The sequence below is a fragment of the Pogona vitticeps genome, chromosome 4 (genome assembly GCF_051106095.1).
Source record: "Pogona vitticeps strain Pit_001003342236 chromosome 4, PviZW2.1, whole genome shotgun sequence".
Lineage (NCBI taxonomy): Eukaryota > Metazoa > Chordata > Lepidosauria > Squamata > Agamidae > Pogona > Pogona vitticeps.
Window position 1 is genome coordinate 213,311,090 of NC_135786.1, and position 66,411 is coordinate 213,377,500.

At 43.9% G+C, this 66,411-nt stretch overlaps 1 protein-coding gene and 1 long non-coding RNA gene across 4 annotated transcripts in view; both read right to left on the minus strand.

Moving 5' to 3' along the window:
* LOC144589290 (uncharacterized) overlaps window positions 1–11,081 on the minus strand; it is a 13,006-nt gene extending 1,925 nt beyond the window's left edge. The window contains exons 1-2 of the long non-coding RNA XR_013545333.1: window positions 6,231–11,081; window positions 1–4,075 (exon numbers count right to left, since the gene is read on the minus strand). The exon at window positions 1–4,075 is cut by the window's left edge and continues 1,925 nt beyond it. This is a non-coding gene — a long non-coding RNA (uncharacterized LOC144589290). The remainder of the gene's footprint in view (window positions 4,076–6,230) is intronic.
* A 21,337-nt stretch (window positions 11,082–32,418) lies between these two features.
* GDF6 (growth differentiation factor 6) lies at window positions 32,419–58,760 on the minus strand. 3 transcript variants are annotated; one of them, XR_012086954.2, is made up of 3 exons: window positions 58,222–58,760; window positions 34,401–36,152; window positions 32,419–33,310 (listed from the first exon to the last, which is right to left on the minus strand). XR_012086954.2 is itself a non-coding variant. In XM_020785266.3 (2 exons), the coding sequence occupies exons 1-2, from the start codon at window positions 58,592–58,594 to the stop codon at window positions 35,209–35,211; spliced, it is 1,317 nt and encodes a 438-aa protein (XP_020640925.3). In that variant the 5' UTR covers window positions 58,595–58,760; the 3' UTR covers window positions 32,419–35,208. The 3 variants fall into 3 exon arrangements, 1 of the variants encoding a protein (XP_020640925.3); XM_020785266.3 differs by having other exon boundaries at window positions 32,419–36,152; XR_012086955.2 differs by lacking the exons at window positions 32,419–33,310; window positions 58,222–58,760 and adding an exon at window positions 36,330–53,302 and having other exon boundaries at window positions 36,047–36,152.
* Window positions 58,761–66,411: the final 7,651 nt, after the last annotated feature.

The window sequence follows — 66,411 nt, forward strand, 5'->3', positions numbered from 1 at the left end:
CCATGCTTTTAGAATTAACCTAAGCTTTGTGACTTGCTGGATGTTGATAGACTGGATCACATCCAGGGTTATGCCAGGGCTGAAGAAAGGCCCTTTAAGAGACTGACAGTACAAACCTCTGTGTGTGTGTGTCTATTCAGAGGTAAGTCCCACTGAGGTCAATGGAGATTCTTGCCACAAATTACCTACATTCTCAACTACCTAAAGATTTATTTATTCATTTATTCTATTTATATCCCACCTATCTAGTCTTGTGACCATTCAATTGCGATTGAGATTAGACTCAAAATACCTATAGGACCTTTTGCATTAAAGTATGTATTTTTATTTAAAATTATACGTACACTGCTTGGCCTGTCTAATGTGTCAAACTAAAGCAGAATATCATTCTCTCTCTCTTGCTGTCTTTCATAGGGTCCCATAAAGCCACTGGATCCAACCCCCTGCTCAGTGCAGAAATCCAAATTAAACTATATCTGCCTTTCTCTTGAATCCTTCCAGCATTGGAGTGCTCGCCATCTCCTGAAACATTTGGTTCTATTGGCATACTACTCTAATAGTTAGAACGTTTTTCTTCATGTTCAACCAAAATCCTGGAATACAAGCTTCCTGTAACTTAAGCCCATTATCATGTGTCTTACACCCTGGGATGATTGAGAATACATCCTGCCCCTCCTCTGTATGACAATCTTTAAAGTATTTGAAAAGTGCTCTCATATCTCCACTCAGCCCTCTTTTCTCAAGGATAAACATGCCTAGTTCTTTCTCTCTTTTCTCACAGGGCTTGGTATCCAGGACTCTGATCATCCTTGTTGCCCTCCTCTCAACTTGTTCCAGCTTGTCTTCTTAAAGTGCAGTGTCCAGAACTGGACACTGTACTCAAGATGAGGTCTAACTGGTGCTCAATGTGGGGGGGGGGGGTACTAGTACTTCATGTGATTTGCAGACCAGACTTCTATTAATGCAGCCTAAAACACCCCTAGTCTTATTTACAGCTATATCAATTTGTTGGCTCATATTCAGCTTCTGATCTATAACAATTTCAAGATCCTTTTTACATGTAGCATTACTGAGCCAGGTTTCAACCATCTTATAGCTGTGAATTAGATTCTTTTTCCTAAGTGCAGAACTCTGCACCCTGATAAATTTCATTTTATTATTTTCAGCCCAGTGCTCCAGTCTTTCAAAATGGAATATTCGCTATTCCCTTCAATTTTTGTGTCATTTGCAAATCTGATAAGCATTCCAAGCACTTCTACATCCAATTCATTAATAAAAATGTTAAAGAGTACCAAACCCAGTACTTAGTCTTGTGGTATTCCACTTGTTACCTCTCTTGAGAAGGAGTAATTGAGAAGCACTTTCTGAGTATGATTCTGTAGACAACAGCTTATCTGTTGTTGTTGTTTAGTCGTTTAGTCATGTCCGACTCTTCGTGACCCCATGGACCAGAGCACACCAGGCCCTCCTGTCTTCCACTGCCTCCCGGAGTTGGGTTAAATTCATGTTGGTCGCTTCGATGACACTGTCCAACCATCTCGTCCTCTGTCATCCCCTTCTCCTCCTGCCTTCACACTTTCCCAACATCAGCGTCTTCTCCAGGGAGTCTTCTCTTCTCAAACTGCATATCTACCTAACAGTTATTCTATCCAGCCCACACCTAGTTATCTTGCTAATCAGAATATCATGGGGCACTTTGTCAATAACTGTGCTGAAATCAAAATATATATTATGTCTACACCACTCCCACCATCGATCAGCAAAGTTACCTGATCAAAAAATGAGATAAGATTAGTCCGACAGGATTTGTTCTTGGCAAATTCATGTTGGCTTCTATTAATCACTGATTATTTTCAAAGCACCTTTATAACCTGTTCCAGAATTTTCCCTGGGATTGACATCAGGCTGACTAACCTGGTTCCCCCCTTTTGCCCTTTTTGAAGACAGGACAACTTTATCCTCTAATCATCTGGCACTTCACTCCATCCTCCGTGATTTCAAGAAAATAGTCAATGGTTCTGAAAGTCCTTCAGCCGGTTCCTCCAATACTCTTGGATGCAGTTCACCAGGTCCTGGAAATTTGAACTCATGCAAAGTAATAAGGCATCCCTTGACTGTTAGTTAATTAATCTCAAGCTGCAATCCTATTGCCTCCACTTGTACTTCACATTTGCCACAAAAGCCATAGATGGTCTTTCAGAAAATGATGAAGCTAAAGTAGGAATTGAGCACTTCTGCTTTTTGTTTGTTGTCTGGTATCATTTTTCCATACCCACTGAGTAACTGAGCTACTATTTCTTTCCTCTGTCTTTTGCTATGTGAAGAATGCTTTTTGTTGCTCTTGCTAACCGTCAGCTCATTCTCAGCTTTGGCTTCCTAACACCATCCTTGCAATTCTTTTCTACCTGTCTATACCCTTTGTGATCTGGCCTTTCCTCCACATCCTATCTCTCTGGTTTTTTTCCCCCACAGGACCTCACTGAGCTTTTTATGAAGTTCTTGTTGGAACTGTTTGTAGTTGTGTCTTTAGAATTTTCTTTTTAAGAAACTCCTACCCATCTTGGACTCCTTTTCTTGTTAGGATCTTTTGCCATGGGACCTTGCTTATCCTTGTTCCAAGTCTATTAAAATCAGTTTTTCTAAAATTGAGTGTATACATTCAGCTGCACTCTGCTTTTGCTTCCTTTGATATTAAGAATTCATTTATAACATGGTCACTTTCCTCCAGAGTTCGTCTTATTGCCACTTCATCCACCAAGTCATCCTTGTTGATTAGTATCAAGTCAAGGATAGCTAATACTCTAGATTTTAACTCTCCTTTTGTAGAAGAAAATTATTAGTGATATAAGCCAGGAATCTCTTGGAAGGGCAATCCTTGGCAAATTTACTTCCCAACAGATATCAGGGTAACTGAAGTCCCCTATTACTACAACACCATGTCTTTTTGAAATTCTTGCATTTTGTATTCCAAAGGTTTCATCTACATCTTTCCTTGATGGGGCAGTCAGTAGTAGACTCCGGTTACAATGTTTATTTTATCTTTTTTTATTTTTTACCTTTTATTTTATTTTTTGACCCAGTTATATTATCCACGTGCTCTCAACTGGACAGCCATACTCATCCTTGTGTATTTCTGGAGGCTCTGATTCCCTTTCTATTCTTTCTGTTCTTTTTGAACAATTTATATCCTTCATTTGCTGTATCCCAGTCATGGAAATCATTCCCCTAAATTTCAGTTATTCCTGTTCTCATATTTACTCCCCTCAACTAAGATTTCCAGTTCTTTTTGTTTGTTTCCTATATTCCTGGCATTTGCATATTGATACTGGAGATTGTGTGATTTGTGACCTAATTTCCTTCTAATATTTTTATGTAGACTTCATCATATGGTCAAACACATTCTTCCAAGAGTTTATGAGGTACAGCTTAGCAGCTGTCCACCTTCCAGGAAGCCATCATCCCAAAATCCATAATCTCTCATATATACACCACCTTCATAGTTAATTGTTTGTCTGAAATCTTTCCATTTCTCTTCTGAGTACTGACAGGATGGACAAGAAGACTATCTGGGCCCTATAGTCCTTGAGTTTCCTTCTCAGAAGTCTAGTGCGATTTCTTTATAGTTCCTCTTGAATATGTCATTTGTTCCCATGTAGAGAGAATAAAAAGATACGCATCTGTGGGTTTTGTAAGTGATGGCAATCCTTCCATCAGATCCCTAACCTGTCCTCCCGGGAGATGGAATACCTGGTGGTTCCACAGATCTTCTCGGCATATTTCAGTTTCAGTGCCAAGCACTGTAGAGTGTGGGTTCAGTGACTCTACTTGGCTCATCTTCAGCTCTCTTATATCCTCCTGTAGGTCTTCCTGTAGGTCTTCCTCTGCATGCTGTCTGCCAGACTCTTCTACAAGTACTGAGAGTGGTTCTGCAGTTCCACAGATGAAGAGTGTCTTGTCCTCTTTTTTGCTCCTAACTATGACCCTTTTCTTTGTTGCTTCCTCCATTATGTTTATTCGTTCCTCAACTCTCTGCTCCTTTGCTTTGTCTTGCCGTTCTTCCACTTTCAGTGCCTCTCTATGAGACAATGTATCACAACAAAATAATAGTTATAGATTACAATAATCTATAATTGGTGTCCATCAGATGAAAATTATAATAATCTGCATGTTGAGATATTAAACAATTGGCCAGGTTTTATCCAGATTTTAAGCATGTCAACCGGTGCCAGTTTAGACCACCAGCTGACCCAGATACAAAGCATTTATTTTTAAAAAGGCAAGTCTCTAGCCCTTACAGATCTGGAGATTCAAGACAAAATGTGAAGTCACTGTTCTGGCCCATTGTTTTACAAGAAACAAGACCTTCCATACAATTAGCCAAGGACTAAAGCCATTCATAGTTTGACAGGGTTTCACAGAGACTGCATAAGTTGAAGACCTTGTGGCACAGAGCCTTACAGTGCAGTGGTTAAACTGCTGTACTGCTGCCAAAACTGTGCTCAAGATCTGGGGTTCAATCCCAGGTAGCCGGCTCAATGTTGACTCAGCCTTCTATCCTTCTGAGGTCGGTAAAATGAGCACCCAACTCATGGGGGGGGGGCAATGTATAGCCTCCATAATTAACTTATAAACCGCCCAGAGAGTGCTTTAAGAGCTATGGGGTGGTATATAAGCAGCACACTTTGCTTTTGCTTTGATCTAATGGGTAACTACAGGGACGTAGTGGGTTAAACTGCAGAAGCCTCTGTGCGGCAAGGTCAGAAGACCAGCAGTCATAAGATCGAATCCACGAGACAGAGTGAGCTCCCATTGCTTGTCCCAGCTCCTGCCAACCTAGAAGTTCGAAAGAATGTAAATATGAGTAGATAAATAGGTACCACCACGGTGGGAAAGTAATGGCATTCCGTTCTAGTTCCGCTGGCCACGTGACCACAGAAACTGTCTACGGACAAACGCTGGCTCTATGGCTTAGAGACGGGGATGAGCACCGCTCCCTAGAGTTGGGCACAACTGAACTAAATATCAAGGGGAAACTTTACAAATGGGTAACTGTTACAATTGTGGGAACCCAGGTTCCTAGCTGTCTCTCTTAGAACAGTGGTTACTATATAAATTACAACAAGGCTGAAAGATAAACATAAGATAGCAGAGCAACAATTAATGGTCTTAATTTGCAAATAATGCAGTATTTGCAAATAATATAATACTGAAATATTTGCAAATAATACAATATAATTGCTTAATTTGCAAAATAATATACAAATTAGGAGACCTGCCTTTGGAGAACTCTGCCTGTACCTTGCAGCTTGGCTTGTTCCCCTTAATGATTGGTCTTCAGGAACTAAACACTGGTTTAATTGCTTTCTTATTTCTCAGACAGGACACCTAGAAAGGATTATGTGTCTGAAACATGAATGTGGTTTCTTCCTCTAATGATGTGCTGTTTTGTCTCATTTGACCCCAACGTTCCAGTAGAAGAGAGAATCTTAGAATAATTGAGTTGAAAGGGGCCTGTAAGGCCATGGAGCCCAACCCCTTGCTCAATGCAGGAATCCAAATCAAAGCAGATCTGACAGATGGTTGTCCAATTTTCTCTTGAATGCCTCCAGCATTGGTGAGCTCACCACCTCCTGAGGCAATTGGTTCCATTGTCATACAATTAAGAAGTTTTATCCCCTAATATTCAGCCTAAATCTGGTTTCCTGTAGCTTGAGCTCATTATTACATGTCCTGCAGTCCGGCATGGTCAAGAACAGATCCTGCCCCTCCTCTGTATGAATACCTTTCAAGTATTTGAAAAGTGCTATCATATCTCCTCTTGGCCTTCTTTCCTCAAGGCTAAACATGCCCAGTTCTTTCAGTCTTTCCTCATTTTATATATGTACACACACACACACACACACACACACACACACGTGTGTGTGTGTGTGTGTATATGTGTATATGTGTATATGTGTATATGTGTATATGTGTATATGTGTATATGTGTATATGTGTGTATATGTATGAAGTGTATTATTTTTCCGGTCCTGAACATCTCAAGTCCTGAACATACATAAAAATTAGTAGCAGCTGATAAATATATAAGACCAAAATGTTCTTACTACCAAAGCAAAAACCTATTTTAAAGTAGCATGGAGTTTGCTTGAGCCTCTTGCCAGGATTCCCCTGCTGCAAACATTTACAAATGATACACAATTCTAGAAATCACTTGAAATCTCAGCATTTACCTGAACAGAAGCTTCTCAGACTCTTCCAGGTAGCAGTGGTGGCAAGGAATCCTGCCGCGTCATGTGTCTTCAGATCAAGCCCTGGGCAACATATTCAAATAGCTGCAAATATTTGTGGTATCTCTCCTACTCCTTCACATACTCTGCCCTGAAGCCTGGAAGAGCATTTCATTCATTCCAATGGAGCAATGCAATCATTCATACCAGAATGTGTTTTCACTGACATCAGTGAAGCAATCTGGGTATTCAGAGGCTACAGCATGTGCATGTGAGCACAATCAGGCATCAGATCAAGCGCACATGGAATGTTTTTATCCCTGAATTCCGCATCACAGTGGAGATGTAGGGCCCTGTCTAGTAATGTTGGAACTTTCCTTATTTGTATCAGAGCACTACACAACCCAAAATCATGGATGTATATGAGATATATGTAAAATTAAAAACAAATTAAAAGGTTGCCTTCTACATATATTAATAGACACTATTGTCAGTTGAAAACATTTTATAGGAAGCTGCTTCATTCTTTCCAGGACCCAAAAATATGTGATAAAAGCAAAAGTTTTTTTAAAAAAGCAAACGGATTTTACAGTTATAGGAAATGCAAATTTCCTGTAACATGCTTACTTACCACACTCAGAGTTTAAAGTCTATCATTTCACTATATAATAACCTCTATCTCAACCAAAGACCTAATATAACCACAGATCTTGAAAAGGTTCCTTTTTGGACTACAACTCTTAGTACTATGTTCCAACCAGCATGGCTACTCACCATGCTGGCTGGAGGATTCTGGGAGCTATAGTCTAGGAAATGACTTTTCCAAGCTCTGCCATGGAGTCTACTCCTTCATTCAGTATATGCAACTCCATACAACCACAGAGTGATTAATTTTCCATGTAATACCACTTTTGCAAGCACAAAGCCAGCTGCTGAAATATGTCTATAATTGTTGACACATTAGCACCTTCTGAATTAACCCCATTAACACCTACTGAATCATCTTTGTACACCCCTTTAGGCAGGAAAACATGGTTATAACACTAGCAAAGTAAAATAACATATGATGGTGGCTTTCTCCCTTCCCAATCCAGAAAATATGTCAGACATGCTGTCAAATCAATGGAAGAATATTTCTATCATCTCAGTCTGCTCATGAGTTTTAACTATAGCAGTAACAGGAATGCCCATTGCTCAGTTGGAAACAGCATGCAGAGCCATTCCTGCCATTAGGCAGAGTGAGACAAATGCTTCATGAAACAAATGCTAGGGATCAGTAACAGCCATTTTTTGGAGAACAAATCTGTATGTGTCACATGATCCGCACTGTTGCCCATCATTGGCTTATTGGACTCCCACTGGCAGTATTTAGTTGGACTTCCACTCAGTTTCTGAATGCGAAAGAAGAGAAAGTTTCACCTCAGGTAGCAAAATGTTTTGGAGTAAGCCTGACAATATACTTCAGTGGGAAATGGAACTTTGCTAGGAAGGAAGAAGTTTGCAAGGGAGAAATTTGGGTGAAGAAAGACAAGGCAAAAATGTTAATTAACTGGGTCGCTGCAATTGAAGTGCCCACTACCATTAACTGAATGAGCAGACCCTCAGAGGTGGCAAGTGTTTGGAAAAGCAGTACCCCAGGGAGAGAAAATTCTCTATGGTATGATTATGAGCTCATTCCAAGAAGAAAAGATCCCTGAGTGGGAATAGATATTGAACTAGATCTTTATTCATATCAGAGCAGCTTCCCCTTGCCTGTTGCCTTCCTCATAATTTGGAATACAGCCCCCATCACCACTGATCCTTGACCATGCTCTCAGAGGCTGATGGGAGTCATAATCTAAAACATTGGCAACATCCCAAAACAAAGAAGGCTAAGAGAGACCTTTGAGCTGATCTAATATGGCTCATCTCATGTCCGTAAGTGCTGGCTTAGCAACTTTTCTTGGCAGAGCTTGGAAAAATTAATTGTTTTGGGCCGCAGTTCCCAGAAGCAGTAGTCCAAAAAGTATTTTTTTTTCCTAAACTCTATTTATGTTTGTTTGTTTGTTATATTTCTCCCCTGCCCATCTAAACCAAAGGTCTACTCTGGCGGCAATACAAGTAAGAGCAACCTGTCCCTTTGCCTCAAATGTCAGGACCTTGACAGTTGCCACTGGTTTCTGTAATGTGCACAGTACCTTGCATATAACGTGCAATTTCTAAAATAGTACCTAGCTTTCCTCAGAGCTGTGTGTCTCAGGGATCAGTCATCTAAATTAAACCTGTGTTTGCCTTCCATTGAACATGAAGGTAACTATGTCTGGAGCTACATGTGTAAAATGTCTCAGAAACCATCTGCTAGAAGAGACTAAAATGGCCTGTACTTATGTGGAAAAAGAAGCTAGGTCTGTGTTAAAAGGAGCTAGCATAAAATCCCCTGAATCTATTTGTCTGGAAGGTGGCAAAATAATTTTCTCTGAGAAGGCTGTGTGTTTATGGCATACATATCCACCATAAAGAGCAAAAAAAAAATTTACAACTGTTTTAATTGTCCAAAGTAAGTCAACAGATGTGAAGATTCAGATTGCCAAATTTCAGTTTTGATCTGAATCAGATCAAATCAGATCCAAACTGGTCTAACCCAAAAACACGAAGCAAGCTTGATTTTTGCTCCTCTTGGCTTCAAGTTACAAGGAGGCAGATTTCAAACAAATGTTAGGAAGAACTTCTTAATAGTAAGTTCTATCTAACAGCAGAATGGACTGCTTTAAAAGGTGGTGGGGTCTCCCACATTGGAGTCTTTTAAAGATCCCTGGATGACCATTGTCAGGGATGCTTGAGCTATAGATTTATTGAATTAGTGACGGGTACATTAAGTCATCCTTTGGCTCTCCTTGTATAGCGTACAATCCTATGGCTGAAATCCTGTTGTGCACTTACTCAAACAGTGTAACATTCAGAAGTGACGTTAGGAAATCTCTGTAGAAATTATCTCTTGCACACTGAGTTGTGCAACTATGTGACAATGGACATTTCTTTAATTATAGCAATATGGGTCTGCATAGCTGTGCAGTAGGATTTCAGATTAGGATTCCATGATTAATAAGACCAGCTCTTACCTAGCATTTACAAAGTGAAACAACCACTTCATACTTTTAAATGAAAGTTTGAATAAATTTCTAAACCTTTTTGGAATTTTCAGGATTTTTCAGCACTTTTTTTCTTTTAAAATATGCACGGAAATTAGATACAAGAGACTTGCTTGTGAGACTTGATTTGTGCTAAAGGGACATGACACTTCCTTAAGATCATGCTTATGGATATCATTTTTAACAGAGTTGCGAATGGTTCAGTTATTCCAGGCCAGCCTCCAAGGAAACAAGAATGTCATATGAGTGGCTCATTTCAAAACCAACTATTGTCCCACGATATGATATTTGTAGAGTACAAAACTGCATGCCCTATGACTGAACATAGCAGCTCCTTGGAGAAATATGTCAGCCAAGGAATTCTGGAGATCCCAGTGGAAACGTGAAGGAATTCAGCATCAGGAAATGGGAGCTGGCTATGTCAGGACCAACAAAGAAATAAATTATCAGCTCATCTTGAAGGGTCACTTTAGAAGTGGAAAGGAGGGAGAACTACAAACACTTTGACCATTATGTCCATGAAGTTCATTGGAACTTTAAGAAGAATGTTATTGCAGAAACGTAAATATAGCTGCACATTATCAATGTCTAACAAATGTACTCAGATTTACTCATGTTTAACTGAGAGCCACCATTTTTCTGGTATATACATTTTCTCTTCTCCCCAAGCCCACACCTCTTCCTTCCACACTTGTCCCCCCCTCCCCGCTATTCATTCAGAAACCAGTCAATGCCTACAGTCAAGCAGTAATAAAATGATTTTCTACAAGCCTGGTAAAATCTAGATTTCAAGACACAACCAATGTCATTATTAGGAAACCTCCACTTTCTGCTCAAACTTGTGTGTTTCTAGATATTATCCCTTGAGAAGTATTTGGGAGAAACAAAAACAGGGTCACAAAGGAGGCCATTTGAAGATGTTAGCAATGCAAATTAAGCAGTTTTTAAGTCAGGAAATCAGTAGTATTTGTGCAAAACATTGTGTTTCTATTTCTTACTGTTTCAGAGATCTTTGAGGGCAAACTAACTCCCAGAAATATTAGCAGGATTCAGAATTTATCTTGATGTCATGGTGTTCAAAACAATTCAGATAGATCATCGCAGTAACTCTTAAAAGACTCCTGTAAGAATGGTCATTAGTTCCCTGGCTGAATAGGGGCCTGTTTGATATAGGAACCATACAACTCACACATTGAGATGCTGTGGTCACAGGTATAGACAAATACTGTACGAGGAAATTGGAAAAGTATTATGAGACATATCCACTGGAATTCCACTAGAGCTGGGCTGGGCAAAGTTAGCAGGTCCTAGGTCATATTTCACTGCCCTCAGGGCTCACCACAAGCCTTCATCTTATCTACAAATAAAGCCATTTCTTCTCAGTATGACACTAGGGGAGACCCATGAGACAATGCAGCTTGTTATAAAGGCATTATAGAGGTTTGTGCTGAACTCTAGTGGTGTGGATTAGGAAGGCTAGGGAACCATTTACAGCCTACAGGTGGTTTGCTGTTCCCTCTGCACTAGACATAGTCAGCTAGGCTTTGCCTATTCTCCCTGCAGCCCCATGATAAACTGCTCTGAAGAGTTGGGGGGGGGGTAGAATCCTTCAGTGTTGGAGGTAGTTGGAAAATGGGGACCTGAAAACTCCAGTGGATCTGGGCAGCTTCTATAAATAGGAATCTTCTGCTTACATATGAGAAATCCATGTGGCTTGCATGTCATTGTCAACTGTGACGTCCCTCCTCTCACGTCACAAAGGAGCTTCCACGTCACTCTCACACCCTCACTTTATTCACGCTGCCACCAACCATTCCCTCATAAAACTCTTCAGACAAAAGTATGGTTTTAAAAATAAAAACTTGTATTTTATTGATAACAACAGAAGGAATGGTAAATCACTTTATCAACTAAAATAAAAAGGCAATCAGTAATAATAAAGTATCCCCTCATACACACTCTCTCTCAGACCTTAACTAACACAGAGCCCTAACTCAACTCTCACTCTAACTCTCCATAACTCTTAACTCCTAACTAACTCACATCATTCACTCCCCCCCCCTTATATACACAGCTCCACCTCCTGGAGTCCCACCTCCTGCTCTGCTATAGGCAGATGGGTTCCAGCATAACCATGATAGGCAGATGACGTCATTGCAGCCGTCACATCAACCAATCTAATTTTACACCCTTCAGACTGAGAGGTTAACTGCAACTCAGTACTCAATCAAAATTCTCACTTTTCTAAATTTTGCAATGGAGTTTTTCAATAAAAAAATTAATAAATAAATAAAAACATATGCCAAATAAAGCATATAAAAATATGCACAGATGAGCAAATGGCATCCAAGAACATTTTTACAATATAAATATCTGTTATAAAATTGCATATCAAGCAAATATGCATGTATTTTGAGAAATTTGCACAAACACACATACATTTTTTCGTACAAGCATAAAAATAAATCTAAAGGTTCAGAGTGAACCATAAAAATGAAAATCTGAGACAACCCCAAACTGATGGATTCATTCATCTGAAGTCTTATTTACGAAAGAAAACTTTGGATCCAACCCAGTATATATGCAAGTGCTATGAATGTAATTATGTATCAGAAAAAAACATTTTTTAAGATTACCATGTAATCCACAGGTTCTGTTTAGATGCACTAAATGCCCAAATGGGCACCTCTGTTGAAAGATTTAGCACTTCGTAATCCAAGTTGTTCCTATAATGTTAAAATGAAGCAGCACACCCATTGCAAACATTGCACATCATAGCTTTGTATTGACATTGGCAGAGCAGAACCAGCCTGTCAGAGGGAAAGGGGGAGAAACTGATGACATCACTTAGCCCTCACCCTTACACAGACCCACATCAAAGGCATTTTAATCACTGCCCAGAGGAATGGACATTCTAGAACACAAAATGAATCACATTTCAAAGTCCTCAGAGGTCAGACACAGCTTCTGGCAAATCCAGAGGAGAGAGACGTGATGTGGACAACCTCTCTTTACAAGCAACCCCAGAGAGACTGTAATACTGACAATCCTTGTGAAGGACTGCCCCAAAGGGGTTAGCCAGAGTCCTTCATGATGACTGATTAATGAGACGTGATCAATGGCTCCCTGAAGACTCCGATACATAGATTATCTTACTGTTCACATGTCTAGCTGAGAAGAAAATTTGTTATAAAAATGCTTGTTTTAAAAAATGGCTAGGCAGAGTGGGCAATCCAGTTGGAGACTTAGCTGTGTGTACGTCCAAAGAACCTGCTGTGTGAGCAGAAGACACTTCCCTTCATGCTAGTCAGGGGTTGTGTCAGTTCTTCCTTTCTCCATCTGAAGCATTCCACATTTCTCCTCCTGACAAGCCAGTGGTGGGAGGGTTCTACAACCCTCTGAATGTACTGTGTGGTGTTGTTTTTAAAGGGGAGGTCTGGACAGCTGCAGATGGAATGCCCTCTTCCCTTAGTTCTGAAGCAGCAGGATTTTTGGACTGGAGCTGTTGCTTTTCAACCAACAATATCAAAAGGTTTCTTTACATTGTGAAGGGATGAAAGAGACACTGAAATGAAAGAAAAGGGGCAGATTCGCAGAAAAGAAGCCATTTCTCTGATGTTACCTCATTAAAGAACATCCTAAAAAGGAAACAAAAAGGAAATATGAAGTGAATAGTTTTCAAAATGTTGGCTTTGAGGGCTTTGTCTTCACTCAACATGAAAGCTCATATCTCACAGTATTAGCCCTACTGCTGAGGTGCTAAGGAATACTCGTAAACATTCCAACTAGGCAAAAGTGTAGCAGAATGCAGCATGAATGGATGTATAGCTGAGAAGAAAATATATATAAATCCATTCATGCTGGATTCCGCTACATTCTGCCTAGTTGGAATGTTTACGATATAGATATAGAGATAGATCGATAGATAGATCGATAGATAGATTGATAGATCGATCTAGAATATATGCACTTTTCCACTCATTATAGTGATTTGGGCTGTAAGTTCACTAGACTAGAACTTTGCCCACAGAACACACACAAAGACAACAGGAGCAATTATGATCCATTCTTCAGCAGCCCACTAAGCCTGTTTTCCTAAAAAAGATTTTCTGAAAGTGAAAGAGCCATCTAATAACAGCATTATCAGAAAGATCACACAATATTTCTTGCTTAATGTGATTCTGTAATTCCATTGTCCCTAAAACACAAGAATCAAACAAATGTGTATACCCATAGAAACTTTATTCAATATTAAAAATGCACCCAGTTTTAAAAAATTTTATGCATTTAATATGTCAACCCCACAATATGTAATTCTGTGTACATTGATACTATATCATTCTTTTTCATCAGGACCCCATGCTTTCAATATTGTTCAGCTGTATATCTTCTCTGCTTCAACAATTACGGTAAGCCTTCCAGCCCACTGATGACTTAGGTCTAGAGATGGGCATTAGTCGGAAGAATGGTGATTTGTTTTGATTCATGTTACATCAAGGTCAATGAATCATGAATAAAGAACTGATGAATTTTTTTCTGACGGATTGATGAATTGACTCATCAATTTATTTTGTATTTGTATAAAATGGTCCCTCAGACACCTAGAGGCATCAAAATCACTGAGAAGCTTCCCCTGACTCTCCTCTACATGTCCTACATGTTTGGGTTTCAAACATCTGAGTTATACAACCACAAAGAGCCACCCTGAAAAGTTTCCCCTAGGCACCTAGAGAACCAAAATGACAGAGTAGCTTCCCCTGACTCTCCTCTACAGTCCCTCCAAGTTTGTTGAAAATTGAGTTTCAGACATCTGGGTTAGATACCCACAAAAGGGTTCCCACAAGAAAAATGCCCTTTAGCAGCAGCCCTTTAGCAGCAAACCCAATCTTCCCCAAACTTGGAGAGATTGTACCAGAGAGTCAGGGAAAACATTTCTGCAATTACGGTGTCTCTAGGTGCCTGGGGGGGGCTTTCTGGGGGTCACTTCCTGTGGGTGTCTAACTCGGATGTCTGAAACCCAAAATTCACAAAGCTTGCCAGGCCTGTAGAGAAGAGTTGGGGGAAGCTTCTCTGCCATTTTGGTGTCTCTAGGTGCTTGGGGACCATTTTGTAGCCCAAGAAATCAAAGAACCAAAAATCGCTAAAAATTCATTGATTTATACTCATCAGGGGCATCGATGTGGATGAATACATATCAATGAATTAGTGATCTTTGATGAATTTTGCAATTCATTTTTTAATTCATGCCCATCTCTACTGAAGTCTATGGCATCTTCTCCCACCTATACTTCGAACATAAGGACACAAGAAAAGCCCTGTTGGGTCAGTCCTGATCAGGTTCTGCCTTCTGTTTACAAAATGACCTGCCAGGAACCTATGGACACTCCACCAATAGGGCATGACTGCAATTGCATCCTCAATTTCCACAGTAACTGATACACTGCAGGGGCCTACTGCCTGTGATACCAGCCCGCTCGGTAGCTCCTTCCAGTATGAATTTCTTCAGTGTGAAATTAAATCTGCCTGCTTTGGTGACCATCACCACATCTTGTGGTAGTGAATTCCTCAGCATGACTGTGAACTGTGAGAAGAAGCACTTCCTAATGTCTGCCATGAATATCCCACTCATCACCATCACTGAATGACCCCAGGTTCCATGATTAGGAAGTAGAGAGAAATTCCTCGCCCATTTCTCCACACCCTGCATAAATGTATACAACTCCATCATGCCTCCCTATACGTGCCTTTTTTTCTAAGCTTAAAAGCCACGAACATAACTTTGTGTCATAAAGGAGTTCCTTCACCCTTTTAATAATTTAAACTTTATTTTTATGCATGTTTTCTAGCTCTATAGCAGCCTTTATCAGGAGTCATGATCAAACTGATGCACAGTATTCCAAGGGGGCGGGGTGTTCTCACTATAGGCTTGTAGGAGGACAATGTATTGTTGGCATTTTTATGTTTGAGTCCTTTCCTACATACACCCAACATGCAGTTTGTCTCCAGTTGCACACTGACTGTCTATGTTGTTATCTGGTGAACCTATTCTAAATATGCCCTTATTAAAATGTGTGTTTTTTTTAGATAGGTGAGCATTGCAATCTGTTTCAGGTAGGAAAAAGCAAAACCAAACACACACACAAGAAGAATTATGACATTTCTAAGAGTGACAAAATTATTTCAGTGAGACTTTTCCTAGATTGCAGCCCATTTCTTCAGATGCATATTAAATGTTGCATCTCTCCCATGCTCAGCTGTAAGAGAAATGAAGAACGCGGGAGAATGAAGGCACTGAATAGAAGACCTGGGGCCATGATCCTGCTGGAGAAGGGGAGCACTGGAGACTTAGGGTGCTTCCGTGATACCTATTTCTTTATAAACATGCACCATGAACAGGTTAGCACCAACAGCATCCAGACAAACCATGGTAAAATAACAGTAATTCCACCCAATGTCAATAGGACCTGATAGAAAGCTCATAAAAATTCCAACCTACTGCAAAATACAGAGGCCATTCTCCCTCACCAGCTACATTCTCATTGTTTTCTTTCTAGCCTCCATCACAATATGTGGGATCTGTTTTGGGCAGCCACTATTTACAGTGCTCATTAAAGAAACAGGGTTTCGTTGTTAGCAGCCATTGCACAAGCATCGTCAGCAAATTCTAGACACTTTCACTAACAAGCCATCCATTCCCATCAAAAAGCAATCCAAAAATGTGTATTTCTTCCCATGCCACTGCCACAGCATCCCTCTAGGCATGTGTCATTTGCTGTTGCTGTTGTTTGGATTCCAGATCCCAGAATTCTCCATTCTGGAAGAATGTGAACTAGACTCAGATCATAATCGGCCTCACTTGGAGAAAAGTGGAGCGGGAAGGCTCTATGGCCTAGGCCAGGTTGTTCTGTTACTTGCCTGTTAGAAAAGGATGGTGCCCCAGGGCTTGCTGGGAGCTCCCAGATAGGCTGGACTGCAGTGGTTAACCTGGATTTTTAAAAATTATTTTTATCATTATTTTATTATGCTATTTGGCTTTATGTATTTATGTATTTATATATTTATGTATTTATGTATTTATTTACTTACTTACTTACTTACTTACTTACTTAATGTTTATTTTAATTTTTTGTACATTGCCTTGCATTTGGCTGATGAGGAAAGAGCTTTAAATAGATGTATACTCTCCTTTAAAATAAAAAAAAGTTAAAAAGAAGCCTTTTAAAGTTGCTTTTGATTTAGTAGTGCTCTAATATTAATATTTGTTTAATTTTGTTTTGCACAATAAGCTTTTCCACCCTTTCTGCCTACTTTTATTCTATCTGTCCATTTTAACACTGTTAGGAGCCACATGGGGTCTCCATTCTGGGAGAAAGCAAATAAATAAATAAATAAATAAATAAATGAATGAATGAATGAATGAATGAATGAATGAATAAATAAATAAATAAATAAATAAATAAATAAATAAATAAATAAATAAATAAATAAATAAATAAATAAATAAATAAATAAATAAATAAATAAGACTTTAAAATCAGTAAGATTTTACATACAGGGAATGATTTGGGATGTGTGTATTATTTGCCATCAAGTTGCATCTGACCTACAATGACACCGGTAGGGTTTTCAAGGTAAATTACATAACTAAGGGAGTGAGTGGTTTTACCAATGTCACTCCAACCCAACTTATGAGTTTCTCTAGCTGAGCAAGATTCAAACCCAGGCCTCTTGAGTTCATCATCCTGTTCACTCTACCACACGGTGTTACGAGTGGGAAATACAATCCAAAAGAGACAGAAGCCACCGATAAATTCAAGATTGAACTAACAGATTCTTGCTTCTCAGCCTATGGTACATATACCACTGGTAGGAAACAGAGGTCATTTAGATAGAATAAATAGTTTTCATAATAATTGCTACAAAAATCACTTTCTCTTAACCTTGAAGTCCTTCTGCAAACACGAGATGCCATTTCCTACTGACTATCTGCCATGGATTATCTGTGACCTTTTAGCATGCAAGTAGTAACTTTGGACAGACAATTTTAATTCTAACCCCATGTTCCCTTTTTCTACAAACTTACCATAAAATGTATATACAACAACAGGATGTCCATAAACAAATGAATAGCATTTTTGTTTCTATCATAGTGGGGCTCAGCTTCTCCTAGAGAGTAATTGGTGGAATGAAATATATGAATGTTTAGAAAGTACTCTGAAAGAATGCTGAAGTACGAATGTCTAGGTTTATCTAGCTTTGGCTAAAACAAAAAATCAACAGGAAGAGTAGATGGTTTGATGGCCTCTGTTTTAGTTAGAGAACAACTCCAAAAGTGATTAATGGTCATAAAACTGTCCAGCCATTTTTCAAACGCAACCTCAGCATTTGACTTGGTGGCCTCAGCTGGTAGCAAATTCCTAGTGTTGACTCCATGCTGTGCGAAAGAAATCGTTCCCTGCATTTCTTCTCTCTTCATTTACTGGTCATTAATTTCTAGCCTTTGGGAAATCAGAAATATGCAAGGTCCTGTGCACGATTTGGGTTTTATTTGTAACTTTGCCATAACATGGAACACATTTGCTCATTTAATTAAGTCCCATACTGCTTTTCTTTGACAGGAGCAGCAGGAGTGACAGAGGAGTTCACATATCAATTTGTTGTATAGACGAGGAGAGACCAGGTGCTAAATGATCAAAGATGGAACAGAAGATCAGAACATCACACTTCCAGTACCATCTGCCTAAGAGAAAAGCTAAACTTCAACTAGTTGACTTACTTTACAACAGCCCAAAGTAATATCTTTGGTTGCTGGGGGGGGAGACACCATCCTTTTTATTAGCCTACCTAGTTAAAAAAACACATCTTTATAAATCATAGGTATTTTTTAAAAAATCAATTGTTGTTCACCTAAACACTTTCAAGTAGCACAATGATTTGTGCTATTCAAGTATCTGTTAAACAGAAAATTGTGTTTCCTCAAGCACTTTTACTTCCTGTCTTTTTTATTTTGTGCCTGTCTGAAATTCTCTTTAAAGGTAGTTTTAATAAAAAGTGTATTGGTCATGTCTACAAGGATAGCCAACAACAAAATTTTGCAATATAAATTTATCAAATCATCAGGAACTCTCCATATAAGTGAAAGGGTCTTTCATGTCTTTTGGACAGTAACTCCTGCCGTCCTTAATACAGTACTTGCCATGGTGGCAAGGACTTAGTAATAATTATTGTGTGCCATCAAGACAATTCTGTTGACTTGCAGTCCCCACTGTGCCTCCTGGGAGAAGGGCCAACCTGTGTAGCCTTGGGTAAGCTGGACAGTCCCAGGAAAGCCCCCAAAAGACAGGAATGGTAAACCACTTCTGAGTACTGTACTCTCTACCTAGAAAACCCTGGGAAAAGTTGCTATAAGTTAGAACTGACTTATCACCATCATAATCATTCAAAAATACCAGACACAGTCTACCAAAATGATAAAAAAACATTGACTAGCATTATATAACAGATGCAAGTTTTAACCAAAAACCTCAGTATCTCTTGAATATCGGAACAGTATGTTCCTAATACTTCCAGTTTTTGTAGCTATTTCTGAGATTGGCAACTGCTTATAATACTGTGTGAAATTTCTTGATATTGTTCCCAAAGCCCCAATGACTACAGGGACCACTGAAGTGTGCTTCATCCACAAGTGAGATGTTTTGATTGCCAGATCTATGTACTTTGTTAGTTTTTCCAATTCATTATTTTCAAATCTGGCATCCCCTGGAATTGCAATGTCAATGTTGCAGACATGTCTTCATTCTATTCCTTCTATGTCCAGTTATGTTCAAGGTATCTATCAGTTTGGATCCGGAAATCCCACAAGATTATGATGTTGTCATTTTCTGACACCTTCTGTACCTGATATTTCCATGGGTTTTTTGGAGGCTGGCAAGTTTTGGGTTTGTTTTGTTGTTGTTGAGTTTTCATTTTGTTTTTTGTTTTGTTTTTGTTTTTTTGCATAATGACCAATGCATTAGTTTTGCCACTCTATCATGTCTAATTTTGTAATCTGTTTCTTTGTAATCTGTTTCTGCAGTCTTTGGACATTCACAGATGAGGTGTGACACAGTTTCATCTTTTTCTGGGCCGGGTCAAGATTTGCTGTTAGCACTAATTCCTTGAGTCTTTGACATTGATTTGGAGTGCTTGTTCTTATGTAGCAAAAATCAAGCCTTCGGTTTCTTTCTTAATGGTCCCCAGTTTTAGCTATGCCCATATTGAATTGTTATCATGCTTTCCATCAATATTTATCAGGTGTTGTCCATGTAGGGGTCTATTTTTCCAGCTGTTTAATTTATTTTCAAATTTTTCTTCTTATATTGAGCCTTTGTTTCTGTTGTTTTCAAAATATTCTCCATTTTCACTGCCTTAATTAATTTTTCTCTACTTGTACTAATATAATCAATTGGGCTTCTTCTTTTTTTCTCCTCTAATCTGATGCATTTGCAGTAATCCACAGCCTACAATTTTTCATGCAAATATAATCTGCCCACATCACTTTTTGGACATAGTGCATGATGCATGTTCATTAGTTACTGTGTTTTTGATCCAATTCTTCTAATTCATTTAAATTCCAATCAGTTATTCCAGCTGAGTGGAATAATTACTGGAACTGATCATGTGTTTATGACTATGATTGTATTTCCACCATTTAATTTTGATTTTAAGATTTTCTGCAGTCTTTTGTTACTTTCCCTTTCTGTCCATTCTTTAATTTTTGTGTGTAGGATGTTATCTGGCTTCTAGTAATCTAAGGTAGTTATAATTTTCATCACTTGATGGTAATTTTATAATACCACCATTTTTCAACTCTCTTCCATTTAGTTTCTGGATCTTTCCATGTTCTATAGATAGAGTTGCACATTTGTCAATTCTAATTTTCATTTAATATCACAATGTGATATTCTAACACATACTTTTTCTAACACATACTTTTTCATTGCAGTCACATTAAAAATTACCAATTCTTTATCTTCAACTCTGGCATCCCCTGGAATTATTATTATTATTCAAAAATACCAGGCACAGTCAATCAAAATTATTTTTAAAAATTGACTGGTATTATATAACAGATACAAGTTTTAACCAAAAACCTCAGTATCTGTTAAATATCGGCACTGTATGTATGCTGTTCCTAATATTGCCGTTTGTTGTAGTTCTGATGGTGTGATTTCTACGATCGGGGCTTATAACTGTGTGAAATTTCTTGATATTGTTCCCAAAGATCCAATGACTAGGGGAACCACTGAAGTGCGTTTCATCCATAAGCAAGATGTTTCAATTGCCAGATATCTGTATTGTGTTAATTTTTCCAATTCTTTATTTTCAATTTTGGTATCTCCTGGAATTGCAATATCAATGATCTGAACATTTCTTCATTCTATTACTACTATGTCTGGTGTGTTATGTTCTGGTGTCTATCAGTCTGGATCTGGAAATCCCACAAGATCTTGACTTAGTCATTTTCTGACACCTTCTCTACCTGATGTTCCCATGGGTCTTCTTCTCCTTCTTCTTCAGCATTTAAGTCCCAGTCCCAAGAGCTTGACCGCAACACAATACTGACCTTAAGTCATTCAGGCAAGTTATCATTTATATATTTTGTTTCCTAAGTATGGCCTTATCACAGTCCCAGAGAGAGCTTCAGAAAACTATTGTTCAGATTACTAGTCCCAGAATGGCAACAGGATTCTGGGCTTGTCATTAAAAAATGTTATGTTTTCAAAACCTGGTTCCAGCTGCAGTAATGAAAAAAAAAATCAACAAGGGAAGTGGGTGGGCATTGAACTTCAAGAGTTCTGATCAGAAGTGCAAGCACTTCAGGAATTCTTGGTCTTTGCATTTTTTTTTTTTAGGGTACCTGGCAGTTACTTCACAATGTACATCATCAAGGGATGTCGGCAAGTCTGATGCAAATTAAGTGCAACTCCACAGTGAGTTGTGAGTCCCCATCCCTGACATCATCATCATCTTAGAACTGTAGAGCTGGAAGGGGTCTTATGGATCATCGAGTCCAGCCCTCGTCAAGGAGGCACAGTGGGGAATTGAACTCCCAACTTCTGGTTCTGCATCCAGAGACCTAAGCCTGAATTATTAATATTTCAAAACTGAAGTAGGTTGAATTGTTGCTATAGGTGTCCACAGGAGGGGCAAGAAGGGCCACTAACTCCCCCCAGAATCCTACATTTATCTATTATTTTAATGTACACAGCAAGACATACCGTGTGTATACTGCACATGCAAATTATGTTAATATATCCCTAGCTATCCTCCCCACCCCCCAGTTCCTGAAGACACCCCTTAGCTGCTGCTGTGGATTTTATTCAGAGTAGACACTTACAAAACTAGACAGTTCCAGGAAAAATAAAACTATGGCTGCTTCTCCTTTTCACAGCCTCAAATCCTTCCGCTTTTCTAACACATACTTTTTCATTGCTGTCACATTGTATGCCTGTCTTGACTTGTGACATTCTGTAATTTGGGACATTTAAGCTAAAACACTATTGTCCTGTTTTAAAGTGTTGCAAAGCTAAGTCAACTTGACCTCTAGCACCAAACCATTAGCTTCCCTTTTGTTACATCATACCATTGAAATGCAGAAGCATTCGTACACATAGTGGACTAAATTTAATTGCTAGTCCCAACTAGAGTAGAGCCACTGAACCAATGGCACTTTGGAAAGCCTCAATTTATGTAAGCCCCACTGATTCAATGGATTTGCTCTAGTTTGGATTAACAATTGGATGTATTCACATCTATCTGTCAATATTTCTCTCTGTCTTCAAACCTGCAATAGTTCAGTGGATGGATGTGCTTGGATTGGAGTGAATGGCTGCAGAGTCAAAGGTTGGGAGCTGAAATTCCCACTGTGCCTTGCAAGAGATAGCTCAGCTTATGAGTTGTGTGCCCTGCTACCTTTGCATCCTTGGGCAAGCTGCACAGTTCCAGAGCACCACCCATAGGGGACACTGGTAAACTGAACATTTCATACCTTTAAAATCCTAGGAGGGTCTCCATAACATTGTACTGACTCAATGACTAAAATTTCTATCGCCTGGTATAGTAAGTTGTAACATAGGCCCATTTAAATTAGTGGAACTTACAGAGGAAGTGACTCACCAAATCCCCACGTACTCTATGGATGTACTCTAGTGTGACTGAGGGCTTCTCCTCATGGGCTCTTTTGGAGAAGGCTGGTACAGACTAAATGGGGTCACTTGGTAGAGGTGCAATATGCCACTTGGTGTAATCCATGTGTCTAAAAGGCGTATCAGTGCTCAAGTGACCCTATTTGGATCAGCTTTTTCCACTGGGAATTTCCAATATGGTGAAGTGGCTTAATAAAAAAGCCACTACAGGACATTGGCAAATTAAACACTTCCTCTGCTCCTTTGTGGAGGGGCATAAGAAGTGATTTTTATAGACTCTATTAAGGCAGCAAAAAATGTGCAACATCACTTACAATTTTTTTTTTAATCTTTTCTTTGCCTTGTCTTAAAGGGTCAGTCAAAAAACTGCCTCCAGCCAAATCCAATCCATGGATCAGTCTGCCAGCAGTTTCTCAATCGGTCCTTTAATACAAGACAAAGTAAAAATGAAAACAAAAGTCCCTAGCCATGTATGATTTTACACAATTCTGTGTATAATACCCCTTCTGTGCAACTTTAACAATTTGTAGTCATCACAGAAACACTGGGCTACTTGCTCCAATATATTTCAGCAATCCTTGGGGCAAAAAGACACTTAATCATGTGCAACCCAAAGCTGGTTACACAAATCCAACGGCAGCTGTGTTACAAAGGCAAAAGAAAAAAAAGAAAAGAACAACCCACCACCCATACCCCTAAAAACTATTAGCTGCTGGCAGAAAGCCAACAATCCATTAATGACAGTGTGGTATCTCTCCAGGAATGTAAAATGTTTAACTGAATAAACATTAAAGCAGGAAGCATTCGGCTTCTGTCACTGGGCAAAAACGTCAGCCTGATCCTGCCCTGAAAATGCTCAGAAGTGGGCGAGCAAACTTTGTTAGGCAGATAAAAAAAGCTATTTGGTACCAGGAGAAGCTGGCGAGATGTATTCTTACTCTGTCCACCAAGGCATGATGTATGAGGTACGATAGGCTCATTGGATCAAGTCATGGGTGATACATGAAAGAGAGAAGAAAGGATATCAGTCGAGGATTCAGGAGAGATAACGCTTCATAATTAAAGCACAGAATTTGTGTACATTTTCATGATGAGAAAAAAGAAGAGCTTGAAAAATGTCAACGGCTTGGAAAAAGTTACTTTGTGCACTGTAACTCTCAGAAAAGGCAACTTTTCCAAACTCTGTTCCTCATTTAGTAATAATAGGTTGGATCCTTCCTTAAGAGGAAGGGAACCTTTGGATCCAGCCCAATAGCGGCACATAACCAATTGGTAAAAATTGGAATTATAGCAACAAAAATGAAACCAAACAAAAAACAAATTGAAATTTTACATTTTGGCTAATTTATTGAAAGCCTGTTTTTTGTTTTTTGTTTTTTTGGAATTGATAACAGATCATTCTACATAAACTTTGTTCTCTGTAACCTTACTTTGTTCAGACTATTTTTAATTTTGAGGGGATTCAATGACTCTTAGGCAGTAACATGCTTTTAATGTGACTTTAAACTAGTATGTCTTTAAATTATGTGTTACACTATTACACTGAGACTTTCATTTAGCTGACTTTTAATAATTGATCTTGCTTATTTATTGAATATACTATGAGCCTATTTGAATCTCATTTTTAGGAGGAAGGTGAATAATAAACAAATCAGTATATAATTCATAGTAGTACTCTAGTTTTATATCTTAGCTTTGCCTAACACAGTGCCACCCAGAGATATTTACCTCAGTTCCCATTAACCCCACCAGCACAGGTGTAGTCAAATTGGCTGGGAATGATAGGAGTTGTAGTCCAATGTTTCCAGAGGACACCTGTTTGGGGAAGTCTGCTTTAACTGTTTTGTCATGTCCACTATATTTTCCAAATATAAGAACATTAGAAGCTACTGTCTGGAAGTATCTTGAATTATCTGTGAACCATCTCTTGGTCACCAGTTTACAGTACTGACTTTCTCTTAAGCCTGGCCTATTTCACCAGGTTGCTGTGGAGATAAAATAGGAATAAAGACTGAGATGCTTTGAGAAAAGTTAGAATATAAAAGTGTGGCATTTTTAAGAGTAAAAAAATCATTATCATCATTACCCATGCTAAGGTAAACACTATTCATTTTCTGCAGCTCTGATCTCCTTTAAAATTTCACACAGCTAAGATCATAAAGGTGTTTTTCTCATCCCTAAACACGTCAGAGTATCCAAAAGTCACTTTGGGAGTCCAGTGTCCATGAGATATGAGGGATTCTGGGAACTACAGTCTAATTTTCCATGGTCACGTTCCCATCTCCAAGGAACCATCTTTGGGAGCAACATTTCTGTGCCTCCCACTTTTCCACAAGTGGCAACAGAAATTACAGAGGTCTAGGCATGGGTGTGCATGCCCCATGTTTGCCAAAGCCTTTGTGACGTCTTAGTTTCAACTAAATAACAGTCCTGTAGTTTCAAGCCTTTGTTTGCCATCTTAAGGGCTAGAAACCTGCTTGGGGGGAAAGCCCTAAAAAAGAAAAAGTTAATGGCCTTATTCAAGATGTCATATGATTATTCACAGAACAAGTGCAGCATGTTCTATCCAGCAACATATCAAACAACCTTTCTCTTTGTGTAAATAATATTCACACTGTTTATGGCAGCATGAAAGGTCCTTTATAAATATTCATTACAGTTGCGATCTTGCTTACACTGGAATAGCCGGCACGCTATCAGCAACAGAGACATGCCAACGTTTATTTCAGAAAACATGCAATGCCGACCCACCTGCCTCTTCCCTTGGGTCACACACATATTTCTGAAACCACTGCTTTCTCCAACCTTAAAAGAGAGAATCCCTTTGATATGGAGGGAAGAGAGTGGAGCAATTACACTGTGCATGTTGTGTCAAGCTAGGTCAGATAATAGCCCCTTATGGTATGCATGAAAAACTCCTCTGCTCAGTACACTGTAACATTGCCTATAAATTGCCATCCACTGTCAGCATCTGCTTGACCCGAAGAGCATACGCTCGGCAATCCAGTCCAATCCAATAAGATCTTTCCTCCTCAGAAGCTAATCCCAGAGTCCATCTTCCCAGTCTCAGAGAAGCAAATGCCATCTGGAAAACCATTTATTTTCTTAGATTGTTGGCTCAAGCCCACCTGAATCTAGGGAAGGTGGGCCCACAATACATTCAAACAAATTAAATCTGAAATTCAGAAGACTCAGAGCCAGGGCTATAACAGAGCTTAGAAAGGTTACATGGTTGGACTACAGCCTCCCAGAAGCACCAGTGGCCAGGTTAGCTCTGAGTATGTGAAAACGATAGTCTCCGAAAGTAAATATTCTAAGCTCTGAGCTATAGCAAGAAGTGGGGTGTATGGTGGGTGAGATGTCTTTTCCCCCAAAATATTTCAAACATTTTCTGTTTGAAATATTTTTGGGGGAGAAAATACAAAGAAATAAGAAAAAATCTTAAAGATTGGTAAGATTTACTTCTCATAAGATTGTGTGAGCTTCAGTCCACTTGCCCAGTACATGGAGCATTGTCTCTCTCAGTGGATATTTATACACATATGAGAGTAGAAGGACGAAGTTGGGAATAGAAAAGGAAAGTTACAAACACTGATGATCAGATAATCATGAACATTTGTATATTTCAAAATTCCATTCCCCCCCCATCGCCTATGCCTACCCAATCATGTGTATAAATATCAGAGTTGCAGTGGGATGGGGGTTTACTATCTTTTCATTTTTTGAAGGGCCATTGAGTTCAATCCGCTGCTCGATGCAGGGATACGAATCAAAGGTAAGTTTCTCTTGAATGCCTCCAATGTTGGAGCACTCACCAATTCTCAAGGTAATTGATTTCATTGCCGTACTGCTCTAACAGTTGAGAAGTTTTTCCTGACATTCAACCGAAACTGACTTCCTAAAACTTGAGTCCATTGTTGCATGTCCTGAAGATTATAAAATTAACTTTTTCTAAACTGGGGGAAAATATCTGCCACCATCATCCATGAACCTGATGATGCAGACTAGAACCGACAAAATATTATGCCAAATAAATCCTGCTAGTTTTAAAGTTACCATAAGTTTGTACAGTATGCTGTTTTTGCCGCATAAAACTAGCAGGGTCTCCTCACCTTCAGGACACCTAGAAAAAGTAAGTCTCTTGATTTGTTGTCATTTTCATGAGGACATAAATGCTCCATTTACCTTCCTTTCTTATGGAAAACACTAAGCCATTCGGTATATACATTTCACTGCATGATGGTGTTCTGCAGTTTGGTGCCCCGCCCCCTCCAGTAGGTGCCCACTCAGGGGCAGCACTCAGAGGAGGCGGGGCAGGGAAGCCAAGATACTGTATCCAAGTGGGTGTCCACCAGAGGGGGTGTGTGGAATGCTGAACTGTGGGACACCTGTTCAGCCATCTGCCAAACCAGCATGAACCACTGAACCAGCGGTTGGTGCCCATCTCAAGTCAGTAGGTTAAGTGGATATTCGGTGTGGTGTAGTGGGCAGAGTGACAAAGTAGAAACCAGGATTCAAATCCCCACTTAGCCATGGAAACTGATTGGTGGAGTGGAACTAGTAAAGCCACTGTTTAAATATCTCACTTACCTTGAAAACCCTATTAGGGTTATTATAAGTTGGTTCTGACTTGATGGCACATAACAACAATGAAGTTACATGTCCAGTTGCCTCCCAGTGTTATGGTCTGTCAGTGTAAAGGAACTGGTGTGGGAGACAAATCAGGAAAACAGAAATGTCCCACCTTATTTCCCTGCAGAGCTTGCCTCAGACATTCAGCTGCATGGAAAAGAAGAGTGAATGGTCCCCACCCTGTCAAGATACGTATTATCTAAGTCTTCAAGTAACTTTAGCATCCAATATGGGAAATACGCCACATACCACAAATCCTTTGTGGAGCAAAAAAGCAGTAATAACAAATTGAATTACGATAGCTGCCCTTTCACGACAGTGAAAATCACTCTGCCTAATGGTAGGGCTGTGCCTGCTTCTAGCAAATGAAAATGAAACTCATTGGCTATTAGTCCAGGGATGGGGAACGTTTTGCACCATTATGTTCTTCACAATACCCATCATCCTATGCTGCCTAGATCTGATGAGTGTCGCAACCCAGCAATATCTAGAGAGCCACATGTTCCTTCCCCAACATGTATTTCCTCTAATTATTTGAAACTCTAAGTAGAAAATTCTGAATGCCAAACCAGAAGGTATTTCTTCTTTGTATGCTTAGCACGCTGACTCATAAACACATATTCTAACGTCTAGAGTCAATATTGGACTTTTTTCCAGGTGTGCCTAAATGTTACTTTGGATTTCAAGAGGGTTGAGTGAGATATGATCCTCTAATACCACAAGTGATCTGACTCTCTCACCATCTTATTACTTGACCAGCACTCTTAACAAATAAACCTCCTTTCCAAATTGAGAGCAGATATTCAGTTTGGAGTGAATATGTAAGTGTGGGGATGTAAGTTTCCTTCTGAATCATTCTACTACATCTCCAACTGTGTCACATCATACCTCAGCACTGTGGCATAGGAGTTAGTACTGCATAAAGCAATAACTGACTTCCATATTGGGTGAAACTGTGGAATGGTTCCATCTCCCCACCCATCTCTCAGCAGAGTACAGAAACAGAACTTATCTGGGCATAAACGCCCAGAGAGTTCCTTGCCTTTCTTCATCATTAGTAAAACCAGAGGCAAATCCAAAAGGATAGAGGCGTGAAGATATATATTTTTAATATATTCGCGAAGGCTTTCACGGCTGGGATCTAATGGTTGTTGTGGGTTTTTTGGGCTCTTTGGCCGTATTCTGAAGGTTGTTCTTCCTAATGTTTCACTGGCATCTTCAGAGGACAGCACTCTGTGCTCTGGTGTAGTTGGCTTGGGAGTTCGAAGCATGTAAAAATGAGAGTAGATAAATAGGCACCACCTTGTTGGGAAGGTAATGGCATTATGTGTCTAGTCATGCTGGCCACGTGACCATGGAAACTGTCTTCAGACTAACGCTGGCTCTATGGCTTGGAGATGGGGATGAGCACCGCTCCATAGAGTATGACATGACTGGACTAAATGTCAAGGGGAACCTTTACCTTTACCTTACAACACTTGAGGCATTCAAGAAAAACTTGGATAATCACCTGGCGGATACGCTTTGATTATATTCCTGCATTGAGCAGGGGATTGGACTTGATGGCCTTGTAGGTCCCTTCCAACTTCACTTTTCTATGATTCTATGAACTCAAACATAGAGTTTAACTCTGCTAAACTGAAATAGTTTGATTTATACTGATGTAATTCCATTGAACTGAATCAGAAAGGAGTACTCATGATGCATCCAGTTTCGGAAGGAAAGGAAACCATTCTGATTAGGTATTTCTGTCCACATAGAATAGCAGGATTTATAGTCTACTGGCATGCATCATCTCTTTTAAGCAGCCCTCAAGAAAATAGGAACAACTGAACAGTGACCTTCAGGCGTGAACTCAACAGCAAGCAGCAGGAGCAGAATGAGTTCTGGCAGGAAAGCCACGCAAAAGCTATGAAAAATGAATTTAAAACTGGGAGAACTTCCAGCTAGTGGGTCAGAGGGGATTCCCCATCCTACCAAGAAGCTTCTTCAGTCATCTTCTCCACTCATTGCTTGTAGACAACTTGGTCTTTAAAAGCCAGCAAGCTATCCCATAAAACTGAATTCTGCTTTGTTTTCCAGGGACCTATTTTCGAGACCTCCACTCTGCTTTGTTACCCAGGGAGCAGCAGCTTAAGGACTTACTCACGAGTAGACATGTGCAGGACTGTGCTGGGTGTTGTATGTTTGCTGTGCAAAATGCCCGAATTTGGAAGACTCACCTTTCGCCCTGGCCTCTGCCACTGGCCTCATCTGCTGTGGGAAGGCTGCCCCTTCTGTGGATTGAATTCAGACCCCAAACTTTAGAGAAACTCATTCTTTGATGTGTATCACTAAATTTTGTTATATTCATGTTTAGAACTAATTTTTAAGAGCAGTCGTATTGTAGAATACGTATGGGGCAGAATGCCAGCCACACTGGCTCCCTTTCCAAACTCTGAGCAAGCTGGTCTTAAGTCCTCTCTACTTCTCGCCAACCATGTTAGGAACAGCAAGAAGGAACTTAACTAGCATTAGCTACTTGTTGGTCTGTATCATGCTTACACAGAGATGGAAGAAGCTGACATGTGGGGAGAGCTTCAAGGATCCTGTTGTTCTTGGCAGAAAGAATGATTAATGTACCACTTGGCCTGTATTTAAGCTCTGATAAAATGACCCAACTACATAATGAGGAGAGATGAGGCTTAAGAGTAAAGCCCAGATAAGAAGCTCCGAGGGGCCAAATTTGGGGCCCATATTCTCATTCTTACTTTACACTCTGGTGCCTCCTTTTAACACCTTGTGTAGTGTACTACAGATTAAAAAGACAGCCATTTTTAAAAAATAAAATTGCTGGAAATATGCAGTTGAGGCAGTTGTATCAGATTCCGAGCTCAACAAGTCTTGCTCCCTCTTCTGGCCAACAAAATAACGTGTGCGGATTAAGTCTACAGTACTTATGTTTCTTAAAACATACCTTCACTAAGAGCTGAATAAAGATTCTGGAGAAATTGAGATCTTATTTTGCAAACCTGACAGAAGTAACAGCCCACGTTAAGAGTTTTCCCCTTGGATAGACACATTTTGAATTATTCTATAACTTTGTGAAATACATCAGTTCTAACAGTCTTGAAGTAATTTCTTCTATTTTCATTTGAGAAAGAATTCTAGAAAATTCCACATTGTTTGCATCCGCATCGCCTTTTCCCTACAACTGTTTCACCTTGTGATATCACCTCTTTTCCTATTTAAAATAACTGAAATTCTTGTCCATTTTTGGTTCATACTAGGTAGTGGCATGTACATTCAATACAATGTGCCTACGAAGCTATATCATACAATGTTGTGGTAGACAATGTTTCACTGGGCATTTAGATCTTTTTCCCAGGCTGTTTGATATGTGCGCAGACACACATATACATACACAACCTCTTGTGTTTCTTTTATTGGGATTTATTATTTTGCCCATTGCCACTGACACACTACTGCTGCGTGCATAATAACAAAGTTCAAGATGGAAACTGTAGCTGTAGAGATCACCACAGAAACATTAGGGAGAGACTTCTTGTTTTCATACACATTTCAGTTTGCCCCAGGAACTGAAGCCATTTCACTTTTGTTCACATGGAAAGAGAATGGGCCCACGATTTCAAACACGAGATGGTAAGCTACTTCAGAACTTCAGGAGACACACATTGTTCCTTTCCAACGAGATGCAAAAAAATGACTGACAGCACAATTCGGATACTTCTAGTCAGAAAGATCTCAACACTATCAAAAGCCATGGTACACCTGTCTTGTGTTTTCCTCCTTCCTAGATCTGTGATAACATGAAAAGCTGAAAGAGAGAAGGAAAAGACAATTGAAAGGTGGCAATGTGTGGATGAGAATAACGTTACCTTTCTTGATTCTCAACTGATGAACAACTGTGTCCCTGCATAGGTTGGGTTGCAGCTCCCAACAGTCGTAACAGGTAGGGCCAGTACTGGGGGACTGCAGTCGTTACAGTCAAGATACTCATCCCTAAATGAGGCAAGGCAATTGTGCAATAACATTTTTTTCTGAAACCTGTGTCTCATCTCATATGAGAATATCAAGACCAACTGCATAATCAGGTTTCTAAGAAATATTTTCTTACTTCAGTAGGGCTTACGTCTACCCAGCTGGTGCAAGTTTGACATGGTGAGCCATGCTTAAACCCCAATGAAATTATTGAGATGTAAATGAGGTAGATGGAGTTATGTATCCTCCCACTTGTGCAGTCTTGGACAAATTATATAGCCCTAGTGCAGCACCAGAAGAAAAGACTAGTACTTTGTATTCAGAGAATCTTGGGAGGATCTCCATAAGTAAGAATCAACTTGATGGCAAGTCAGACTTTCTCCTAATTGTGTGTAATCAAACATACGCCAACTCTAATGTATACCCAGCACTTACCTCCCACTGGCCTTTGGTGGGTAGCCATTGCCTTCTCAAGTTGTAACACAAGACTGTGTAGCTTGTCCAAGCACTGCAATCGCAGAAATGTGATCTCCATTTTTTTAAAAAAGAATTCTCCCTTCAGAACAACCACATTTGCACAAATAGCATGATCCCATGTTAATATTTTGGTGGGACTTTCTGCTCAGCAAAAGCTCAGAAGTATACTGAATATTTATCTGTCTACAAATATTTGAAGGGTTGTCATGTGGAAGATGAAGCAAGCTTATTTTCGGGAAGATTGAAAGATAGGACCAAAAGTAATAATTTAAATTACGAGACAGAGGGTTTTTGTCTTAGCTCTAGAAACAGCTTCTTGGCAATAACATGTCCAACAAGGGACTGGACTGCCTTAAGACGGTGGTGGACTCTCCTTCACTGGAGCTTGTCAATGGTGCTGTAGTTGCTGATTTCCTTCTTTTGTCAGTAGGGCTGGATTATCTGGGGGTCCCTTCTGGCTTCACAATTCTACAATTCTATATATTTTCTTCTGTTTACTAGTGTTTCCCAAGCTGATGAAAGCTGTGCATATTGTAACTTGTCCGTGAAAACTGCAGAAAATGTGGCTTCCTCTCTTAATGAAATCCTTAGTTATCTTTAAAAGTTACCACAAAGAAACACACAAGAATATAAAAAGGTTTAAAGTACAAAGGGCTTTGAAGATTAGGTTTTTAAGTGATACTTGTTTCAAGCTGACAGGCAGCGTTTTAGAAATCATAGCCAACACTCTGTTAAGATAAAAATGTGTTACCATTTAGTCATAAAGAACAGAAATAACAAACTGACTTTGAGGGGGGAAAAGTTTAATAATACAGTCATAACTTTAGTACCAGCCAGTAAAAATGTACTGTAAAAATGTTCTGGATATTAATTTACCTCAAAGAGCTTTACAGTGCAAACCTGTACACATTTACTCTGAGGGAAGCATTCAATGAGCTTCACTCTCAGATAAAAATGTGTACACGATTGTTCTGTTAACAGTTGTAAATATTTGCAGCAAAACCCACCAGAAGAACTCTCCTGCTCACGTTTCACTGAAGTGAATGGGAACTCTGCATTGTGGGCCAGCCCTCCTGAGGGGACTGTGCCCTTGCAATGTAGTGAGGTAGACAACAGAAGAAGACGTGTCTGTTATTAGCACAGAATTTTAAATCCTGCAATAACATTTTTAAAGGTACAGAATGATAATGTTAAGAGAGGTACACATGAAATGTTTGATTAATGCTTCACTCTGTACAACTCAAATATAAACTTTTTAAAAAAATATTAAGACATTTGAGTGCATATCATGTTCTAGACGTTAAGGGGAAACAGGAAATGCATACTGTTCACCTCCATTTTTGCACTTTGCAGTCTGTTTAAATAAACAATTATTTACAACTTTCATATGAACAACAGTGCATCCAAACCAAAGTGTGCATTTTTAAAGAAAAATTATTGCTCCTGGCCAAGGCTTTCTTTTATTCAGTCTCTTATATTATTTATTTATCTATCCATTTATTTATATATTTATACACTCATACTCCCCCTCCCTGGTTATTTTCCAAGTATGTAACAGATAGTCTAATAGACTCCTAAATTCTTCCAGAACTGACTGTAGAGGGGAGGAGACTCCCGATGGATCTCAGGAATGCTTAGAAGTGCATTTTCCTGCTTGCAGAGCCATATTTGCGGAAGGCTGAGAAGGAAAACAGAGGTTTAGTGACTCGTCAAGTCTGCAATCAGCTGTTTAATACTGTTCTAACTTGCAGAAGCACCTGCCCGCCTCTCCTGAAACTTATTATACTACCTGGTGATACTCACTTTGAAATTAAAAGGCCCTTTCACGCCCATCCAAAAACCCCAACTTCTTTGTGCCTTCTGCAACTCTTCATGGCTTCTCATTACTAAGATTTAAAGCCCCACCAAACTGATAATTACAGGTTGGAATCAAACAGTGGTGTGGAGGAGGCGTTGGTACAGCTATTTCAGCCTGATTATCCTCCAGGAAAGCAGACACACAAACTGATGTTTTAGAAGGAAAAAAGGTCAGACCAGCTCTGTTCTGCTCTTTCCAGATACCTTCCTTAAAGAGAGCCTGGATCATCAGGTAATTCATGGAAAAATATTCCACGTTTTAAGTGGAAGACTATTCCACGTTTTAAGCGGAAGCATTTTGCACTGTCTGTGCCCTAGACCTCTCCCCTACCAGCAGTTCTCAAGGGTTTTGGAGGTCATTATGGGTTCCCTGTTCTTCACTGGGGCCAAGTTTTACAAGCAGTTGTGACTCTTTCTCACACCCACTCCAACTTTGGCCAGCCCCAAAACAGGCTGAACTCCAACCCCTAAGATAAAAACCAGCTGAGAGCCCCTTGCACATGATTTTTGCCTTTATGAACCATGCATGTCTGGCCTTTAGTTGTTCAGAAATAAACAACACACTGGCTTGTAGCACTTTATAATATCAAGTTTTACTTGGCATAAACTTTGGTGGCCGCTAGCCCACATTTAGCTGCAATGGGCCCCCGAAACCTTTATGCAAAAAAAACCCTAGTTTTTAATGTCCCCCAAGATCCTTTGTTGCTCTTGCTGCCACAATCTAACAGCTTCCTTGGAAAATCAGTTCAGGGCGGAAGATGGAAGGCAGCTTAATTTAAAAATAATAATAAAGCACATGCTATGGTATGCCATGGGAAATGTACACAAGCCACCGTAAAGGTAACTCATAAAAGCGAACACACTCGGCCGGCCTTTCCTGTTTCTGGCCGTTCTGATCGGAGGAGAGCTACCGATTCCGATCGATATGGAAGGGCTTTCCGGAGCGACCTTTTGCTGCCTTCCTCTGAGTAAGCACCTCTTATCTGCCAAACGGAGAAGGCAAAGTGAGCGGGACCCTCAAGGGAATCTTCCACCCACCCTGCTCTGCCACCGGTCCGGAGCCTGCCTGGGGTTCTTTCTCTTCCTAAAGCCAGAGGCCACCCATGACCGCGCCCCAGTCCCGCCTAACAGACAAGCCAAGCAAGGGCATCGGCCCCCAGGTCCCTCTGTCCTCCCTCTCCAGACATTTCCGGAGGGGCGGGAGACGGAGGCCATGCGCCCCCTTGCCAAGAAGCCTCGCCGGCGCGGCGGACCCCAAACACTCTAATCGTCGCCCGAAAAGAAGCTCAACCTTATAAGGCTGAAAGTCCTCCCCCCCCCCCCCGAGCACGGCGGGAGCGCGCACGCGCAGTTCTAGAAGGCAGGCTCACACACCTTCCCACGCGGTTCCCTCCGAAAGGCGCGCGCGGGGTGTGCGCGCGAGGGAACTGACAAAGGCGCGCGCCCATAACTTTTTTTCCCTTTGCAGGGCTCCCTCGGGGCGCCCGCGTGCGCGCGTCGGTGCAGGTCGCGTGCCTCCCTCGCGCTCGCGCTCTTTCTCGGCTCACTCCTTCCTCCCTTCCCGCTTGTTCTCCGCAGGGCCAGCCCTCGCGAGTCTATTGCGGCTTTCCCCCCCCGCGCGCGCGTGCGCGCCCTCCCGCCTTGATGCCTGCTGCTGCTGCTTTTTTCGTCGTCGTCTTCTAAATCTTCCCCTCCAGGGGGAGACGGAGAGGCGCGGGGCTACCTGCACCCGCACGACTCGACGACCATGTCCTCGTACTGCTTGTAGACGACATTGTTGCCGGCGTCGGTGTAAAGGATGCTGATGGGGGTCAGCTTGGTGGGCACGCAGCAGCTGGGCGGCGTGGAGCCCGGGTCCATGGAGTTCATGAGGGTCTGGATGATGGCGTGGTTGGTGGGCTCGAGGTGGGAGCGCAGAGGAAAGTCACACACGCCCTCGCAGTGGTAGGCCTCGTACTCTAAAGGCGCGATAATCCAGTCGTCCCAGCCCAGCTCCTTGAAGTTGACGTGCAGGGCTTTTTTGCTGCACCGGAGCCGGGCTTTCTTGCCGTGCCGCTTGCCGTGGCGGTTGTTGTAAGCCGTGCGCCTCGTCCGGCGGCTCTGGAAGCGCAGGTGGCCGTGGGCCGCCGGGGCCCGGGAGAGCGCATGCGCGCTCGGGTGGCCCGGCTGGTTCTCCCTTTCTTGGCGAAGCTCTGCGAAAAGATTCTTCAGCCTCGAGCGGGTGAAAACCACCAGCAGCGCTTTCTCCTGCTGCGGCCGCGCGCCCCGTCCCAGGCCCAGACTGCGCAAGTCCAGCAGCTGCCCGGGCCCGTGAGTTCGAGTCCCCCCGACGGCCCGCAGCTCCAGGCAAAGTTGCTGCTGCTGCTGTTGCTTCCGTGGCTGGCGAGGCTGCAAAGCCTGCCACACATCAAATACCTCCCAGTCGCCATCGGCTCGGGCTGACGCCTCCTTCTGCAAGTCCAGAGCCTTGGAGTCCAGGAGGCGGCCCGAAAGGCAGGGCGAGACCTGCAAATGGGCCAGGCCTGTCTGAGCCTTGGAGAAATGATCGCCAGGGGCTTTGCGAAAGAGGCGCAGTTCGGCTCCCACCAGCTCCTCTTTGTCTGCGAGAGTCGATACATCAAACAAATACTTCTGTCTCCTTAAAGCGCTGGGCGAAAGATCGTCTGCAAGATAAAACGCAATAATTGCAGTCAGTTTCGCCTCTCAAGGGGGGAACTTCCAGGAAGGGGAGGGAGAGGTGGCCTCGCCCAGGTGCTTTGGACTTCTTCAGCAGCCCAGACACCACCCTCGGAGAAGACAGTGGGGCGGGGGGGGGTTAGGGAAGACCGCAGTTTATGTACCCGTGTCCTAATGACGGGGCCCGCAGATTCCAATCGAAACCAATGGGGCTTGTTCCCTAATGGCCCTTACAATCCACGCCCATCGAAAACGGAATGGCCAGTTTGCCAGATCCGTGAAGGCTTGGCAGCTGTGGCCCTCCCGAAGGTCTCTAGTTGAGGCGAAGGACTTTTAACTCCCAGGACCCTTCTTCATTGGCTGTGCTGGCGAGGGAGGATGGGAGGTGTGCGTCGATAAAATAAGACCCAAGGGGCCATAATTTGCCCACCTCGGTCTACCTAAAAGGGATTTCTAGCTGTCATCAGCTGCCTTCTTGCTTAAATTTATCTTAAACTTCTGGCTCCGAATTCCCAAGCCAGTGAGGGTGTGAGGAGCGCTTAACTTCCCACCTATCGCGCTATAGATCACATAACTTCGTTCCGCTTCCAACAATCCGAGCTAATGGAGTCCTTGAGGGCGGGGAAGGTTAACGGAGGAGGATTATTTTAATGAATCGCCCACCTAACTCTTCCCCTCTCTGCTAAAACTCCCCTAAAAGAGAGTCCAAACTATTGAGAATAAAATAAATGTGAGCTGTTCAGAATCCTCGCTTTGGTGACGGTTATTAATAACGGTATATTATTATTACCATTCCTCTTCTTTTTTTAGAAATTATATTGAGGCTATGTCTCTTGGGGAAAGATGCTGTGTTCACACAGAGAAGCACCAAATTTATTTTTTTAAAAAAAACAACAACATTCAATACACAGACGACTGAGTCGCGAAAACCAAACCAGGTTCCCCTTCTCTCCCCCACCCCTCCTCTTAGCTGCTTTCCAATAAAATGGTTTACTAGCCAGCAAATACAAAATACAAAAAAAATCCCCGCAGCCTCTGAGTTTCCCCAAGGATCTAGTAAAAAGCCTATATATATATTTCGATAGTAAAAATGTCACCACAGAGCTGCGCTGTGAGCCTCGATCTGCAGCACTTCCAGCCTTGAGACAGAAAAACTAAAAGGACTGTGAAGGCCTGGGTTATTTACTGCCCAGGAAGGTCACAATTAATACTTCTGATCTGTATGTTTTGCCAGCTGAGGGGTCCGCTTGAGAAGACCCGGTGGCGAGGATCCTCGCCCAGGGATAACCGAGGCCGAGAGGTACCTGTCGTGGATTGTCCGCTCCCCCGCAAAAGAGGCAGGGAATAACCTAGTTGGCTTAATATTGTATCTCCGATAGACGTAGATTTCACTCGCAGGACCAATTTGATGTTTTGTCACCGATCAAACAAAAATTGGCAGCAAGCCCACTAACCACGTTTTCAAAGACCGCATCCGTGGGAAATAAGTCTCCGCCGCCTCCGCCCAAGTAAAAGCGTGCAGAATTCTAGTTTTTGCACAGCCTGGATCTTGTGATTTTTAAAATTATTATTATTATTATTATTCGGATGTCAGACCCACCGAGTTCAAAGGTGATTCGCTTCTGAGCCACGGAGCACGGGGATTTTCAGACAGGGTGGTATTTCAGCTACAGACTCCCCTTCCCAGCGCGGAAGCCTTTCTTTCTTTCTTTCTTTCTTTCTTTCTTTCTTTCTTTCTTTCTTTCTTTCTTTCTTTCTTTCTTTCTTGTCCTTTAGACACATAATGAACTACAGTTACCATCATCCCCAGACCATTATTGAGCGTGATGATAGTTGTAGGGCAACACGTCTGACGGTCGCCAGGCTGGGGAAGGGCCCTGTGCGACTAAGGAAAGGAGGGAGGACCTGTTAATTGTGCCGGTATTTGCAGTGCCACTGCTTAACTGCTCTGTAGAAAGATCCAGCTTCCAAACTTTTGAATCAAAGCAGGCCAGGCAAAGGGAGGATTTTGTCTTCAGGGGGTTCATCTGATGCAATCTGTCACTTCCAGATTTTTGAGGACTTGGGTGGCCTGAGCATACTGTTCCTTTTGATCCTTCCAGTGGAAGCTGGAGAAAGGACTGTAATTTAAATGGAGCACTGCAAAAGTTGCCCTCCCATTGGAATATGGGTCCTTTTGGACAAACGAGTCAGCAGTGGAGAAAGGGGGCAACCCTGCCTTTACAGCACAATCTAGTGCATGTCTCCTTTATTTCGATAGGACTTTGGAGGAAGTGGTATCTGGTTGCAGTCTTTCTTCGCTGACATTCATAAATCCCACTGACCTCCAAGTGGAATGAACCTCTACAGAATTGTGTATCTGCCCTCTAGATGTTTTAGTCCACAACTCCCATCATGGTCAATGGCTATGTAAATTTAAGTCAGTGGGAGTTTTCATTTGACACATGTGGGGGGGGCAGCAGATTGCATAAGGCTGCTCCTGACCACTACACTCACTGAATGCAGGGATACAGGAATAGTATGCACTCTTGACCTCTCCTTTGCTATCAAAATTGGTGCCCTGTCACCGTACAGAAACTTTGTATGACCTAGAGCCGTGGTTCCCAACCTTAAGTCCCCATATATTCTTGAACTAAAACTCCAAGAAGCCTGTATCACTAGCTGTGCTAGCCAGGATTTCTGAGAGTTGTAATCCAAGACCTTCCGGGGACTCAAGGCTGGGAAGTGCTGAAGTCCTGGAGGATGCCTAATTATCATATGCATCATATTCCCACATCAGCTCATTCCCACAGACACACACACACATCCAAGCAAGTGATAAAAGCTGTGTGTGCAGGAAATAATATAACTGGAATAGGACATCATTCTTCTTCTACATTATGATTCTCAGTGTCACACATCAGTAACACAAAACTGTACTAGCGAAACCTTGCTTCAAATCCTTCAAAAGCTACAAAGCTTTCTTGGTAAATACAGTCCAGTCACTGTTGTTCTTCTTTGGTCTAACCTATGCTAGAGGATTGTATGAGGATAAACGGAGTGGAGGGGAAATAACACAGGATGCCCTGTGCATCTTGGAGAAGAAAAACAAGATGGCAAAGTAATAAATATAATGTATGATCTGGGAAGGAGGGCACAAACCTTTCTTTTCAGAGGGAAAAGCCCACTGCTTGTTCCATACAGGTGTGTTTGCAAAAAAAGAATAATAATAATAATGCTAGGGCCTGTTTTAGAATAACTTTCCTTAACCTGGTGCCCTACAAGTGTTTGGGGCTACAATCCCCACCAACCCAAGATAGCAGGAATACTGAGGCTGAAATCTTGTTGCTCAATGTAGTAAGTTGCAACTAAAATAGGCCTTATGGAAGAGTTGGCTCTCCAATCATATGCTGTGCATTTGCTTGGGAATGTCCCATTGAGCTCAAGGGAACTGATTTCTTTAAGACTCCCATTGAGGAACAGCATGGCCTTCTTTTAAAAGTGGAGGTGGAGGGAGATGGAATGTGTGCCAGTTGCAATGAACATAGCAATATCCTCCCCATTGTTATTTTTTTAAATTAACCTTTGATCATCTCTGTCCTTAAAACACCCTATGAAAGCATGCTGATTATATCCCCCTAGCACTCAAAAAAATTCAAAACATTAAGTTTATATCTGATGGTGTGAATTTTTCAATGCTCCTCAGCTGTCTTCTGTCAACTGAGTGACAATTGGCAAGGTATTCCGCAAATTTGTGTGAGGAGGAGCTATGAAGTGGACATGACAACTAAAAGCAGTTTCTGTGTGTGTAGACAATTGATCCTTGACACCGGTGACAATTTGTATGGGTGGGTGGGGAGTTTGTTCTGCTTCCAGATGATAGTTCTTTGGATAGAGGATGCTGGCCTAGATGCAGAGCTTGTAAAAGGTCCAACACCCCCCCCCCCGAAAGTAATAATTGTGCGTTCTAGGAGTACAGTATTGCAGTAGAATGTAACTTTAAAAAAAAAAAAAACAGGGGAAAGAGAAATTGGCCATGCTGGCTAAGAGGGGTGTGAGAGCTGTCATTCAAAAAAGCAACTTTTCCAAATTCTGCTTCAGTTGTAATTCCAGATTTACTTGGAATCCCTACTTAGAGCCTGATGGTTTTCAACTGGAAAATAGTTTAGGAGAGTAACCCCTTCACCATTATTGATGGTTCTTGACTAAACATCAATCTGATCCCCTTCATTGGAAATAAGAATGATTCCAAGCTCAGATGTCTCCATTCCCACTGGCCCCCACAAAAGTGAGAGGGGCTCCATCAAGCCCATGTTTTGTTGATTAACCTTCATCCCGAATAGGTCTAAGGCCTTCTTTTCAGCTGTAAACTAGATTAATGTGGAAGGTCTCATCTAAGTCCCAGTAGAAGTTTCATTTTCTAAAAGGTTCATCATCTAAAAGGTTCAGATCAAGTTACTGAAGGCATAAATGCAGATCTTAACTAACATGGAATAAATGGCATTTCTGTTTGGTAGAACTAACTTCCATTGGAAAGCAATATTTATATAGGATTGATTTGCAAGGCAAATTGGTAGTTTTTTTTAAAAAAAGTAAACAGATCTGAGGAGCTTCACTCACTGCTGATGTTCTTGGTGTTTTGTTTTGTTTTTTTTAACTAATAGGTTTTATATGCCATTGTAGTTATGGGCATGAGTAAGTCCAGAATAAAGCCATGGCACCTAGATTCTGGGACTTGCAAGCTCTGATATAGTCAGACAGAACATGTAGCCCTCTGAGGATTTTGGAAATTGTAGTCCCAAAAAGTAACATTTAAAACCTATGGGTAAAACCAGCACTCATTGCATACATCTGATCGACAAAGGACACACAGCCGGTCTGTGAATGTGTACAGTGAAAGAGAAAGAGCAGGGGAGTTTAAAGAAGTCTCCTGTAATTCCTTCTGGAGACTAACTGTTTTGACTTCTGCCCTCAGCCGGATCCATCCGTCCTGATTAATCTCCCCCTTTGGCGTGTCACAATGGCCAGTCAAGAAAGTTCACCCTTTGCGAGGAAAGATTTCAAAGGCCAGGCCTCAGCTCCGCCATATCAGTGGTTCAGCAAGCAAAGCAAAGCTAAAGTCACTCCAGAATGAATGCCCCCATCTATTTAGCCCCTTCAAAATCCCTGAAGGATGGGTTCTTTCAAACAAGCTGCTCTGAATCTAACCAGATTCACGCGACTGAACTTCCCCCAGGTCAACTCAGAATCCCGCGTCGTGAATCCATAAACTTAAAGAAAGACTCAGTTCAACACAACATTTTTTAAAAAAACTTTTATTTCTCTCCCTGTTTAAAAAGAGTGGCATCTTGACTCCTTCTTAACAGACCAAGCCTTTAAAAGGTTGTGTGTAAACACTTAGAAAACGATTGCCTCCATCACGACCGCCCCCCCAACAACATCCTTGGCTGGGGGGGCTCTCTTGTCTTTCTCAATCCAGCAGCCAGTTGACAAACGTGCTAAGGCCACCTTTACTCATCGGGAGCCTACCGTCGCGGGCACACGCTCCCCCGGAAGAAGGGCCTCCTTAGCCATCGCGGGGACTTGCTGCCGAACAGAACAAATTGTTTATGACGAGTGCCACAGCTGATACCACATTAAGCCCCAACAGAGAAGCCCTGGTTGCCAAACGCCACTGGGATCGGGGCCTTCTAGAAAGTGGGCTCGACGTTTTCAGGTTTTTTCCTCGGCCTTCTTCTTAGCTACATTGGCGTTACTCATAAATAGAAATATAGCTCAACCTTTAACTGTAAGGCGATTCCCACCCGCCCTAAAATGGGTGGGGAGATCCTGACTCCTTTATTCCTAAACGCCTTATTGCAAAATTACGTTCAATTAATGCCAGTTGACCTTCCTTACAAAGGAAACGGGAGAGAGACTTAAGGGCGGCGGCTGGTAGCATATATGATTTATTTAGTGGAATCCGATTTATCATGTTACATTACATCATAGAGCAATTCACGGCTTCATGAAGCGCTCCCTGCTCCCTTTTCCTGGACTGCAGAACTGTTTTGGACCCCTGACAAGACTTCTGCGAAGTTGTAAAGCTGCTGGTGGATTCAGAATGGTTTGTTTTTCCAAAGAGGAGAAGACAACTCTGATCTGCGGACTAAGCAGCAGGCCTACTCAGAAACAATGCCCGCTCTCTGTAAGGGGGCTTACTCCCGAGGAAAGCCTGCCGCTGGACCTCCGTTGGACCCTGTGCAACGTTATTCGGAGGGAGACCCCCACCAAGACTCCCGCAGTGGCTTAAAGGCTAGCATGTTTTATTTGCCACGTGCTTTTTCGGTGAATTATAGCCCACTTCTTCAGATGCAAGCCATCCAGAGAAGTGGGCTGGAGAAGAAAGCTGAGGCCAGCAAAGCTGAGGCTAAGCATGCCAAATATTTGTTTCTGCTGCCACAAGCTAGGACGGGCTACCCTCTTGCAAGCAGACAGAGGGCAGCCCCATTAGGCTGGCCGGGACATACAGTACCTCGGAGTAAATACGCGTCGGGTTCCATCCCAAAACGTGTACGTAGAGGACACACTGGTCGTTGCACCGCTTGAACAGATGAAGTCTGAAGTCCCCAAGGCCTTGGCCGTTCCCACCTACCCAACCCGACTCCTCCACTCGCGCTCTCAACCACATTGCCAGATCCCACTGGCTTGCTTGGAGCAACCGAACTGAGTTGCAAACAAATGCCCGCGAGAGACATTTTGGACATCAAGTTGCGAACGATCCTTAGGGCGTTCACTGAAAAGAGCCGGAGTGTTCGGCGGCCCTTAAGGCGCCCCATGTGGTTCTCTCAGACGTCTCTCGAGTCTCGTTTTCGGAAACCCAGCGGAGGTTACGATCCCTGAAACACTTTCACTTTTGGAAGCCACCTCGGTAGGGATCGAGTGCACTTGGCCACAAAGAGGGCAACCGACGCTTTTGCTCCGCCCGTACGTGTTCAGTCCAAAGCAAATCCTGCTCGAGCCCCCTCTCCCGGAGAGTAAGAGAGTACGATCCCACCTACCTGCCTGCTCGGAATAGAAGTCTCTCCCGTTAAATTCAGTTGGTTTTAATCCCTTGGAAGTGGGCAGGAGATGGAGCCTGAGAGCCATTGTATTCACTGCGACTTACTTTGGAGTAACCTGGCCTGTGGACTTGAATCGCCATTTGCAGTGGGGATGGTTGGACTCGATTTTATGGCTTTGTTTCTTTTTATTCCGGATATAAAGAACGTAAGCCGCCTTGAGCACTGTTTTGTAGTGGAAAGCCGAGTATAAAAGTAGTGAAGAATATGTGATGATGTAGAAGGTCTGAAGTCCAAAAACAAGTAAATGGCTGGGAACATAAGGCCATTCAGAAAAACCAAAGACCCAAAATAATGAGGGTTTTTTTTAAGGAGTCAATCCGTGAACAATACAGAAATGTGTGTTGGGGTGGAAGCTGGAAGCCTTGAAATCCTTACTTGTGAGTAAGCATCACTGAAGTCAGTAAGACTTAGCTTCTGAATAAACATTCACAGAATTTTACTGTTAAATCTCTTTCTCAAAATATGTACCATTGGTACTCCATTCCATTGCTCTCTTAGAAGTACTCCAGCTAAATATTTTCAACCCTCTCCTCCTCATTTCTTTCCTAATTTATTTATTTATTTTATTTAATTATTTTATTTTATTTAATAGAACCAACATGGCTATTTTGGCTTATTAAGCTTACCAGTTGTTCTGTCTTTGTTGCTTTGTTACGATGCTCCATCTCTTAGCCCCTCACCCCAAGTCTTCTTTCTAGGATCCTACTTACAAAGATGAAAGGTTTCTTCTCCTCTGAAGATGTATTGCTCTCCTCGTGAACTAACAGAATCATCGGGATCAGTACGTTGTAATGGATAGCATGACAGACTAAGTGGACATGGTCCATGAAAGTTCACATTAAAATATAACAGTTACTCTTTAAGGTGCCACATGTTTTTGTCTTGTCTTATTTTGTTTCTTTGGATTTTGCCTGATAGACTGGGACTCAAAGCCTAGATTTAAATACTCAGCCAAGGAAATTTAAATCCCTATTTAGCCAGGGAAGCTCACTGGAGGCGTGGAACTGGTAAATCCACTTCTTAAATACAGTACTGTATCTCACTTACCTTTAAAGCCCTATTGGGCTTGCTGTAAGTCTGTTCCAATTTGAAGGCACGTAAAAACTGCTGAATCATATTGAGAAGCCCATTGTTTGGAAAGTGCCAGCTTCAGGCTGCTTCTCTCTCCCTCCCCCCCCCCACCAATCACTGGCCTCCTTTTGATGGGATTCATGAAGGGTCACGCCATCCCCATGCCAGGTTCCTAACACTCAAAGTTTTACCTCTGTATTAATTATAAACGGACTACATTCAACTGTTAGTCTGCCAACTAGGGCAGACTGTTGAATGAAACTGTGGGCCTTGTTAAATGCGTACTTATGTAAGGCCCACTGGTTCCCTTGGTTGGATTTAGCCCATTAACATCAATAATATCCTTTCATCCACCACCGGCTTTCTAGATCTGAGTGTTCCCCTCTTCTTCTGTTTATTTCTTGGTCAAGCTTGAGGGGACTTGGGCAGATTTCGGAGTCTGCTAAAGCCTCACTCTCCATTCCTGTCTGCAGGCCGTGCCTCAAGAGCCCTCCTGGGGACAGGCCAAAAAAAATGACCCTCGGCCTGCAAAATAACAACCCTGACAGGTAAAGCTCTGAGGCCCGTTGCCCTGCAGGCTGTCTCAGGAGAGAGTGCCAGGCCGCCAGGCCTTTTTCGCCTTGGGTGGCATTTCCTTTCTCTCCCTGCAGAGGACATTTAAGTCATACAGTGAGTCCGAGACTTCCTTGTACTTACACCACACCAAGTTAAAGAGATAGGTTAGTTGCAGTAACTGAATTCAATGGATTTACTCCGGACACATCCTATTGTTCTCCCACCAATTCCTAAAATAAATCCTGTTGACTTCAAGGGACCTACTGGAGGCCTTATTGTTCTCTCACTGATTTCTAGCTTAATTCCTGTTAATTTCTATGAGGTTATTCAAGGCATGCCCTATTGGTCTCCCACTAATTTCTAGGTTAAGTCCCATTGATTTAAATGAAGTTATTGAAGGTATAACAAAATAGGGTTCTGACCTTTTTCAGAGTTTAGCAAATTGCACTTTCCCTGGCCAACAACTTTCAGAATCCCCCAACTCCCAGGGAGGATCTCCAGTCAGCTCTTCCCCTCGCCTCAGGCCCTAAACCAAATCCAGAGTTTGTAATCAGAGTTTGTAATCGTTGTAATCTCAACTAAGAACTTTTACAGTCTCTGCTGAAAATGCACTAGCTAGTGTAATTTAAGATTAGGATGCGTTTTTATAGCCAAAGTGGCAAAGATAATCAATTTTGTTTTCAAATGCACTGAATCTACAATTGTTCAAAGCCACAATCTTATGCACACTGGCTGGAAACTGTAGATTTTTGTTTTTTTAAGTAACTTGTCTAAACTTGTTAGAAAACCCAGCTGGATTTTAAAGAAACAGTTCAGCCCAGTTATTAGCAACCAGAGAAAACCTGGAAATACCATGTAGAAATGGGAAATTGCCATTCTTCCCTCCCTACTCATAGCCAAAATTTTAACCCATGCAACGCTGAACACTCTAATTAAAAAACAATAACTTTAACTCTAGCCGCCTAGAGTGGTTGCAAGACCAGATAGGCGGGATATAAATAAAATAAAATAAATAAATATAAATAAATACTTGGAAGCGAATTCCCTCTGCTCTAGAGGAGGATGCTCTGTCTTGAAAGCAAAGAACTCCATGGGGCAAGACTTCGAATTGCATGAAAAGACCAATCTTCCGTTTACACCGGAGACCAGAAGTTACTATATATTTTCCATCCCCCTCAAGCCCAAGAAACTCTTGGGAGCAAATATGTTCTGGGTCGGACTGTAAACTGCAGTAAACAGCCCTGGCATCGTATCTTCTCTCATCCATTGTGGCTCAAGTGTCCCACAAGCACGGCTCTCCTTCACAGTAAAAATAGAGCGGTACTAAATCACTCTCTTTGCCCGGGGGGTCAAATCACCTGTCTCCTTGAGGGCAAATATCGCTCTTCTTCATGATAGAGCTGGCCTTGACTGGGGCATAACAACTGGGACCACTTTAAAAAAATAAAAAAAGAAACCAGACTGTGGTTGGGGACCAGATCGCTTGGAACAACCACAAAGAACCAACGGTATAGCGTCCCTAGCAACACATTGCTGCTACTTACACCCAGAGTTTGCAAACATCACTTTTAAAAGAAGAATTACAATTCCTAGACAGAAATTTCCAGGAGGGTTACTCTGTTAATGTATTCCAGCAAAAACTAAAATTTCATTTGCGTTAGCAATAGTGGATTTTAGCAATGGTAATGAGCGCTCCGACGCTGGAGGCACTGAAGAGAATTTTAGACAACCATTTTAGACAATCATTTGAGTTCCTGCATTGAGCAAGGGGTAGCCGTATAGGCCCTTTCCAACTTCATGAGACTATGAGTCTTCACCTGGAAATTTAGGGTGCTGGCTTGGGTGGCTGGAGGATTCTGGGAGCTGTAGTCCATAAAAGCAATTCCCCCCCTCCCCAGTCTCTCCTTATGGCCACATTCTGTATCACCATCCCAGGTAAGGTGACAGGGAAAGGAAGTAATTCCCATGCGGCTGCTTCGCGTATCTTCTCGTTAGGACTACAGCCTGGATTCTTACTGCAACCACCTCCCGGTGCATAAGTGGTGCCAACAGCCCCTTTAAAGAGGGGAGGGGCGTCCTGGAAGTCACGCCCACAGAATTGGGAACCCCACACGCTGAACAAGAGGAGGTCGCATACATCTGGAGGTGGGGTCGTCGGACTTTTCAAGGCGACCACATAAACTTCCCGGATGTAATCACCTCATACATCGGAAGGGAGAGCTGCAGTAACAACCGTCGACCTTCCACATGTATGAAGGGGAGGGGATCTTACCCGTGAGTGAGGATTTGTTTGTTTGTTTTTAGAAAAATGAGGGCACCCCCATCCGTACTGCAAAAATGGTATAGCCCAGAATCCTCCGACGGTGCCTGACGTATAGGTTGAATCGCAAAGGGGACACGTCGTTCGCCCTTTGGCTTCTAGAGAAGGACTTGTCTTTCATCCTTTCCCCCCAAATTCTGGCCTTAGGACCGGCTTTTTCCGCTACTCCCTCTCCGGGGAGACAGTCGCACGGAGAAGGCGGCAGAGACAGACCAGGATTGGTGACAACCGCTGGGGATCGTTTCCGCTGCGCCCTTGGTTCTCGTTCTCTCTCTCTGCCCTTCTGGAAGAACAGGGCTTTGGACCACATATCCTCAGCCCCTGCCCCCCATTCCAGGCGGCTTAGCCACATATTGTGGGCTGGGGGTTTCTGGTGTGTGTGTGTGTGGTCCTCGTAGTCCCAAACAGGAACAGCTCCAAGGTGCGATGAGCACCTTTTCGTGCCAACCAGACCTTTCCAAGGGTCTCCGAGGGTCTTCAAGGCGAGGGACTCATCGCGGCGCTGTGTTCTGCCTGCCTGCACGTCAGCAAAGATCTCCGACCTACGCAGCTTGCTTGAAATGCCCGCCGTTCTCTTCGGTCGTGGCTCTTACTCTTGAGGAGCCAAGACGAAGGGCAGGCGCGGCGGGGGAGGGGAGGAGGCGAGAAGCGAAAGGAAGCGCCCGCAAGACCCGCGACGTTTTCTGCCGCAGACCTTCGGGGAAATGGCCCGAGAGAGAATCATCTGCAGCGCTGCCAGGAGGGAAGAGGAATCTCAGCGACTTGTCTGGCCGTTCAAGTTGTAACGCGACGTCTGAACATGCGGCTTCTGGGAGCCACTGATTTTATGTTTCTTGTTTGGTTGTTTTTTTTTTAAGGGAAAGTCCTTTGTAGATGAAGAGCACCAGGTCCAAACAATAAGCGAATACAGTATGATGTAACAGAGTGTAGTTTCCGGCTCTCCGGAAAAGCCTAACGTGCAATCCACACAATCTAAAGAGTGTGTGGTCGATCGTCAGACGACTGAATAGTGATTAAATGAATTGATTTACGTGGGCAAGCCTGATCCAGTTGCTGCACAGTAGAAAATGTGGATTTAAAACGAAGCTTAGCCGGAGAGACGCAATGAAGGAGCGGGAGGCGCCAACGTTTTCGATTTCCCTAACCTGCCGCGCAGGAATGTTAAAATTACTTGAAGCGTTTCAACATCCGTCTTTATACCTATCTAGCTGTGCTGTCTCCCAGTGAGGTGGATGGATATCTGCTAGAAGATGCCAGAAGACTGAAATAACAGAAGGAAGGAAATGCAGAACACTGTATTTTGGAAATGCCGAAATCTCCGTTGAGATTAAAGGTCAGATTAAAATGATCACGGCCAGGGCCCCAAAAGATGCTGTTAGAGAATAAATCATGCCCAGTCAATGTGGTTTCTGAGCCCACATCCCTATGTTCACAGTGCGTTGGCCATGAGGGGAGGACGAGGAGTCTTAAGGACTTGATTGGGGCCTCTTCTATGAATCGGATTAATTTTACTGGCCCCCAGCGCCTACCGTCGATATTTTGCGCCGGAATTTCCAATCTCTGGGAAACAGGCCCCTCAATGTAAGAGGGCTGCGTACTTCCCCAACAAAATCTATATCAGATTCCAGGCTTAAAATGCTGCATTTTAAGACTTCCGTTCTGAAGCGCCATCAAGGACTGAGCTCCAAGGCCGAAGAGCGAACTTCGACTTTTCATTGAAAAGCGTCCCATGATCACTGTGTAGGCGAGTTAATGGTGTTAGGCGGAGCGGGAAATCCGCTGCTTTGCGGTGGAGAAGAATGTCGGACTTGCACCTTCCTAAAGAAAATATGGATCACATTATTTTTCAAACGGGGGGAAAAAAACTAAAGAAAGGAGGAGAAAGGAAGAGTGGGTGGGGGAGTGAAATGAAATTTGAACCCAGGCCTACCGAGTCCAAAGCCAACACACTAGATCTCAGTTTTTTCTATTGGTGGTAGTAACGGGGATGGTGGTGGAGAGGAGATTTGCTCCCAGCCACTGAGGGGGGAGGGGGTAATGACATGTCAGCCTGCTTTCCCCTTCGCAGAGTCAGGCCAATTCACTAGGAAACCGCTGCTTCAAAACTAAGTCACAATCGCAAGAACAAAAGGTTGGTTTGTAGCTTGTTGTGATTCCCACCCCGCTCAAGCCTCCAGACGACCACTTCCACGGGGCTTACCTTCCGAAAGGTGTAAGCACCAGGCCTGAACTCTTATCCCGCATTCAGCAAGCGCCACTGAACCCAGAAGAACGGGTGCGGGTATGAAGGGCTTCTTTCCTTTACAGGTAACGGAACTTGTGTAGATTGGGGGGGGGGATGTTTAACAACAGCTCCCAGATTTCTGTGCTGCCTGGGGAATGGTGGGAGTTGTAGTCCGAAAAATGCAGATCCGTACTGGCGACCCAGATAGAAAGCTTCTACTGCTCAAAGTCATAAAACATTGTCTATTTTCAGGATCATCGTTCCTCATCGTGGTCTTCCCGGGTAAGAAAAGAGGGATGAGACAACGGAAAAGATGGCAAGGCTACCAACTGAGGGACTTCTAGGGACCTCCTCAGAGGCTCATGAACGGGACAAGGCGATGACGCGGCAAAAACCTTCTCCGGAAGCACCCTTAGAGCAACGAAAAGAGGGAGCCAAGTTTCCCAGGGCCAGCTTTCCCGCTGCTGTTCTCTAAAGCCCTTCCATCCCCTTTGTTATGTCCGATTATGCTGGAGATTACCAGCTGTGGGAAGACTGGCACTCAGGGTTACTATATGGCCAAGGCGACCTGCCGATTGTTTATGGCCCCATCTCCAGGGCATGAATTTTGCATTTATTTCCTCCACTGCCCCAGCCGGCATCTTTCCATGCCTGAGCCTAAATGGCGAGGTGGAAATGGAATGCCAGTAAGGACTTTATTCAGAGAACACTAGAAGCACTCGACCCATTAAGCAAAAGAAAACCAGAGCTTCAGAAAAATTTCCTTTAAAAAAAAAAACCACGACATTTTCTAGAATTCGCTAGCCAGAAAGGCCCTGAAAATTCTGGGAGCTGCTGTCCAAAAAAAGTAACTTTTACAGAGAGTGAACAAAATAAACCAAACGCGCCATGTGATTGACTCAGCCAGGCCAAACTTCCGCGTCCTTGGCTGAGAGATTTATGCACGGTTCCCGTGGACAGAACCGCAACCCATTACAGGAAAGATTAGCGGGGGGAAAAAAGGGATGTGAATACTGATCAAGTTGCTTGTAATAATAACTCTCACACACACCACCGAACATCTTCAGAATATATTCACGTCTTTCTTTGTTCCCAAATAAACTTGTAAGGGGTTCCTATAGTAGCACTTTAGAGTCTCGTGGGCCTTGGGGCGCCAACAGGATGCTGCAGGTCAGAACTGCGCCCTCCCTTGGGAGTGCAAACACGGCGGATTCTTGTAAAGACTAACAACTTTTATTGGGCTTAAGCCACATAAAACCTGCAGCCCCACTTCTTCAGGCGCTTAAAACGTGGCAGCTGTTAACGTGCCACAAGCCTCTTCGTCACTTCGAGCTGCAGCGAGCTGGGATGGAGGGAAATCCCGCTGACACCGGCGGGGGTTACTCCTGAGTAAGCACGCTTAGAATCGGGCCCTAATGGCAGCGTCCCAGGCTCGCGGGGGGGGAGGGGGTGAATAAGCGCCTGAAGCATCCTTCCCACGCTCCCGTGGGGGGGGGGAGGAGGAGAGGAGAACCCCCTGTCGGATCTTCCCGCGCCCCCCCCCCCGCGTCCCGGTGCCTTCACCCGGTTTTCCACCCCTCTGCGAGGCCGTGAAGTCCAGATTGGAAACTTCTGCGGGGCTCCCCCGCTCGCTCCGGCCGTCTGGTCTGCATTAGTGTTTTTATAAGGGGCTCAAACAAATCGAGTACGAGGTCACCAAATCATTAAGAGCGGTGAATTCCCTCCTTTCCCATTAAAATACTTCCCGGCTTGTATTTCCTTCGCCTTTCGCCAGCCGCAACGCGGGCCCCCGGGAGAAGGCGAGGCCCGGATCGCGCACTTTCGCCCTCGCTCGCTCGCTCGCTCGCCTTGAAGCTGCACCAGCCGGCGGAGGCCTGCGCTGCCCGGAGAAACGGAGCCAGCGATTTTGGGGCGCTCCAAGAAGAGGGACCCACGGGCTTCCTCGGCTCTCACGGCCCAGGTACGTCTAATCCCGTCCTGGCCACGGTTCTCAACCCGAGCCTTCTGCTCCTTCGTTCCGGCTGTAAAAATAGCCTTTCTGGCCGCCGGTCCCGTGACGCGGCTCATTCGCACGTCTAACAAAAACCCGAGACAGCGTCGGAAGACAAGGCTTTACAACTGAGTCATTCCTTCTCTGATCCTCTGCGGGTTCAGAAATGACTGCAATCAATCTTCAAGGGGCCACTCTTCCACCCAGAGATATGTGGGGTTTTGGGTGGGTGGGGTTCCGCACCCTGCCAGCTTTCACACGTGACGCCTCAGGGATTCACACACCCAGACTTACATTCTTTACTGAACTCCGTGGGCGAGTCGGCCTTTTTTTTTTTTTTTTTAAATCCGCCTGGGGAATCGAACCGACCCATGTAAAATTCCTGATCTTTCCCCTGCGGCAGGTCCCTTATATACGACTCAGAAGAACAAAGAGGCCAAAGCACACTTTATAGCTTCCGGTGTGAAAAGCGCCCAGTACACAACCAGGGTAGTTTCCGCTCCATATTTCGCAGTCACAGCGTTTACACGTGCTGAGGTTACAGAAAGGAAGGAGGAGTCTCAAAGGCTCCTCTTTAGGGTGGAATATGATTCTCACTTCTGGCTTTTTCCTTGAAATCCGCAAATCGAAAAGATCCCAGCCTAACAGTTTCATTCTAAACACTTTAGCATCGCTGGAAATATGACTTTTCCCATTGGCTATGAAGCAGCCCGTAAGGATCGCCTGCGAAGCATAAGCGTGCTCAACCGCTCACAGAGGTGGGCCACGCGAGTTTCCCCAGAAAGCCTGTGATTTTCTCCTCACTAAGGAAGGGTCCCGTTAAACTCACTGAGATTTCCACAAGCATGCTGAAAAAGGTGCTGCTACACAAGAGTTGACGCATGGCAAGGGGTGAGGGAAGCAAAACGTATCAGACCGGATTGTTTATTCAGGATAAGCGGAAAGAGGTTAGTCCGTTTTAGGAAGTACAACAGAAATTCTTGTGAGACCTTAAGAACTCACAGCTTCTATTCTGCCACAACCTTTACCGGGTTCACCCTCAACCGGCAGTTGATACACATCCCATGGGTCTGGGGTCTGATTCACTTGTCCACACATTAAAATAGAGCAGTTAGTCTAATAACGCGTTTGCCTTCTCTAGTTTATTTTATTATTTTTATTTTGTTTTGGCTCGATACGTTTTGGATCAGGCGTTGGACTCGTTGGACTCGGAGAGAATTTGGTTGTGTTTGTTCTACAAACGATGCAGGTCCGTCCCTTCACAGCGATGACGCCCTATCTCAAACCAACCTCTGGTATAAGCATCTGCTGTCCATGCATCCGATGAAGTGGACTGTCGGCCACAACATTTTTATGCCATCGTAAAACTGGGCACACTTTATGGTGTCACCAGATTCTTCTTGCCATGATGCCTTAGGATAGTGCAGGAGGCAAGTGAACTTCAATGCTTTATCCGGAAGCTAGTCACTGATGATGGAGGAATTGTTAATGAAACTGTATTTATTTCCACTTTCTAGTGACTTCTTCGCAACAACAAACGAAGCACTTCAATGTGGACATTAGCTCGCAGCCTGGGAACGTTTTCTTTGACTACAACTCCCATAATTCCCATCAGTACAGTCAGCAGCCATAGATTTTAAAGCTGTTGTACTGGGGGGAGGGTCTGTGTGTGTGTGTGTGTGTGTGTGTGTGTGTGTGTGTGTGTGTGTGTGTGTGTGTGTGTAAAAATCCTCTAGGCAGTTTCAAAGGCCGACTTTAAGCGCTCACAGTGTCCTCTCTTTCCCTTCTTTGACCTGGGAAATCTCAGCAGGGGCCCTGACTTGCCTTGAATTGCACTTCTCTCTGCTCTCCCCCTTACTTCCAAGTAAGTCTCTGAGCCGCCACTGGAGCCTGATGGCCACGGAAAGGACGCTTAGGGACACAGAGGAACATATGTGAAAAACAGATTTTTCATTAGTACTTATGAGGAGGAAGATGGCCTTTTCCAGTACAGTACAGGCCACTCCTAAGACAGCCACACTTGGGGCGGCGACGGAGGGGGTGGGAGTGGGGGTGAGAGACTGAGGCGAGCCAAGCACCATCTGCTTTTTAATGAGTTACTTCATGCGCCAACAGTAATTTTCCTAACATTCAGCGAGGTCCTGTCTGATCTTGCGACCGTAACAGGGAGTGGGGAGGGGGGTGGGCGGGCGAGGAGATATGGTTTGATTAGGGGAAGAGGCAAAGCTCCCCACACCTCGTTGCTATACGTAGTTGAAGGGGAGAGTGAGAGATAAAGGCCTTCTCCAGTAAAATCAAGATTTTCAAAAGCTCTGCACTGGGAAGGAAGGAAGGACCGACCAATCCACAGTTTTGAAGGCATGATGGAGAGCGTCCTCCCATTCCAAAAAAGCATAAGCAGAGCCTACCCCATGATCTCAATTAAAAGTAATCTTTCTCATTTAAAACAAAATCTATTTAGCACTGTAGTCTTCAGCCTGTCATCTTGGAAATAAGCACGGTCGAGGAAACGGGTTAAAGACTACAACCCACAACTCTCTTCCCTCTCTCCCACCCCCACCCCGCCATATTTCCGTGAAAGCAGGCTTGGGTATAGTTCCCTCTTTGGTCCTCACAGGCGAGCGTGGCAAGGTGAGAAAACCGGTGTCTCTTCCAGTTTCCGGAATGGAAGATCCTATTCTGGCGCTGCTTAAAATTCCACGTGGTCCTTAAAGTAGGGGAAATGATAGGAGGTCCGGCACCGCCCAAGCCATGTCGCTGCCTGAGACCAAGGAGCAAAAGGCGCCCCTTCCCCAGCCAACCTCCGGTGCGCAAGCTGTAAACGCCCCATGTATTAGTCTCTCCCTGGCGTAAAAATACTGTACAAGATAAACGTTCAGCCACTAACAAGTTGTTTTCCTTTCTGATGATGGCCTAATGTTAGGGCAGCTTTGGTGATTCAGCCTCGTTTGGTGGTGGTGGGGGATCCATCTTCTGGACACGACGGAAGCCCCCCCCCCGTGTCGTGAAGCAGGCGGCCAGCTGGTTTGCAAACGCAGGAGTTTCTGGAAGAGCCTTTAAGGCGTCCATACGAATCTGTTTGCGCAACAACAGCCCGTCATCTCGTGGCACCTTAAAAGCTGACCCGCTTTAATTGCCCTCAGCTTCTCCGGGCTGAAGGACACTTCTTCAGATGGCCGGGCGCGCCTTGCTGGATCCCCAGATGCCGGGGATGGGAAGCCGTTCTCCGCGGCCGGCGCTGGTGCAGCTGCAGCCGCCGCCGCGGCCGCCGCCGCGCAAGCCCATCTCAGCCATTAATTGAGGACGGGGGGGGGGGAGAGACAAGCCGACAGGGAGGTGGGCTTGAAAAAGAAGGGGGGGGATGGGGAAGGGAGGGGAGGGGGCCCTGCCACTTCAGAGGAACGGAAGTCCCCTTGAAGTCCTCCCTGGCGGGGCGCGATTGGCTGCTCCCCCTTCATTATGGGAGACTAGACAATATTTGATATGTTATGACATGAACACTCAATTAGATCACTGAGTTGAAATACTCCAATCAGTGGCTTGATGCTAAGCAACCCTCAGAAGGTCCAGCACGAGGTCACAGTCGGTGACACATCAAATCAAAATCAGTAGGGGGAACACGGGAGAGAAGGCAGGGGGAGGCGGGCCCCCTCCAGCCGGGGCGGCTGGCGGGCGCTGCGCCTTTTCCCTCGCTCGGCCGCTGCTGCAGCCGCCCCTCGCCCCTGCAAAAGCCTCCCGGGAGCCCAGGTGCCAGCCGAGCGATCTCCGAGGGTGCCTACGTTTACAACCGCCCCCCCTCCGCCCGGTCCTGATCCGCCTGGCCCAGGAGTCGGAGCTCCTTCCTTGGCGAAGGGAAAAGCCGTCTTCTCGAAGCGGGGTAGGTTTTGCAGGGATCGGTGGAAACCTTATCCAAGGCAGAAGAGATTTTTTTTGGGGGGGGGGAGGGGTTGCTCGACGTCCCCTGAGATCATCAGAGAGGATGGAGAAGGCAGTTTCCTTATAGGATGGGGAGGAGGGGCTCTTGCTCTCGCAGACCACACACACACACACACACACACACACACACACACACACACACACACACACACACACACACACACACACACACACACAATAACGTATAAGGTGTACTTCGCAGGCATGGCGCATTCGGTTGCAGTGCAGTGCATCCGTATGGTGTCCCTTAAAATTATATACATACAGTACACACCTTACATGTCATTCTGCAGCTTCCCCGATCCGAGCTCTTGGGCTCCCCCACCCCTTGCACGCTTTGCTCAGGCTGAGGGCAGGTAGCACCAGCCTTTCGTCCATCATCCCCAGCCGAGTTTTGCTTCCGAAGGGAGACCGACCGGCCCCCGACGGCACGCCCGCGAAGGCGGCTCTTTCCAACGCCCTAATGGTGCCGCCTCAAGGACGAGTAATAGCCGGGAGAGGGCGGGCGTCTTTCCGGAAGGTCGGCAGAGTAATCTTCTCTGCTCTTCCCCATCCCAGCTTACGGTCTGAATCTGCAATGAGACGCCGAGGGCGTCCGGAAGGGCGCCCACCGCTTCTTGCGTGTGTGTGTTTTTTTCTTCTTCAACTATCTGGGCGCTGCAACCTACTGGTAGGGCAGGAAGGGGGCTAGAGGCAACCAGCTGGGGTAAGCAAAAGGATTTACAGAGGTAGTGTGACGTAGTGTCGGACTTGGGCTCATAAGAGCTGAGTTCAAATCCTTGCCTGGCCACGGAAACTCACTTGGCAGCGGTAAACCGCTCCTTGAGCATCGTACGGACCCGGAAAACCCTATTAGGGAAGCAACTGGAGGGCACAGAACGAAGAGGCATAAGTGGTCTTGGCAAGGACCCAGTGGTGCGAGGGAACACCCTAGTTTGAAGGAAGGGGGGGCTCCTGTGCATTCGAGGGGCTCCCGTCTGATTGCGGGAACCCCTCTCTCCCACTGAATCGAGAAGACTTCCTTTTTCTTCCTTCCTTTGTTTTCAAACGGAGTGCCTGCTTTTCTTATTAGTTGTCCCGCAAATCAATCCTGGAAGCCCTGGGCTTCGTGCTCCCTCCCTCCCTCCAATATTTTCCACGTCTCGTGAGTCCCGTCGGAAGGGCAGCCAGGGGTGGCCGTCGGCACTCAGTAACTGAGGTAGAGGGACCTGAACAGGTGAAGGAGGGGGAGAAGGAAGGGGGCCCTGATTTTGGGACGCGGGGGGGGGGGGAGAGACCGATGCAGAATGCTCGAATCTCTAACGCTCGCAGATCATTCGCAGCCTGCAATTCGGAGCGGAATCCTCAAAGGATCTCAAGAGATTTCACAAAGCGAACACGCCGTTCCCTAACCAAAAGCTAAGCCACCGGGGAAGCACTGAGGACGTAAAGGGAGTTTGGGGGGGGGGCGTAAGGAGCGATCTTCGGCCGATCCCGGGATCCAGTCTGCCTCGTGGATTCTAACCCTGTCGATTGTGCCTCATATCCCGGTCGGATCTGAGTCTGAGAAGGCGGCCGATTCCCACGCCGCCCATTGAAGTCCTGTGCGCATGCAATCTGGAGGCGAGCCATACTTCATGGTCTTTGCGCAAGAGCAGCCGGGGAGAGGACTGAGATTTAAGTCGTCTTTCCCCCTCCACGCGCGCACACCGCAGCCCGCTCGAATGTGCGCCGTGGCGCCGATTCGCACTGGCACGCAACGCAAAGAAACGCCAGCCACCATTGGTACTCAGAAATATCTGAAAACCTCTCTCTTCGTTACTTTCAGACAGGATCGGGACCCGGGAAGAGGACCAAACAGGGTGACCAAGAAAACCCTCCTAGAAAGGGTAGGATCGAGCAAAATTCGAGACCGAACAGCTTTGACGGCCAACGTTAAATTCACGAAGAGACTTTATTTTTTATTTTTAAAGAAGTTAGACCTTAACAACCCGCCCGCTCTGGACCACAAAACTGGTACACGGAAATGGGGAGCAAAAGTGCCCCTTCTGGGCAAACGAGAAAATCCTTCCTTTGTTTCAGTTACGTGGACGTCTGGGTTTTGGTATTTCAGAAAATATGCTTTCAAATTCAGGGGATCCTGTCATCTGGGCCACGCAGGGCGGGAAAGAAAGAGAACGAAACTTGAACGGCACGTAAGCAATCCGTGCTAATGATATTATATATATATATATATATATATATATATATATATATATATATATATATATATATATATATATATATATATATATATATATATATATATATATATATATATATATATAGCGGATTTTGGAAACCAATGCTAAGATTTCCCACCAGACCCGGGAGAATTCTCGTCTCTTTAAAAAAGCACGCCGATTCTGCCTTGAAAGAACAAGCGGAGGCTTCCCTCCCACCCATTTCAGTGGGGCTTACTCCCAGGTAGGCGTGAATAAAACTCTGAAACTCTGAAACCCCAAGCCAATGCATTGTTGGCTGAGAAGCAAATCCAAAGCTAGAAACAGACAGCGTTTGCTACAAGGTCAGAACGCACGTGTGAACACACCCCGAGGAAGCCTCCGATCTCCCCTTGAGCTCCAATTTAGGGGATGCTGGTGAAACGTGATCGACGAGGAAGAGAATCCAGGACCCTGCTGACATTATGGGGCGAGCAATGCTCGAATTTACAAATGTAGGCGGAGAGCTAATTCACTGATAAGCCGTTCATTTGTGGGGTGCGATCCATCGGGGGTTTCTCTGGAAGAGATATGGGGGGAACAGGGCGCCCCCCCAATTGTTACTTGGTCACCGAGGGAGGAGCGGCAGGGCGAGAAGGCAGAAAGGGGAGGAAAAAGGAGGCGCGCAAGCTGCTTACCTCGCCCCCGGTCGACAAAGCTGGTGATGGTGTTGGCGGCTTTGGAAGACTGGAAGAAGCTGGCGTTGATGCCCAGTTTCTCGGCGATGGAGTAGGTCCGGTAGAGGGAGAGCATGTACTCGTGGGGTTCCACCCGGGGCTGGGCGGCGGCGGCGGCGGCAGCTGGGGGTCCCTTCCGAGCGGCGTCTCGAGGCAATCGGGGCGCTTTGCTCTCCCGGCGGGTCCTCATGCCGGCCTTGGCAGACTCCCGGGGATGCGGCGCGGGGGCGGCGGCGGCGGCAGGGGGGATGGTGGCCTGCTGGCAACAGGGCAGATCCCCCCAGAAGAAGCAGGCGAGGAACACGGCGGAGAGCAGAGCCCGGACAGCATTCATAGCGAGCGAGCGAGCCAGCCGCCGTTGCCCCGGAGCCCAGCGCCCGCTCCGCGCAGACTCCTCCTCGCTCGCTCGCACCAGCGCGCACAGCCCAGCCCGGCGCAGCTCCCTCTGGCCGTCGGTCTGCTCGGCGCAGCCCCCAGCGCTAGAGGCCAGAGGCCCGCTCGGAGACGCCCCCCTCCGGCCACGGCCCCGCCCCCTCGGCCCCGCCCCCTCCGCTCGCTGCCCGCCCCCCCTCTCGCCGAGAAGTAGTTGCCCGCCGGTAGAGCCGGCGCGTCGTTCGCAAGACCGGGCGACCACCGGGGCTCAGGTCGGATAGGCAGCCAATGGGGGAAATGGAGGGTGGGGTGGGGTGGGGGACACACGACAGGATCCTTTGGGGGCACGGGCACAGCGTATCTCGCTCGATCAGCTCACCGCCTAGCGAGACTAAGACGGCAGTGAGACGCATATTCCGGATCAGACCGTGTCACTGGCAAGTTACGTCTGAACTTTGCGAAGCTCGAGGGAATCATCATCTGGGAACTGCAGAGCGGGGGGGGGGGGCTATGAATCACTGAATCCAGCTCCTGTCAGGGAGGGACAGTGGAGAACTAAACTCTCCAGCTCTGGCTCCGCCAGCCGGGAAACTTTGATTGTTCTGAATTGAGAGCTACTCGCTAACGTTCAGAACTTCTGTTTCTCTTGATGGCGTTAATCTTCACCCCATAATATACCCAGGCAGGGTGAAGCTTATTCATCGTCTTGGAACTGCAGAGTTGGAAGGGACCCTGTGGATCATCAAGTCCATCCCCTGTGAGAGAGAGACACAAATTCCCAACCCCTGGCTCCACAGCCAGATATACCTACATCACCGAGGTATCCAGCAGTTTTAACAATCGATAAAGTTAGTGGTGTTTGCTGATATATTAGGAGTCTGATACACTCCAAATGATTTTACCTGCTCTTGGTTTCCAATTTCCCCTGTTGAATATTGTTCTGAAGTTTTATGAGCCGATCTGGAATCTGAGTGATGGCAACCGGACTTCTTTCTTGTTAGGTTGACACGTTTCACTATTCATCCAAATACAGTACTGTAGTTTCTTCAGTCTTAGATGAGAAGCAAAATGTTTCAACCTAACAAGAAGGCAGTCCAGTTGCCATGACTCAACTTCCAGAGAACTTCACCTGGATGACTGAGAATCTTCAGATACAGTTTTACAGTTAGGCATCCTTCAGTCTCGAAAGACTATGGTAGCGTGCTTTGTATGGAGGGCTTGGAACAGCGCCTAGTGTGGCTGAGAAGGCCAATTCGAGAGTGACAGTCCCTTCCACACTGAAGACAAACCCAGTCTGTCCCCTGTCCGGCTCCCTGGTTTTGCTGCTTATGTGACTTCCTCTTTGCCTCGGCCTGCTGGACAAGGGTCTCTTCAAATTGGGAGAGGCCGTGATGCACTGCCTGCCTCCAGGCTGAACGGTCAGATGTCAGGGTTTCCCATCTGTTGAGGTCTATTCCTAAGGCCTTCAGATCTCGCTTGCAGATGTCCTTGTATCGCAGTTGTGGTCTCCCTCTGGGGCGCTTTCCCTGCACTAATTCTCCATAGAGGAGATCCTTTGGAATCCGACCATCAGCCATTCTCACGATGTGCCCAAGCTAACGTAGACGTCGCTGTTTCAGTAATGTATTTATGAGCCATATTTAGACCATGCACCATGTTGAATTATCCAGGTCCCTTCAGGAAAATTAGACATTCAGGAAGGAAAAAATGGAAAAGTAGACCTTAGTAAGGCTGTAGTTCATTTGCAACCATGGAAGGCAGTTGAACTGAGAAATTTTGTTTCCTGACTTGAAAGGACAAGTTTGATGCGTCCTCCATTCCATGAACATCCGCTTCTCCCATCTGCTGACAGGGACAATTCCTCATTCTTCCTAATGGTAGAGGCAGCTCTGGTGATGATGGCCACAAAGATTCATGCAAAAAGCGGATTACACAAATGTATACCATCCCATTGCTAGGATGGGAGACAACATATATCTAAATACCAGTTGCTGGGAAGCCACACAAAAGAAGTGCAGTTGCCTTAATTTTCCCCTTTTGGGATCCCAAAGGGAATCTGAGTGGCCACTGTGGGAAACAGAGTTCTGGACTACTTAGGCTTTTTGGTGTGATCCAGCGGGCCCCTTGTGGTGTTATGTATGGAAAGTTCTGCTTACCTGCCTTACAGGTCTGAAAATGCACACAGTCGTGACTCTGCAACATTATAGACTTCTGTAGCACTTGTCTGGACTACAACTCCCAGAATTCCCTGCCAGCATCCCCTTGGCATGGGGGGTTATGGAAGCTGTAGTCTTTAAAAGCCCTGTTTTAAGCTCTGGTCATGCGGAGCATGTGTAACAATCCATGTAGCATTGCTGTGAATATTGCTTTTTTTAAAAAAATCAAATCAAATGAGCAGCCTTACAGCAACTGCAGCCCAGTATTACATGCTCAGACTGGGGGGTCGCAGAAAAAGAAGGTTTTCCCCAACCCATTACCACCTGATCCTTTTAACTTCGGGTGGCAGGAATAGAAATGTGGACATTCTACATACAAAACATGCATTCTAGCACTGAGCTATGAATGCTATCCTTCCCTGTACATGGCTCTGAAAAAATAGTATCTCCCTTTGAGGAATATGTGAGCCTCGTGCAAACAAATTGTTGTCCTATGCTTATTCTGGACACCAGTGTTTTGCTTCATTGATACGCGAGAACAATGAAACTATACAGTATATGTACAGAAGACCCTGGTTAGGTATGAGAAACCTGCCTTAGCTCCTTCAAAAAAATTGAAATACTGCCTGCATATTTTCAGGTCTATCCATCTCTCAGCTTTAAGAGATAGAAGCTTTGTCTATCTTTTAGTTTGCAAGGTTAAGAACAATAACAGTTAACCTTAAATAAATGGGATTCTCCCAGGATGCTTCTCCTATCAGACTCCGTGCTTTCAATGTACATTTTTGCCTTCATATTTTTCACACCATTTCAAGCTCTGCGTTGAAAAGTAATCTCTTGAGCTATAGCTGCCGGAATTCCCCAACCAACCTCAATCACCAGCTTAGGAGTTAAAAGGAAGAAAAATAATTTTTGTGTGTTTTTGTTTGTTTGTTTGTTTGTTTTGTTTAATGATCGTGGCCTATATCAAACCTCCAGGATGGATGGGAGTAACTAGTCAAGGTAAAGGTAAAGGTAAAGGTTCCCCTTGACAAATTTTTTTTGTCCAGTCGTGTTCGACTCTAGGGGGCGGTGCTCATCCCCGTTTCCAAGCCATAGAGCCAGCGTTTGTCCGAAGACAATCTTCCGTGGTCACATGGCCAGTGCAACTTAGACACGGAACGCTGTTACCTTCCCACCGAGGTGGTCCCTATTTATCTACTTGCATTTGCATGCTTTCGAACGGCTAGGTTGGCGGGAGCTGGGACAAAGCGACAGGCGCTCACTCCGTTGCGTGGATTTGATCTTACGACTGCTTGGTCTTCTGATCCTGCAGCACAGGCTTCTGCGGTTTAGCCCGCAGCGCCACCACGTCAAACAAACCTTTAAAATACAATGAAGCACTGTGATTGTTGGAAAGTGGATAGAGCTCTAAATCCAGTGAAAGGACCCTTGGTGGTGGTCAATAGTACACAGGGACTCTTATCAAACCCATATTTGCTCTTCTAAAATCCATATAAAACCAACACTGTGGATGGTCTGGGCAAACAAGCAGGAAGTACCAAAGTGAGTTCTGGTGGTAAACGGTTGACAGGCATCAGTGGCTATTGATGACAGAAAGGAGGAGACAGATAAAGACTGGTCACATGTCAGAAATATTCTTTTTACATCCACTTGATATTTCCCCCTCTCCTCTAAAGGAAAACTGCAAGGTGAATGGCAAATTATTTTATATAATTCATTTACTAGTCCATCTTTCTGCAAAAAGGGGGCTCAAGGCAGACAAGAACTGAAAGCAAAATCTTGATTAAAATATGACAGACAAGCCAGGGCATTAAAACGGAAGGAAGGAAATCTGGTAGTCACTTGTGGGGATTCTATGACAGTCACAATTTGCAATGGCTTGGAAAAGATGCTTTGGGTGGACAAGAAAGGAAACAGACTTCCCCCCTCCCCAATATCCATGCGGGACTGAGAGAAATCCTTCACTGACACCCCTATGAGATGGTGGGTGTCAGGGTAGACCAAGGTGGAGAAAGTGTGCATCTCCAGATGCTGGTGGATTTCAGCTCCCATCTTCCTTTGGCATTACCCATGTTACCTAAAGCTGAAGGATGATAGGCCATGAATTAGCTGGGGTGGGGGCATAATTTTCCCAGCTTTTGTGTGTTGAGCTAAATGAACTGGTAGTCTGACCTAGGATGAGGCACATATAGCTAGAAGGCTGTTAGTGAGGCATCATCAGAATGTCTTCAGGGTAGGCATGAGACACCGGCTGCCAGCTGTGCAGTTGCACATCTTACCTTCATAGGTCTGCTTCACCACATGCAAAAATTCTTCTCTTTTGAGACCACAACTCCCAGAATCCTGTAGGCAGCATGGCCAGTTCCTGAATGTTGTTGTCCCCCAAAAATGACTTTTCTAAGTTTGCTTAAAATTGCGGCTATAAACCTGGTTACACATAATAACCCGCCTTGTACAGATCATTGTGTATTCTAAGTTCACTGTTTTTCACATGAAGGCAGCAGGACATAGTCAACACTGAAAGTACTGTTGCAGCTTTGTGTAAATTACACATAACTTGATTGGCTGGGATTTCCTTTTTCGCTGTTCCCAGGAAGAACCTACTGTAGTCTATTTTCCATGGTGCTCAAAATTGCAGTTAATTAAAGAAGGAATGGCAGTGAAAGGCAGTGAAAAAAAGACGGGTATTTGTATAACTGGAGTGGAGGAATCAGGAAATAATTTCCAGACACCCTGTAGAAGGTTGAGACAACTGTAGGAAGGAGCAAGTATTTTGGTGTGCTTTAAAATAGGAGGGCTCAGATGAGAATAAGGAGCTTTGCATCACTTTTTTTAGAGTCACTGTATACCTTTCTGTTCCAGGGGGTCTTTCCAAGACATTTTGCAGTCTGAGGCCAAAGGCAAGTGCCTCCTGCCACTCAGTGTTCAAAAGCAAATTGGAAGATCAGTTAAATCCTTTTTGAATGTTGGCAATGAGATCATTCCTCTCTTGAAGCCAAAGGTAGAAGACTAGGTTAGTAGCTGTAAGTGCACACGGTGCTCTGTCCTACAAGACAAGTAGATGGGCAGATGACTCAGAAGGAGCAGCTGGTTGGGGGGGGTGGGATGGTTGCCATTGTCTCCAGCATCTGTCACATGAAAGTTTCCTCACTCTACCTAATGGTAGGACCGGTTCTGACACTTCCTGTTTATCTATAAACAAATGAATATGAACAATATTTTATTAACCATTGTATTGAACTCAAGAGTTTAGATGGTAAAAAATATAGCTAGTAATTGTATTTATCCCAAACAATTTATTTGAAGAAAAAAAGTTTTGTCTATTCCCTAAATTGGCGGTGGGGAGTCTTTCTCCCTGAGACCAAATTTGGCTTTCCCATAGTTCCTACTCCACTCCTCCAGGCTTTCTTAGATGACCACATTCCATTACCCATGATTCTATCATTTGGTGGTTTCCCATCTTCTGGATGGACTTTCCCCCCATTTTGGAATGCCTATCCTAAGGCTCAGTTACTGGAAGAAAGAGCTTTAAGCTAAAAAAAAATGCTGGCATTTTGGCCCTACCCTTTTGCCTTTGGCCCTGTCCATCACTGGAATGTGCTCCTACAATTTGAGCTAACAAACATTCCCCATTCATGGCCTGAAGCCTACAGAGTATGGGCTCATTTGAAAGGCACTCCACCTTGCACTACGCATATTAAAATTCCCACCCATTCAATGGCCTACTGAAAAGGTAATGAATGTTGCCATGTGTTAGTGGTTTGATCTTGCATTGTATATACTTAAATAGTAGAAAGGAGGTTCATTTAAAATGTCAACAATTTCTTCTCTAAAAGTCTGAAAATGGGAGGGCAGGAAGAATGAGGAGATGCCAGCCTCAATATTTCAAGACTCATTCATCTGTGCTTGCTTTTCAGTCAGATATGTTTGTGTGTACACAAGCTGAATGCAGAAAATGACTATTTCTCCATATTTTTTCATTTGGTTAACTCAGAGAATGGATGGTATAAAATTACAATAAGAATTCTAACTGGCAGAATTCTTCTACCATGGGAACTAACAGAGTTTGTGAACACCACCCAGCCAGTTGCGACCACTTCAAATCTGGATCTCAAGACTTCAAATTATGTTGGTTCATTAGCTTTTTATCTACCAAACACTGAGAAGGAAGACATTCATTTGTTATTTTTTCAGAAGTGCAGTAACTGATTCACTTTTGCATCACTGCTGAAATACTGAAATACAAAGAACAGTCCTTGAATAACAGTTTTGAAAATTGTAGCTCTGTCCACAAAATAGCTGAGCTGGAGTCAAAGCATGTCAATAGCTACAATATACACAGTGAGACAATATCTTGAACTGGAATCAAGTATGCTTGTATAATTCAGCTCCATGCTATTTCTCAATTAAGTACAGTGCTACCCTTTGCAGAGAGTTGTTTATCTAGAGAGTGTCAGTAAACACACCCAAAAAGAGAGACCAAGAATGTAGTAGCTGTGGTGATCTCTGTCAGCAAAACAGTTCTAGCCATTTTTATCTGCACAAGCAACAGGTCTTTTGTAAAGCTAATGAATCTTACTTGCCCATATAAAATCAAGGCATCCCAAAACACATTGCATAGATATAGGAAGGGCTAACAGCAATACAGTGTTACTAGGAAAAGCCCCTCCACACAGGGGATCTTGTGTTCTTCATGTTCATCATGGCTACTGGGAAGACTTCTATTAAGCATGAAGGGAAAAGAGAATTTGGTAGGCTGGCAGTAGTTACTCCTGACGGCATTACTCCTCGCAATCAAAACATCCCAGCACTTTGACCCTGGAAACCCTGGCTTTCCACTATTCCCCTGGTTACAAACCATGCAGGAAGACTGTGTGTGCGTGCGTGTGTGAAGAGTAAGGTTAGGATTAGTTCTCTCCCCACTCACTCCCAAAATTAAGAATAGAAAATGCTATTTTCTAGAAGAAATTGCCCTACTGATTTGTTTCTGTTGGGATGCGGCGTTGTGAGGAATGGATATCCAATGTATTCTCAAACTATCCCACACAATACACCAGAACACAGACAGAGTTCTAACTCCTGTCCTCTGAAGATGCTGACCACAAAGACTGGTGAAACGTTAGGAAGAAAAACCTCTAGAACCCGGCCAAAGAGCCTGAAAAACCTACCACCACCAATGGATATCCACTTGGTGAACCTTAAACAAAGAAGCAATAAAATAGAAAATTTCACACAGGGGATCTTGGAAGACTGGAAAATTATAAGCATGTGGTTACTTAGCATGGAGTTTCTGTTGTACTTTTATTTACTAGCAATTGGGGAAAAGAGTGGTTCTCAGATTCAGTGTTTATTTACATGTACAGAGATTGTCACACCTCCCACTAATTTGTCATAATTTGTATTTCTGCTTGGAGACTCCAGCTATGTAAACTCAAGCCCTCATTTTACTATCATTTGTAATTTACCCAGCTGTTCAGCTAACTCCAGAGGCCATCCATCCTGCAACTAATTCCCAGAATGAGGCATTATCTCTAAAATTATGGCATAACCACTTCTCCTGAATTCCTTTCTGAATCAATGCTTCTCTGTGCCTCCAGGGTCATAAGTCTTCTAAAGATCA

Bases quoted from the DNA above. Each gene is read 5' to 3' on its own strand.
- GDF6 (XM_020785266.3), bottom strand. From the start codon at position 58,594: ATGAATGCTGTCCGGGCTCTGCTCTCCGCCGTGTTCCTCGCCTGCTTC. The intron at 36,153-58,221 runs GTAAGCAGCTTG...TTTATCTTGCAG, and splicing joins CTTTGTCGACCGGGGGCGAG to ACGATCTTTCGCCCAGCGCT.